This window comes from Pholcus phalangioides, unplaced genomic scaffold, assembly GCF_987345545.1.
Source record: "Pholcus phalangioides strain wild (caught in Gottingen) unplaced genomic scaffold, Ppha-v1.0 ptg000024l_1, whole genome shotgun sequence".
Classification (NCBI taxonomy): Eukaryota; Metazoa; Arthropoda; class Arachnida; order Araneae; family Pholcidae; genus Pholcus; species Pholcus phalangioides.
In genome coordinates, this window is record NW_028301616.1 from 21,822,501 (window position 1) to 21,892,598 (window position 70,098).

General features: G+C 35.0%; 3 protein-coding genes across 3 annotated transcripts in view; 2 read left to right on the top strand and 1 right to left on the bottom strand.

The window, feature by feature from the left end:
- Positions 1-432, top strand: part of P32 (complement C1q binding protein P32) — a 7,418-nt gene extending 6,986 nt beyond the window's left edge. The window contains exon 6 of the mRNA XM_089251213.1: positions 148-432. Within this exon, the coding sequence (XP_089107339.1) occupies positions 148-294 (147 nt within the window). The 3' untranslated portion in view covers positions 295-432. The remainder of the gene's footprint in view (positions 1-147) is intronic.
- Positions 433-4,711: 4,279 nt separating this feature from the next.
- LOC149068983 (transmembrane protein 120A) lies at positions 4,712-25,268 on the bottom strand. The gene is made up of 13 exons (XM_089251212.1): positions 25,147-25,268; positions 23,937-24,008; positions 22,723-22,841; positions 22,069-22,182; positions 20,146-20,205; positions 18,925-19,017; positions 14,454-14,543; positions 14,273-14,338; positions 13,569-13,630; positions 10,399-10,491; positions 9,584-9,648; positions 9,370-9,438; positions 4,712-8,339 (listed from the first exon to the last, which is right to left on the bottom strand). The coding sequence occupies exons 2-13, from the start codon at positions 24,006-24,008 to the stop codon at positions 8,229-8,231; spliced, it is 1,014 nt and encodes a 337-aa protein (XP_089107338.1). The 5' UTR covers positions 25,147-25,268; the 3' UTR covers positions 4,712-8,228.
- Positions 25,269-25,502: 234 nt separating this feature from the next.
- Positions 25,503-48,518, top strand: spt4 (Transcription elongation factor subunit spt4). Its single transcript, XM_089250605.1, has 4 exons — positions 25,503-25,659; positions 26,710-26,816; positions 41,477-41,532; positions 48,247-48,518. Exons 1-4 carry the CDS (start codon positions 25,591-25,593, stop codon positions 48,366-48,368), a joined length of 354 nt encoding a protein of 117 aa, XP_089106731.1. The 5' UTR covers positions 25,503-25,590; the 3' UTR covers positions 48,369-48,518.
- The last annotated feature ends 21,580 nt before the right edge of the window (positions 48,519-70,098 follow it).

The window sequence follows — 70,098 nt, forward strand, 5'->3', positions numbered from 1 at the left end:
TGGTTGGTAAAGATTTTTTTCTCCTATGACCCTCTTTAAAAAAAGGAGTCTGAACATTCTGGCAACTGGTGTATAATCTAATTTTCTCAATCTTTTATTTAAATTTCATGTTTAAAAAAGTAAAAATAAAATTGTGTTTAATTGCAGTACCTATATGATCTATTGATGAACTATTTGGAAGAAAGAGGCCTGTCCACAGAGTTCGGTGATCGTATGGTGGGTCTGTTTACTTCTTACGAACATAAACTATACATAAATCTTTTGAAGGGAATGAAGACGTTTGTGGAAAAGTAGCTTTTGAAATCTAGAACTGTTATATTTCTATGCTTAGGCAACATATTGTACTGTTCACATCGTCAGTTGGTAGACGAGTCATAAATTGCCATCTGATTGCTTGGAGTAATAAAATTACAGTGTTTTTCATTTATTAAATTTTGCATTTTCTTGAAGGAAAAAAAAATCAAAGACCAGGATTATTATCAAAAAATATTTTACTTGATACATCAAAACATTTCTCATATGCATATACATCAATAAATTTTATAACAATTTTCATACATTTAAACATGTATTGGGGAGGGGTTTGAATATTTTGTTTTCAAACATCATACAGTTCAAGATGGACCAGTTTTCAACTTAGCTTGGCAACAATATAATGGTTGCAGTTAAATTCAATCATTCACGCAATTGATGTAGTCTCTCCCCACTGAATTGTTTGCACAGTGGATGTCCCTGCAACCGTTTGCAATCCAAAGTATGTTTCTAAAAAGTTTTCAAATGATACAAGGTTACTGAAATGTCTTAAATTTCCCAGGGTGGGTTCTATATATAAACATTTTTTTATGCATACCCTGCATGCTAAACCTTCCAATCAGTAAATACAGCTTTGAGAAGTCATTTACAAAAAGTATTTTTAAATGCAACATTAACAGATATTTTTGACATTTATGGTTCACAAATTGAGAAATGTAAGTTAAATTCAAAATTGTAAAAAAACTCTAATTATGTGTCAAAAAATATGGCTATTTGTGAAGGGGAAAAAAATGTAGTTTTCACATTGTATTTATATAGTCCTTAAAAGGCAATGAAAACTTGCCACTTTTGTTGTTACCGAAAGTGTGATTTTGTGTGTTTGATAAATTGAAAAATATTAAACTTTTTCAAATGACTTTTCATACAGCGGGATCTACATGTCAATAATTACAACTTTCAACACCCGAGCACAATCCAGAGGTTTTAAATGCAGGGAGGGGACCTTGAATATAAGCTCTGGTTAAAATTTTTGTGGGCAAGCATATTTCTAGCCAGGTAGAGAAGCTTCAGACTATTTTTGAGATTTTAAGTAACTGCATGTCATTTGGTAACATGCTTTTAAAATTGTGGTTGCAGAGATATCTGCTTTGCGACAGCCTGTATAAAGGACTTGCTTGCTGTACTCAGAAGTATGATGAGTTTGAGATATTCATTTAGTCATAAAATTACTGAAACGGTGACAAGATGAATGAATTACTGGAAGAATCTCCTTTGCCTAAATATAATTAAACTGCCTGTATGTGAAGTTCTCGTTATATATTCACATTGATTCAAGTAAAAGGCCAAACATCACTAGAAGTTGATGATTCCTTAAATTGTTTGACATTTTGCTGGTCCTTGGATTCAGAAACAGCTTTTATACATCCAAGTGTGTCTTTGGTTCATTTGAGTATGATTAACCCTATGTGTGCCAACAAAAATACTAGAATAGGTGTTTTAATATTAAAAATTAATGAAAAGTTTTAAGTTTGTGATTTTCACAAATCACTATTGCGTGTTCAAAGCACAGAAAATCATTCGGAAAGTTACAGAATACTATTAGGAAGACATTGCTTTATTATTTTAAATTCCATCAATTTTTGGAAAATGTTTGATAAAACACCCAATGAGTGAAAGTTTCCTTTGTGAGAAAAAAAAAAACTAGAGTTACAATGCCAACACAATAGTGCCAAGTCTCTGTCTTCAAGAGGTAGATTCAGGGATGCAGCAAGATTCTTTGTAAACCTTGCTGCTTGCATTTTTTTTTTCAACAAATAACCAGCAAAAGGTGATTCTCTTAACACTTGAATGCTGTAACACAAAGTACATAGACATTCTGATCTTTTTCCAGTGTTGCCAACAGTCAAAAAATTTTCCAACTAGATTCATCAAAAACAATAAGCAAGCAGAATTAATTTTAGCTGTTATTCAGATGACCATACATCTCATATTTTCCAAGAAATTCCAGTATTTTTGTGTACTTTATTAATGCTACTATTATTAAAGGTACACAGCAAATGTTTAAAAAAGACCAGAAAAGCAAGTAGATGGGTACTTTAGACCTGCCAACCAGGGTTGTTTGGTTTAAACCATCGCCCCCTTCTTCAGAAATTTTTTTCTCCCATACTATATCCGTAGCTTTTACTGCCCCCCTGCAACTTTCCATCGCCCACGTTGAGAATCACTGGTTTAAACCATGACTTTAACGAAGTGGTTTTTTTTTTCAAATAAATCTCATAAAAGTTGAGCAAATGTAAATTTTCTTTCATATTATCTTAGTTGCTAAAAATTATATACAGTATCAAAATTTCTCACTCTTACTGCATTTTTTAACTTTGCGTTACATTCTGAGGCTCTATATCTTAGGGGTCATTCAAGTATTACGTCAGCATCGGGGGGGGTTTCGGATTTGCTGACTTTTGATGGGAGGGGGTTTGAAGGTTGCTTACGTCATCAACCACCCCTTTTCAAGATGTGAAATATTCTAAGCTGCTGACGAAATTTTGCTGACAAGGGGGGGGGGGAGAAGGGGGTAAAAAATGGCTAAAAATCTGCTTACGTAATACTTGAATGACCCCTTAAACAAATTCATGAATCGGGATTACACCACACATATGTGATATATCTCACAGGATTTTTTCTTTCCTTCACAAAGAAGCAACAATAGTGACTTCTCTGGCATGCTAAGGGCAGGTAGTCCTTACATTACTTCAAATATTTTCTTTCCATAGGGAGCAGCACATCTCATACTGTATATCGCCACCCCCAGGTTTAATATTGAATTATTTTTACATATTTTTAACATTACCCCCAGTTAATCAAGGTTCTACTGAACATTAGTAAAAGCTCAAAATTGGCCAGTGAACCCTGTCCAAAAAAATTTTCAGTTAGAAATTCCTTGGAATATGGACTGGGTCACTATTTCGTTAGGATGTACAAGTGATTTATTGAAAATAATCAGCTATATGCCGGGTGATTATAATTAAAGTTCTGATTCAAAAACACAAATAAGAACCTGCTGGTCAGAATGGCTTGAAAATTTGCATGGGTTCATTGCATGAAGCAATGGAATTTTCTTTTTCAAAAGAAAGTTTTAAAATGTATAAGCAGATGATGCTGTACTTAGCAGCGGTATAATGTATTTTGTGCAACAGCGTGTGAGTAGCAAGGCTGTACAAATCCCAGATGCCGCGGGGACTAGAAAATCAGTTTTGGCACCTAAAATTTCATATGCATCATTGCTAAAATAAAGTGTGAGTATGAGACAATTTTTTTTTTTGGTAATGTGTCTTCCAACATGAGAATGGGTCATAAAATCCTCCCAAAAAACCATCTCGGGACTGTTTTTCTTGGGGAAAAACAGGCTTCACTCTTAACGAATTTGGCTGGCACCTAAATATTTTTTTGTCCAGCCCTGGTGGATAACACAACTTTTATCAAGATGAACATTGGAACACTAGTAGAGCAGCTGCTGAAGAACCATTTTAACAATAACAAGATGGCATGACGCCTGGTCGTCATGTTCACTTGACAGGTGAATTGAAGGCCAGGTACACTGTACATTTTACTGTAACCCTTGCAACTTTTAGCTTTGGGAATACTCTAAAATGTTATGCGCAGTGGTTGGATTGGTAAATTGAAAGCACATTCACATCATTACCATGGCATAGGCCTACTCTCCTCTTGTGTTGAACAAGCACTTTTGTTCTTCCACCTCAGCCAGAACACGGACAACATATTTAACATTTCTTGTGTAAGTTGTAGTTGTTTGTTTAAATGACTTAATTTTTACGATTTTTCCATGAATTATGAAATTACGTCATGCTAATTGCATTATCATTTTGCCTTGACTGGCTGTCATATACATTCTGCAAGTAAATTTCCCATGTGCCATCTACCTTATATTTTTAAGTACTTTTTTTCCTCTTAGCCATACAAAATTCCATTGCCTCAGGAACATTCATACAAATTTTCAAGTTATTCTGACCAGTAGTTTTTATTTTAGTGTTTTGAAATCAGAACTTGTAACTAGAGAAACATCTTTATTATATGGTTAATAACATTAAGAATTCTCAAACAAAATATTTCCTTGAGTTAAGCTATAAAATAACTAAATTGCACAAAAGTTAGTTTTTATTAAAAGATCAGAAATATTTATAGATTAATTAATATGGAAATTGTGTTAATTTAAAATAAAATATTTTATATATAAATAATTTAATATATAATTTAATTTACATTAAAATTTCTGAAAACCTAATGTAAATGTTATTAAAACCAAAAAACTCGGTTTTAATAAAAACTTGGTTTTAATAAAAATGTTATTAAAACCAAGAGTTTTTGCCAACTCTCCGGAAATTTTGCCCTTCCTCTGGATTTAAGAAGTCCAGATTTTGGAAGAAAATTTTTTTTTGATTTTGCTTGAGCTTTCAGGACGTCATGACATCGACTTCGTATGCCCAAGATTATATTCTGCTCAGGGACTACACAGGACCTGCATATGGAGGAAGTGGTACTTTTTCTCGATTTAAAAACCATAATTTTGCTTTTTATTGCATCTGCAGGGAAGGCCCCCCGGGCGAATCTCCTTATTTCTGGATTTCAAAAGTTGGCATGTCTGATCATATTTAAAGTAATAGAGGACTGAATAAATATTTTATACCCCCCCCCCCCATGAATATTTCAAAAGTGCATATTTTACTGCAAGTTTCACATTGGCATTTCGCTACTTTGAGAACAAAAAAATGTCCTGTAATCTACATAAATAAATTTTATTCCCCTTTTAATGAAATTTCCCCTTGAGAAAATGTTGTATCCATGCATTGTCTGTTACCTTATATAAATATACAAAATTTTGCATCTAATTCTTTTATATCTGACTTCTACTCTGCGGATTATGCACAGGAAATTATGGTAGGCTTGCAGGATTTGTGAGAAAATTACAGGGCTTTTGCATTTTCAAGGTTGGCAGGTCTGGTATTTTTTCTAACTAAATGGGCAGAAAAGACCAGATCTGGTTGGAAAATAACTAAGTTTCAACATTGCTGTAAAAATATGAGAATTTCAGAGAGAGAAATCTCACACCAAGTATTTCTAAGTCAGAGAATTATACGTATTCAGAAAAGGTTGAGGAAAACTTTACCATCATATTAATATCTTGCTTATAATACGCATGCAAATCATTCTAGTCGCTAATTCTTTGCCGCTGTGGTGGTAGAGTGGTTATAGTGACGGACTCGCGATGCAGGGATCCAGGTTCGAACCCCACAGTGGTGGTCGGCTGAAGTTGGTTTTCTGTGGTTCCCAACTTCAAGGCGCAAATGCGAGCTGATCTCCCCGTTAAAAAGTCTCGCCACTGAGAGCAACAGTCCTACAACGATAAATCATTCAATCATAGTTAGAAAAACTAGTGGCAGATGGCAGCACTACACATAACAAGCATTACAGAGAAACAAAACTTCAGGTTTCACTATACGTACACGCACATTCCCGCATGTACCGATTCGTTGGGGGGGGGGTTCCGTGTGGTGTAGTAGTAGTAGGTAGGGCCTCCAAAAAATGGCTTGGGGATCCATGATGTTCTTAAGTTAGCCACCTCGTTGGGCAATTTGCCTGTTGTGGCGTTGTATTTGTATAAAATTACTTTACGGTAATTGAATGTTTGGCATGAACCCACCCTCCTCTAACGAGGAAATGTCTTGTAATTCCTAACAAAATATTGACATGTTGATTTGAAACAAACACTGGCATTGAAATCTGCATAATTAAAATAAATATCAGAACATAAATACATAAACGTTGCATTGGCATTACGCCAAAAAATAGAACAGATTGACTAGATAACGCAAATGCATTATAAATCATATTTTCTGGAAGGAACTTTTTATGTTGACCAATCAGAAGAAACAGCACCTGACAGGCTGTGGTCAGTTAGCTGTGGAGCTAGTGTTGGATTTCCAGCTAAAAAACGAATCTCTGAATTTAATATCAAGTTATGATCCTAACCACTGGAAAATGTTGAGTAAAATGAACTTATATTGGCAACCACGTTTTGCGCAGAGAACTTCTCTTCTAATTGGCAATGGACGTGAAAACGTTATCAAGTGCTTTAGAAAGTTGATTAGCAATTACCATATGTCTTGTGATATTTCTCTGTGAATGGCAATTATAATTTCATGTTATCTCACACAAACATGCTTCCAATCATACCATCGCAACAAACACGCTATGTAAAATTAAATACATACAATCTCAAGATTTGCTATAAGTGAATCGTGACATAATTTCATCATTATTTTCATACAAAACATTTGAAAATTCTAAGCCATCTCAAGAACTGTGAACATGCATACGTTTATATTTGCATAAGTGTATGGAATGATTGTATAAAATGACGAACATAATGTTTTTCAAAATTTTTGGGGCGAGGGAAGGGAAAGTTGTGACAAAAACTTCAAATATAAAAAGGACTTGTTTTTTTACATTGATTACACGCACAGTTCAACATCAATATTTGCCTAAAAGAGTAATGTGTGTAGAATATATTTGCAAACAAATTAAGAAACACCTTTCGAATTTGTTTATGTATACAAATGAATGCTAGCTGAGAAAAAAAACTCAACAAATGAACTGTCATTCACAAAAGACCATTGTGCATAGTATAATTTCAAAAATATATATATATACACATACAGTATATATCACACATGCTTAATTTAGGCATTTAAAATTTTTGCTGGTATGATTTGACATGCTTTTTTTTAAACACATATTCTCACAAAACATCAAAAAGTCAAGATCCATTAGAATACTCACTCATCTTTGAGACATGGCTAGAATACAAAATATTTTTTTCATTAGTCTAAATCTACGACAATTACATCAAATTCATTCTCGACTATCTAAAGGATAGAAAAACACACAAACTACCAAGGAGAAAATTTTTTTGCACTCCATTTGTACGAAAAGGAATGTGACAAACAAATGCGCAGATTTCCACGTGCCAACGAGATCTGACCATTTATTTTATATACACACATATATTTTAATGTTTTCTGCCCACGTTAATAAACTTTCATTATAAAACCATGCTTAAAATCTACAACCGCAAAAAATATATATCAAAGAACACATCATTTTCTTGCATTAGGAAAGAAAAAAATTATAATTCATTTTACGATATCACTGTACCAACTCACAAAATATGAATGCCATTATCAAATAAATTTACTGTACTACTCAGAATAAGCATTGCAATGCTTTTTTTTTGAAAACTATTTTAGAGGCTTGTACTGCTGATGCTGCACATACATTCGTGTTTAATCCTTCCAAATTTGACCAAAAATATTGGCAATTGAATTTTTATTCTTGAAATATTCGTTCACTTTGATGCATGTTTGAGATTCAGAATTAGTCAGTATTTATTTTCTTGGAATATAAGAAAACATTATGCGAGTTAAATTTTACAATAGAATTAAAGTATAGCATTTACGATTACTAGCGAAAGTGGTTCTTTCCCCCATATAAGGATGGTAAGGGCTCTTATTCATAGAAATACAACAATAAGTTTAAGCTTAAAAAACTTCTCTACATCAACGCAAAAAAAAAGTCATAGAATAACCGAACCTTACAGTTGCTAAATTTTTTAGACAACAGTGAAATCTTGATTAGTTGAATATGCAGCAGCTGAAAAAAACCCCATTATTATTAGCAAACTAAGACTTTATCAAATATTTGACATCATGAATTGACTGCATACAACTGATGATTTCAGTAGAAAATAATCACCACTCTGGATTGTTTCTTTTTTTTCTGTTGATGGTGTTATGGCTTGAGTATAACGTAATGGAAGAAATTTGACATTTAACTGTTATGCTAGAAAGAGAAACTGAAGGTACACATCTTTAATTCAGGTGAATTTCTCTGTCACATATAACTCACTCCTTCTTTTTTCCAAAATTTCCAATGATTTTCTGACGAATCACACCAGATGTTGTTATTACATTGCCCAGGAAGAGCATTAAGAATATAACGGCAGAACAGAACACCTAAAAGAATTTGAGAGTGCATTAATAAATCAAGAGAATAAATGTTTCTTCATATAAATATGTTTTGTAAATTCATATTAATCAAATTCAGTAATGTAGCGAACAATACTTGTTTATGATGTACAAGAATTTACAGAAGCTGCGATTTAAACAAACCAGATAGTTCCAAAATGTTTTTTGTGCGTTTTTGGAAGGCAAAGAGATGACTATCTGCCCTTGGAATTAATGGTAGACAGTGATATCATCTCCCTCTCCATCCCTATCTAGAGGTTATTGTCACCACTAGCTATTAGTTGAAATAGGAGGCGATTCAATGCTCAGTCCCGTTCAGTGTACATTATATGCTCTAAGGAAAGAAAATATCTGTGCTTGTGTGGCATAAAGGTCTAGCACACTCACATTATAAAGGGGACGGTGGCTCGATTACTTGTAGAAGAATTTTCCTTCAAAGAAATTTATCTCTGCAGCATGTCCAGTCATTTTGCACTTGGTATTGATAACAGAGTTACATCACCATTTCTCTCCCAGATGAAAACTTCTCTTGAATAAAGAAAAACCTTAAATGATACATTTTTTTGGACTTTGCAGCATTTTTAAACTTGCAAAAGATAGACGATGAAAATTCATTAATTTAGTAAAAATCCTATTCAGCAATATCCTATATAACAATATTACTCTCTGGTCCCAATGCACTTTTCATGGGTATTAATATATTCCATCTATAACAATAACTCCTTTATAATAATGTGTTCTCCAGTCCCTTAAGTACCGTCATACAGGCTGAATGACGATTAATTTCACTGTATTCGGTTCCCAGGAATTACATTTCAAATCTTTCTACATACTGAACAGTAAATTTCAGTCTTAAGATCTAATGGAAAATAATAAGAAAACCACAATGCTAAGAACAGCGAAAAAGCTTTCCTTGATCATCGGTGAACATTTTAAAGCTTACAACACACATATTTTTCTATACCTCCACCATAAATAGATTTAAAAAGAAGAAAAAGTACAAAAGTTTCATACATACCTGCCATTCCACACATTTCTCATGTTTGCTCAAATTGTATAACGTGTATGCATTATAAAACTGGAAAATCTATAGAAAAAAATGAAAAATTCATACAAAATTAAATACAAATAATTATAAATATATAATTATAAAATTAAAATACATGGGTTTCATAAAAACCATAATTTTAACAAACTGTAAAGAGAATATAAATAGATATTTTAAAACTTACATAACCAACATATAAAAACGGCAGCATAAAACTTAATCCTCTCCACATCCAGGAATGGAAACCTTCTGTAAAACAAAAATCAAGAGAAAAAGAATTATTTTATCTTTTGATATAAAATGTATTATTTTATTTATTTATTTTATTTTTTTTTTTGGTGTTTTCGTCATGACAGAGTTTAAAAAATAAGCAAAATAGACGTCTAAGTAAATCTGATAACATAATACAAAAACAGTATCTACACAGATTTACTATATGCTTGAGAGAAAATCCATTAAATATATATGTATCTTCCAAAATTTCCTGCAGATAACCTACAGTGGTACATATCATGTGCATGTGAAAATTTCATTCATTAACCTCTTTACGATCACTGACAAAATATTTCATGCAATTGGAAGAAATTCAAAATCAGTTCTATTTTCTATCCTCTCCCATCACCACGAAGCTTTATTGTAACTCTATGAACAAAAGTTGTTTTCCTCCCACTGTGTTCTTTCTATACTCCTGTTAATGATTTTTCCACACATATAATGTATCTTTCTACTATATACATGTAAGAGCAAAAGAGTATGTGAAAGAGAAATTTACTGTATATAATCTCTTTATTATCTACTATACTGTTTTCTTCTATTCATTTTTCTTTCCCTCTTTTCTTTTTCTAAAACGTGTGAACAAGTTAACAAATTTCATTGATGATGCATCAAATAGAGATCATTCAAATTTTTTTACCAAAGGCCTGTACGTGAAAGGGTTAACAATGAAAACTCAAGGAATGGAAGTGGTTGTTTTCACAAAAACAAAATATCAACATTTACCAATCGTAATGTCCATTTTATGTCTTTCGCCAAGTGCCCTCAATCTGTACAAACAGCCTTGCTGATAATAAAATTGAAGAAACTGCAGAATACCTGCAAGGACAGATGGAGATGTTTGATATTTATAATCAAATATATCAATAATGTTTACTTTTGCCTAGAGATGTGACCTGAGAATATTCTCGGAGAACAAAAATTCTCCTGGATGTAAAAATTGGGAAATAATCGAGAGCATTGTTTTTCTTTTAAATAATAAAAAAATTTTAATTTTATTTACATTATGAAATATAATTCAGTTTTAATTGTCTGAAACATGTAGAACAATTTTTTCTTGATATAATCACCACATAATAACAAGTTTTAGTTTGAGAATATTCTCGGTCATGGTGAGAGGTTTAAAAAATTTTTTATGAAGATCAAAAAATTTCTTTTCAGATTAGATCATTTTCAGAAATAAGTTCAGAACAAAAGATAAAACCAAAGTTGATTGACAAAGAAAGTCATGATCACCTTCATTCTAAAGATAGGGAACATCGTGTTATTTTCTTTAATAAACTCAATGAACATGCACTCAAATTTTTCATTTCCCATATTTCTTTGCAAGTTGTTCAATTCACCCATGTTGTTTTCATTTTCTTGCTTTAAAAGTTTAATATTGTTTGCTGCAAACTTTAATTTTCCTCTTCTTTCTATTGACAATTCCTCTATGCTGTATGCATGAGATTCTAAAAGCTCTTGTAACAATTTTAGAATGCATTTTTTGTCAAACTCATTCCAAATAAAATGCAAGTTTTTTCCCACCACATAACACCAATGTTTTCTGTAGAGTTCCTATAACATTCGTCTTTTCAGAAAGTCCTATTTTTCTGGGTATTTTTAAAAGAATTCCCTCTTGTGGCATACCTTCTACAGTTGCCAAAAGGTGAATAAATTCTGATTCATGCTCATCTTTGCTTGACCCTTTATCTACTGATGGTACTTAGAAGTACCAGGTTAACTAATTTGTTATGGGTATATATTTTTTATAATTACTTTTTATACAGGAAGCAGACATAATAAAATACAGCTTCTCTCTTCCTTAAATGTAACTACAATGAATTCACCATTATTTGCTATTATATATATCTTTTTTAATTATTCATAAACATGTAGCATATTATAAACATATATATTATTTTTAATTTTGGAGACATTTATTACTAAGTAAAAATAAGGTGAAGTTATTTATTGTAACTTCGAGAATATTCTTGAGAATCTTTCAAAAGATTATTACAGGGAATTTTATATCTATATAAATAACTGGAGAATATTCTTATAGAGAATAATAAGAATTATTCTCAAGTTATTTAAATAACATTCACCTTCCAGAGAATATTCTTACATTTTATTTAAAAAGAATGTTTATTATAATATACATTAATATATTCTTGAGAATCTTCACTAGACTATTATAAATAACTGGAGAATAATAAGAATATATTCTCAATTTATTTATAATAATAGTCCTTCCAGAGAATATTCTAAAGATTCTCAAAAATTTTGCACAGCTACTTTTGCCTATGAAATTCTGTTACAAATACTCCTTTAAGAAGAAGAAAAAAAAAAAAATAATTTTTTTGCTTTTTATTTCAATAAAACACAAAATAGCAAAAATATAATATAAAAGAAATTCATTAGAATGAAGAGAAAAAAATGACACCAATATTATATTCTTTAAAAAAATGCTAACAAGAGGAATGACATTTAATCAAAAAATTTGTTTTCTAACTGAATTGAACAAATTAAGAAAATATACTTTTCATAGAGAAAGAAATATTGAAACATGAAAACAAATAGTCCGTCATAGTGACGGACTCGCATTGCGGGGATCCGGGTTCGAGCCCCACCATCGCCACAGTGGTGGTCGGCTGAAGTTGGTTTTCTGTGGTTCCCAACTTCGAGGCACAAATGCGAGCCGATCTCCCCATTAAAAAGTCTCACCACAGAGAGCAACAGGCCTACCAACAGTACAAATATACAGTCACTACACATCACTCACTTCACTTCTGAGATATAGATGGCAGCACTAAAAAAATCATACACAACACTAGATACGCACTCAGACTGTTAGGTACACACATAATTCCGGCACAACTCATTAGGTAGTAAATTGCCTATGGCAATAGATCTGAGTTGTGCTCGGTTTGAAAAAAAAAAAAAAGCATTTGGGCAAAGTCCCGATGTTCAGTGATTAAACTGCGAGGCACCCAACAAAAAGCTGAGGGGCTCTTGAATTATCGAAGACCCCCAAGCTGAAAGGAAGTGGCCCAAAAAGAAATTGGAGGGCTCACCCGAGCCAAGGAGGGAAGACGCGTCGTCCAGGACCTGAACTGGTCTGGGCGGAGGCTCACCCGAGCCAACTAGGGAAGATGTGATCTAGGACCTGGCCACATTGGAGGGCTCACCTGAGCCAACGAGGGAACACGTGGTCCAGGACCTGGCGCTTGGTCGCAGAGAACAACAAAGAATTCAAGCTCAATAAAGCTACAAAGACATACGAACTCACCGAAGAGCTCATCAATTGTATAATAGAAATATATATTTAAATCTGTATATCCTTTTTTTTTTTTAAACATGTTTTTATATTCATGTTTTTTACATGCATAATAAAGCACCCAACATCGCCCAGCCCCCTCATCCGGGGCAATGGCTAAAATTGACAATGGTCGATAGAGCCTGGGCGGTGCACGGTATAAAATGGAAATGACATTGGGGCAAATCAGGAGTCCTTTTTCGCAGCACCCGAATGGTGTTCGGACAAAACTGTTGAGTGGTTAATAGAATCCTTTGGTTTTTAAAATTCGAGTCTAATAAGCAAATGATTCTATTAGGAGAAAAATAGATTAAAATACTGTTTTACAGAAACCTATACTATTCTTTCTACTATTAATTTGTATTATTTATTATTATTTTGTACCATTATTTGTTTTTTGTTGACTTACATGTTATACTGAAATTCACTAACTTAGGGTTGATGAAAATATTTTAATTGAAGAAAAAAAGGAGAAACTACTTTTTTAAGAATGAAAAGTGAAAATGTTTTTTTAAAGTTTTATGTAAAGTATGTTTCCTTCTTTTCCATATACACAAAACTTTTAGATAGACAGATATAATTGCATAGCAAAACTTACTTGTGTAACATGTATAAAGTGTAAACTGCCTACGAAATTGGTCATACATAAAACCATCTGGCCTATATATATGACAAATAAAAACATTGATATCAAAATAAACATTGAAATAAAAATAAAAAATATGAAAAACATTTTTTAAAAAAAGTTCAATAGAAATGAGCAATAAAATATGAATCGTGAAGCTATATCAATGAGGGATCTTGAGGACTAGTTTGATACAAAGGAACTGACTGCCGCCTGGTGGTAAAAACTGATTAAGCTTACCACATTCTATTAATTTTAATCAATTTTCATTTTTTAAATTATCCTAAACATTTGATAAGTATTTTATTACAAACACAGTAGATCACGTTTTTCAAAAGAGCATCATTAAAAACTTAAGCAGGAATCTTAATGAGAATTGGAGTTGGTACCATGAAAATAAGTCTTACTTAGCTGGAAAATGTTCTAAATGGGAACTTTATAAGCAGGAATCGACTGTATTTGTTTGTGAAATAGAAAAAAATAAACAAACATGCAGTGGCAAAAAATTGTGACCAGTAAACTCAACTTTTTTTTTGATTTATGAATTTTTTATGGGAGAAATTTCAAGTCTTTGACTTTGTTGCATGGAGATGACTGCAATTATCATATTCTTAATATTTGTTGACTCCAATACCACGTGTGTGTGTGTACCAAAAGAATTTAAAAAACAAACTTACCACACGATAATGACACCAGCTTGAATAGTTGCTATGAAGTGATTAACACGCCACCATCCTTTTATTCTAAATAGATATAATTCTTGCTGTTTATTTCATATTAGCAACTAATGAATGATAAATTTCAGTCATGGAAAAAACTGCATTTACGAAAAAGAAGGGGTATCAAATATAACTTTACCTGGATCCATTTACAACCAGAATGCTCTCCCTTATTGTCAATGTACAATAATACCAAACCATCAAAAAATGCAAGAGAGCATCAAGGACTCTGAAATATAAAGTATTATGGGAAAACAAAATTACACATAATTACCTATTTCCATAGGAAACATGTGATACTCTTAAATGATCATTGAATTGACATTGATGAGAAAAATGTCTCAAAAATAAATGCATTAAAAAAGGATTTCAACCTCATGATGTCATTCCAGTAAAACATTTTCTAACTTTTTCAGTAGCGATAACTCTTTGGTTGGTTTTTATTTTTTCACATCACAAATTTCATGCGCACACGCAAACTGATTTGACAGAAACCTACTGTTACGTAGTTAAAGTCAAGGCCAGATATGTAAGAGTTTCGATAGTCTGGTATGGCAACGAGAGAAGAGAGTTCTCTTATTGATGTGCCTAGAATAAAGTCGGTCTCTCCCAACTGGGCTTGTTTTATTATAAACAGTTATAAAACACTAAATACCTACAGTTTACAGCAGAGAACTTCATGATTTTTGGAAAAGAAATTTTAAACCTTAAAACCAAAAACTATGCATAAAGTAATATTCCCTACAAAATCATACACTAATAATAAGATCAGTAGCAAATTTTTAATAACTTCATTCACAAAGTAAATTAAAAGAAAAAAAAAACCTTTAAATGACATCAACTTATAGGTGTTTCTGGTTTTATATCTCTAATTTTTAAAGACATAAATTTTGTTTTTTCTATGTTTGGAAGTAATTTATTTTTTCTAGCATCATGTTAATCTAAGGTTATCTTCAACTTTAGTTATCAATGAGAAAAATTTCTATCTTCAACGTATAATACAGTTATCCGTAAAAGATACTATTTTATACTTTCTTCTATGCAATTTTAGAAGCCATAATTCATTTATATAAACTAGAAAAAGAGTGGGGCTGAGTACTGTTCCCTGAGGTATTCTTTGTTTTAGTTCAAGATAATTACTTTTTTCATTTCTATATTGACTGCCTGCATTCGTCCATAACAGTACATCTCAAACCACTGCAAAAGTTCACAACGGATTCCAGCTCTCTCCGTCTTATGTAATAACAGAGTTACATCTACATTATCAAAAGCTCTTTTTAAGTTGATAAAAACTGATATTGAATAATTATTGTTGTTGAAGCTCTGGTTTAGGTATTCATTCATTTGTGATTGCCATTTCAGTGCTTTTTTCCTGTTTGAAAACCATATTGAGTTTCAGCAAAGTCTATACGTTGGAAGTAATTAACCTATTTTGTTTTCATACTTTTCTCAGGTCTATAGTTTGCTAGAAGATTTTATCTCCTTTTTTAAAAATTGGGTGCACAATAAATACTTTGAGTTCAGGATAGAAAATTCCTTTGATTAGTGATGTATTTATTAGGTATAGTAGCAAGTCTCATTATGATATTCTGTATTGATTTTCATCATTTTTACTGTTATACCATCATATCTTGTCGCTTTATGTTCATTTAGTTCACATATTATCTTGTATAAATCATTGTTTCCAATGCCAAATACTATCATTGAAGATATCGATGCATTGCTATCATAGTTTGGAGAAGCTCCTATATTGGAATGTTCACTATCTAAGTTTCGATTCATAAAATCTGCATTAAAGTTTTCAGCCAGTTAAGTCTTCTTACCACAATTTTAAGTAGACAACCATTTCAACAAATTCCTTTCTGGTAAGAAAGATTTTGATGACTGCTCCAGTTCGAAATGCACAAAATCCCCAGAGGACTCGGGGTGGGGGAGGGGGTATATTAGCCAACAACATATATATTTTTTAATAATGTGATAGATAAAAGGTACCATAAAAGGTCATATACAGTAAAACCTGTCTTCAACGAAATCACAAGGGACCTAGATTTTTTTCTGTTGAACACAGGTTTCCACTTAATAAAGGTTTGATTGGCGTATGGTGTAAAATTATGTAACAATTTTGTAATTGAAATAAAATAAAAATACATTAATTGAAAATAAAGTAAATAATTTAAATATAGATGAAATAAAATAATGCACATTATTTACTCTATAATTATTAAATATTTTGACTGCCACAGCATCTTTGTATAAAACTTCATCCCACACTGTTCATCTAGTTTGTGACAACATTTACTTTCATTTGACTTTCTTTAGATTTTTGTGAGGGGAACATAAATTTTGCTGCTCCGGTCACTAAAATTCTGTGATTTTATAAAGGTGTTTTTGTTCCCACCTAATATTTGCACCTGTGAAATCATTACCTTCGCCTCCCCCTAATTCCGATCCTGCTCAGCACTGTGATCATGAAAAGCAGCTAGTATGTAATTTTGTCTCTTGCATATCATTTGGAAATCCAACCCTTACAGTGATTTCTAACATAGAAAAGCCTGCTTTTCCGAAAAATTGTATAACAATTTCGGAAAGCAACTGCTTCAGTAGATAGATTTCTAAAACCACAGCAACAAGTACAGAAATACAAGGTACCATAAAAGGTCATATACAGTAAAACCTGTCTTCAACGAAATCACAAGGGACCTAGATTTTTTTCTGTTGAACACAGGTTTCCACTTAATAAAGGTTTGATTGGCGTATGGTGTAAAATTATGTAACAATTTTGTAATTGAAATAAAATAAAAATACATTAATTGAAAATAAAGTAAATAATTTAAATATAGATGAAATAAAATAATGCACATTATTTACTCTATAATTATTAAATATTTTGACTGCCACAGCATCTTTGTATAAAACTTCATCCCATACTGTTCATCTAGTTTGTGACAACATTTACTTTCATTTGACTTTCTTTAGATTTTTGTGAGTAAACTGGATGTTGTGAAGATATTTATTATTTGAGATGTTAATTTTTTTAAGGAAGGAAAAAACTCATCTCTGCCTCTACCGGGATGAGTTTTTTCCTTCCTTAAAAAAAATTAACATCTCAAATAATAAATATCTTCACAACATCCAGTCTTCTGTATATCTTGTATTAACAAGTGGAGAGCGACATTCATGTCATAAGTACAGAAATGGTATTTGCTAATCTAAGGGTGGGTGAAGTAGAACTCGCATTGGCAAGCAACCAGCATAAAGAATTTTGATTGAGCTTTTTAATATTTTATACGATCGTTTGGTATATATTGGTTGCGAAACAGTCAAAGTGTTGGCATGAAATTTTCCATTAGGAGGATACAATTTTCCTCTCTGTTTCTGTGTTAGACAGGTTTCATTTAATCCAGGTTTTTTGTGTATTTTGGCATTGAAATATATAAAATATATGTAATATTAACCAACATTTTTTTACATTGGAGACAGGTTTCCTTTTACTGTATAACAGACTTTAACAGGTTCCGCTTTACTGTATACCGTTATACTGTATGACTGGTTTTACTGTATAAAATATTTCATCTATGATCACCAGTTTTATTTTGCAATGTTTCCAGCTAGTTACTATGCAAAACCATAAAAAAAAATTTGAGAACTTCCATGATTTTTGGAAAAAAATTTTAAACCTTAAAACCAAAACTATACATATAGTAATATTCCCTACAAAATCATACATACACTAACAATAAGATCAGTATCAAATTTTTAGTAACTTTAATTCACAAAGTAAATGAAAAAAAACACATTCACATGACATCAACAATATATAGTTCTTATTGATGAGGACAGGGTTGCAACTAAATTCAGTAATAATCTGACTTGTCACCTTAAAATTAGGTTCTCATTATAAAAATTATTTTTCCAATTAGGTACACTATTGAGCAAATTTTGAGCATGCTGAACATTGCTGTGGTGGAATGCAGATGTTTTCCACAGCTAGAGTCGAATCAAAAAAGAAAAATACATTAAAAAAAATAAATAAAATCCGCACATTCACCTCCCTACTCCTATACTAGTGGAAGAATTTTACCTTGACTTACTTCATTAGTCTTGGAACGATTTACTGACAAGTCAGGGTGCCACTGTGGAAAATTGCACTTGGTTACCTTGGGCAAAACATGAATTTTGCTTCTCTCCACAATTATAACAATGAAGGGGCACGGTAGCACAGGTAGATAAAATACTTGCCTAAAGTACCAAAGGATGTTTAGAAATGTTGCAAGTTCAATACCCGGTTCCTCTTTGTCAGAAAACTTTCCTGACACAGAGGTACAACAGAAACGGCAACATGACTGCAGAAAAAAATGCTACCGCAGGGAGTCCCCCATCAAGGGGTTAGTACACCAACCTCTCGATGAGTATAAAAACAAACCTGCCATTCAGAATCGGCAATAAATTGTAGGTCCCGGTCTAAAATTAGCCCCTCGTGTGCAGAAAATGACAGTGGTGAGACAAAAAAAAAGATTATAACAATGAATGATCCCCCCCCCCCTCAATAGTGCCTCTGAGTGGGAAAAAAACCAACAAAAATTAAAAAATTATAAAAACTTCTATATTACCTGTAAGAAAATATAATACTTTGGGCAGATAGGACAAGGATAATAATTGTGACTGTAAGTTTGAACCTTTCATATTCTTCTTTATACTTCATGCTATAAATAAAATGAGATAAATTTCATTAAAACAATGCATTTGTTTTGTTAAAAATATAAATGTGAAGTTTTCATTTCAAATTGACCAATATACATTACAAACAATGACTACATATATGTTGTGCAAAAAAGTCTCAGATGTTGCTGATACTTTCAGGGCTTGACAAATGAAAAAATATATATGCTCCAGCCAAATTTTAGATGAAAAAAAAAAGCATCATTATTCTTCCCCCCTCCCCAAGAAAAACCGAATAAAATAATCTTTTTCTGACCTGACCTTACTGATACTTGGTGCCCCTTTTACATGTTAGTAAACATGTTGAAAAAATTTTGGAGCACCCACATGATAGCGACACCAATCATAATTTGCCAATATTTGTATACATATGCTCGCAAGAGCTGACTTGATGGTCATTATTTCGTTGCATGTCTCTTGAAAATGACTAAAAACTACTACTCGAACATTGTCTCTATTGCTTTGTAATAGTATGGTAGTATCTTGGCAAAAATGATTGCTTGCATTAGGGTAGCTGTCTGGGTTGTTGAGAATGATGTTAGTTAAGTATATCAATAAATTTCACTTATCAAGAATAATGTTGGTCGAGGAAAATCACCTAATCTCAATTAGTACCATCATTGTAAATATTTCAAAATTTTCTGTTGTTCTCAAGCTCTAATTTAATAATAAGCCATTGAAACTTTTGAGCACAAATTCCAGTTTTCTACGAAGTTTTCCGATTTTTCTAGGAAGGTTTCCAGTTTTCTTTGCTTGAGTATGATGCAATGGTAAATTCATAATAGAGTAAAACTGATGAATACAATGACCAGAAAACAGCACCTAATGTAACTAAAAGATTTAAAAAAGAAAACAGAAGGGGGAAATATGTTGTGGCAAATTATGTTTAGATTCAGATTTTAATTATAAAACTGAAAAATATCAAATTTAAAAGAAAATTTGGCATTCTGAGTAATGAGTAGGTAGATGTGTATGTATGCCTTCATTTACTAACATTGTGCATTATTTATAACGATTCTTAAACAAAATTTCATAATTTTTCACAAAAATGGGCAGAATCATGTCATTATACATATAAGAAAAACTGTAATTAACTCAAAAGACATTTTTACCTTTCTTCTTTGTTGACAATTGTGACATTCACATCTCCAAGAATGACCTTTAAGTACAGGCTAGAACAAAAAAGAAAAAAGAATGTAGCACAAGAAAAATTTTCGTTCACATGCAAAAGTGAAGGTACTTCAAATGAGTGTATTGTGATTGTCTTGTAAGCATTGGTGAAATACCCAGAACCATGAAAATAGGTTATTATATGAGTATTAATATCTCCTCGGTGGGAATGAATAAGCAGGATCATCACAGAAAAGTTGGAAAAAAGAATAAATTAATCTCATAAATTGAGGTACATTTGTAACAGGGGCGGCTCATGAAGTAGGCGCGATGGCATGCATGCCTCTTCAAAATTTAAAGTCATTAATATAATAATTCAAATGGATTTGGTAGTAACTTAATACCACTTAATTTATTTTTCTCAAATTAATTTGTTAATTAGAAAAGAAATATTTTCAGAAGGCACTGATCGAAAGTGTCCCGTAAAGTACAGGTTATATGGTCAAGGTTTGGTGGAGCTTACCATGGAGAGATACATGTTCTTTCCTTTTTAGGTGCTTTCTGCTTTGCAGCCGAATGAGATACCCTGGTTACTGAGAAATGGGAGAAAGGGGAATAGCTAACAGTTTATTACGCTCGTTTTGGCTGCGCAAAAAAGCATGTCCCAGACATTGATGCTGCCATCTATCTGCTCTTTTAAATCTGTTGTATCTTTTGTATTTTTTAAATTAGAATATAAAAAATGTTTGAATATAAAAATAATACATACTTTAAACTTAATCTTTAATACTATAATAACTCTTTCAAATTAAGAATAATTCATAAGATGAGTATGAATTTTCACAATTTGTAAAAAACCATTGCTGATGGCAACTGCTATGTAATTGCAGATGGACCTAAATAATGATTTCCAACGTTGACGTTACGATTGTAGCGATACTATTGATAAGGCTCATTGCGCAAATTATTTATGTTAATGTTGCATTGATAGAGCATTATATATATATATTTTTGTACTGCATAGATATACAGATGTGAAAAATAATTTGATAAACAAAAATTATCGAATGCACTACAATACTTTACTAATTGTAAATAGTATATGTACTCAGGACCAGAACTAGGGGGAGCAGAGAGGGTGATTGCCCCAGGAGGAAAAATTTAGGGGGGCAGAAAGTTTTAGGTAGAAAACAAAGAACACCATTATATAAAATTATAGAATTTTAAATTGGTGGGGGCAGCAAAAATCTTAGTTATGACCCTGCTTGTACTTGATTACATATCATCACCGATAGATGGCAGTATATTTTTTGAAAACTGCCCCCCCCCCCAAAATATCCAACCACGAGCCGCCACTGATTTCTAACCTCTTCTATTTGCAAATGGATGAACATTTGTGCATCTGTAATTTTTATTACTTATTAATGAATCTATTCTGAGGTAAATGCTTCTTTCTTAACAGTGTTATCTCCCGAGAAATACACTCTAAATACAAATGTTTATGACAACAGCAATCAAAGATAATCAAAACTACCACAGACAAATTTTAATGGCCTGTATTGGTCTTTCAAATGATTTGCATGAATATGGAAGAAGCAATTTCTTGAAAAAGCTTTCTTCATATTTTGAAAACGTACATGCTACCACTACTTACTGATACATGCACCTCATCTTTCGTAAACATTCTATAAATTTCTAATGAATCAGTGCATGCTGGAACATGTGTATGTATATTGCAAGGCCCTAAAGTATTTATGAAGATGTGTATACAGAAGAATTAAAGGCACTCAAATAGCACTCATTATTTCAGAAAAAAAAAATTAGTTATTTAATGCCAATGAATAAGAATAAATTTAGAAATTGAAATAAGCATGCGCAGAAGTGTGCACTTTTAATATACTAAAAATGTAATAATTAATATTTACCCATTTCTCTTTGGTAAAATAGCCTGAAAGTCCTCAAGATGTACTTTGCGACGATCAATTTTATCTTTCAATGAACGTATCAATGACTTTTCTTCTGCCGACTGAGGTGAAATTCTGAAATAAAGAAAGCGGTTGATTTAAAAAAAAGGAGGAAAAACAAATTTGGAAGTATATATATCAATCAACAACTTATTTCATTCTACCATAAACATAATGTTTATAATCTTTCTATCAAACCAAGCACAACTCTGGTCTATGGGTATGAGCAATTTACTACCAAATGAGTTGTGCCAAAAGTTCTGCACCCAACAGTCCGAGTGTGTATCTAGTGTAGAGTGTGAATTTTTAGTACTGCCATTTATATTTCAAAAATTGTGAGTGAAGAGTATTGATCAAATATTTGTACTGTTGTAGGTGTGTTGCTCAATCTTTATAATTAAATCATTCCATGAAAATACAAGTTTCATTTACAGATAATTCAGATACGCAATACATGTTCAAGAAAGGATTCAAATCCAGACTTACTGAACCACAAGTTGGCACACTCAATTGACAGGCAAATGAATATCAATCAAAGGTAAAAATAACTGTATGCTGAAGCAAAAAATGGACAATTTTTCAACTTATAAAGAAAAAGAAAAACAATTAATTTACTTTTTCAAGGAATCTAAAATCTGGTTCAACCTGTACCACTGATGACTGACAGCTTTGACACATTCACTCTGGCGTTTGCTCAGTTCATCGACAGCTTTAGTATAAGTTTTGTGAGATACCTGAAGAAAAGTTTGATAATTATTTCAAATCACTGATTTCATATAACCAACAAATTATCAATGTGCCATTTACAGACTGTTTCTGTTTTCAGTGGAATGCCAAATTTTTAGTTTTGTTTTTGTTAGTCCTTTGATTAAAACACAGTAAAACATAGAAAATCACACATTTCTCTCATTTTATTTACCACTGCATTACATAAAAAATTCGTCATTTTTAGGTGAAAATTATGTATTTTTCTGATCATACATATCAATATTATGTAGACAGTGCAGTCATAATTCATGGGTTCACCCAGACACGATCTGGGGCCTCAAGAGAAGAACGGAGCCGCAAAAACATGAGATGTAGCATGCATTTTCGAGAAGCATGCATGTAAATTTGCTTAGTAGAGCCTCCGAAAACCACTTGGCCCAGGGGCCCTCTTTTTTTCCATGAATGAATGAATGAACGCCATTCATGGGGGAAAAAAAAAAGAAATCTTTTTTTTCCAGTAAAAGAAATCTTGGCTTTCTTTTATTGGAAATTTAGGCTAATATTATTTTGAAGTTCAATTGCATCTGCTAAGTGAAGTTTAGTAATATGGTAAAACCTCTCTTGTGCATAAACTTGTGCGAGAAAAAAATTTGTCCATAAAAAAAAGGGGGGTGACCATTAATCAGGGGTTTGAAAAGCATACATTTATTATACACAAGGAAATTCTTATGTGGCCATAAAAGAGGAATGACCGCATCTCAGGTGTGTCAGTTTAGAGGTTTTACTATATTTCCGATTTTGTTCATACAAGAGATTTCACCCTAAATCTCATACACTGATCAATAACTTATTACATCGTTCGTATCTCAAAAAAGTAATTGGTCTATGTTTCAAAACATTCAAATGCTGATAATAAAATTATGATAATTGCATAATTAAAAATAATTACAGTATATAATTTGTATCACATCTTATCTTGCATATATTGATGTATAAATTATCCACGTCTTTTAATTTGAAACTTTTTCCTGTTCCCATAATATTTGATAACTGAGGTTGAACTGTACATTATAAATCTCATCATCAACACTTATAACAAATGAATTTCTATGACAACTTACCTCTAAATCTTTAAATTCTTTATCCAAAACATCCCATTCCTCATCTAAACTAGCAAGACTTTCAGAACTCATCTATAAAATAAAATAATAATACATAGCTATATATAATAGTAATCAGTAGAGCAAGGCAAGCAAAATATTGTTACAGAAGGATTACCATTATTATAATATTAAGAGGTATGATTATGCACAACCAAATTTATGTTGCTGGTGGATATAGTCTAAATTGATATGTTGCAGTATTGCCAGAAAATTCACTTACAAGTATTTACTGGCCATAAAAAATTTAATTAAATATGATTAAATATGTTTCACCCTGTGTGTGAAAGAGTTTACCGCACTAAACTTTTGTGTCCTACACATAAAGTAGCAACAACTTCATTGGCACTTTCGGGTAGCAGGTGATGCAAATTATAGATGAAACTAGATACTTTTGAAAGAACAAAAACTAGCAAGGTGTTCAAAAATAGAAGGCGTAATTGCAGACACTGGTGATATTAAAAAACAGTTTCACAACTTCAAAAAATGTTGTTACACATGGATTTATAACATTTAAAGGATATCGTTGCAAAGGATATCTGTAATTGTGCCACAGGATCACTTAAGCAATCTGTTCATGTGACACGAGCGATTTAAGTGATCTGGGAATATGTCATGGGCACTGAAATGATGTGGAACAATCACAACAGAGACATAGGCATTGCCCTCCAGTATATGTGTTCATATCATACCCCCCCCCCCCCGAGCCTTTCAAGTCTATCTCCGTTCATGTGTGAAAGTGCTTTGCGAGTCACTTGAATGTGATCTGCTGAAATGGGCTACACAGTTCAATTTTATAAATGTAGGTTCAAGAGCCACATCAGATGACTTGGGCCAAATGTGTCCCTCGAGGACTATGGACTGAGCATATATGAATCACAACATAGACAACGTAAATTTTTCAATTTTGATCAGGGAATTAAAAGAGACTTTCAACGTATCCACGCCAACAAGTACAAAATAAGCTCACATTATTTATCAACTAATTTTTCATGAATTTCATAATCATATGCTCCTACTCAATGTAGAAATGCATACTTTAATCTATACAATATAAAAACATTTGACATAACTATTTTATAATGAATAAAACAATGTCAAAACTAACAATCAAATTTATTAGAATCATTCAAATATAACTCCACATTTAAAAACTTAACTTATAACTCACTTTACAAATTGTTAATTTTCAACGCAACTGACCGCTGTGATGGTCAAATTCCGATGAAAGTGCCGACACGAAAGTACCAAGTTCGGTTGGATGAAGTGGAGGCGGGCGTTGACTGATGAAATGCTTACTCAAGACTGATCAGAAGACGATAACAAACAATGACCATATAACCCCATATTATGGGACAAACCTATATTTTTAGAAATGGGTTCTGCAAAAAAAGTTTCTATCAGATATTGCATGTGTTTTATAACATTTTATATTTTTATCCCTGTTTATTTTCACTTATAAAGTTTTATTCATTTTTTGTGTTTTAAAACTTGTAATGATTGAAACTCCCCTGCTTTCTTCCGATGTCCAGGACGTCGATATTTCAACGACAACAATCCTACTTTTTTTTGTGAGTTGAGTTTATTTCGATCAGGGAAACTTTGAGTTCCAAAAATGTCACTTGAAAGTATCCCTAAAGATCTGAGGAATTTAAGAGCGTGCTTATTGTGCTCCATGATAAAGGTGAAAGCATTTTAAATGCGTTTATTGTGTTTAGATTTTATATAATGTTATTCTTGATTCGAAATTTAATGCGAGCGCAATTAGTGCTGGTAATACAGTAATACTAATTATATTCAACAATAACATCATTTCCAACACAGGACTACGGCTGCATGGGCTTCCCAGGGATAATTAAAATCAGGGCTTCTGATGTTGATCTTTCTATATCTAATTCGATCACCTCGAGACTCACCGGGGCATTGCAGTAGTTTCCAATGCCGTCTTAACGCATTCGTCCGACCGGGTCTCATGCGCAAAGGAGGCCGGAAGCTTTCTTTTAAATAATAAAAACCATGATCAAAAAAGGCACCGGAACCTAGGGGGGCCTGCCCCCCACCCTCAATAAATTTTGTAACGGGTTGGAACCTGGGGCTGTGACGGCAACCTCCATGGTGGTAGACGAGCATCTTACCACCGCGCCAGTTGGGCGCACCAATGAATACCGGTGTTTCCTTGCCAAAGCAGTCAATTGACGGTGTATAAATCACTTATGTTCCATTCTATCCATCTGGTTGAAAGTTATAAACACAGTCAACCCCCACCCCTCAACCCCTTCGCTCTTTCAATATAAATAATGTAAAAAAATCAAGGCTCTCGATAGCAAAAACCCTAACAATGCACATATAGCTCTTTTCTGTGCCTCCCCCCTTTCGACCAGTTCTATGTTCCTTCTATTTCCCACCTTTCCCAGACCAATGTAGCTTATTTATTTGATTTTTTTTTATTTATCGTGATTATTAATATTAATCAGGGCCGGAACTGGCGGGGGGGGGGGGGGCAAAGATTGGCAGCAAACTTGCAAACTTTTGGGAGCGGCAGATTTTGGGAAAGAAACAAAAAAAAAACAAAAAACAGTTACAAAATCATAGAATTTTTCAGTGGTGGGGGGGGGGGTGACAAAATCATAGTTGCTGTCCTGCACAAAAATCCTTAGTTACGACCCTGATATTAATATATATATATATATCACATTAATATTATAGATATTATCACATAAAATTTTCATTTCAGTCTATTGAGCAGTTTGAGTTTGATGGCTGTGACAATTGTGAAGAATATCTGGGTATGAAAAATAACAGGGACATGGTATTTGATTGTACTAGTTCAAATTTCGATGGGTGAGTTAGTTTTGGCTGTGTTTTATTTTATCATCTGAAACTTATTAGTTAATGTACAGATTTATCAGTTTGTTGTAAAAATATTTCAAATAAGTATTTGATACTTCTCATTAAAAAATTTGTTACTTTAATAACAATGATATATATAAACAGGTATAAAACTAGTTATCTGCATTGATACTGAACTAAATTGATATAACATAGGAACAGAGCAGTACTAACCATTCTACAATGTCTCTTCTTCTTTGCATATTATCTTTGCCAGAGTGAAGATTATAAATATCCAAGAGAAAATAACCACTTTCAGTGTAATTTTGGGAATCGCATAGTATAATGCATTCAGTTTGAAATTTTGCCACACTGTATACAATGGATCCAGTTCCTGATTACATTTGTCTGTTTAGGAATTCTTATTTCGAGAGTCTCAAAGATTTCTCTCATATACTGTTTTTTAAGTTTTTCCCAATCAGTACGTTTTTATTGCATGGGCCCAAATTGGCTGGCCCCCCAGTGACATTGTTCGTTTAGCAGGATCCACTGTATAACACTTTTCCAGTGGGTGCAAATTCAAATTGAACGCACTGTACGTGTTTGCTTGTGACAAGAAAAGATTAATGATAGCATATCGACCTCTGGTCAAATAAGCAGGCCTAAGTTCTATATTTATTGTTATAGCGTAATTTTATGTGTTTAACTTTTTTATCTCTAGACCAGATATCTGTGCTCAAATGGCAAAATGCTATGTCAGTTTTTCCAAAATATTGAGTTTTTCTCATTGCAAACTTCATTCGTTAATGTTTAGAAGGAAACAAAATGTCAGAAGCTTCTCCTCTTTCAGTTAATGAGGTAAACAATGGAGGAAGCAAGTTGTAATATAAATCTTTTGTTAAGTGTTTTTCGTGACTTCTTGAATCTTAAAATTGCTTTCATGTAAAATTTTAGTGGCTTATAACATTTTGCCATCTGAGTACCTGGCTTCAGGTTGTGAATATTTCTGTACACAGAAAGCAATATGGTATTTAAGATTTCGTTTCATTGAAAATTTACTCTTCAACTAAAAAAAAAATGTATTTGTTCCAGGCATAGGCGTACCCAGAATTTTCTCGAGGGGGGTTTTTAAATTTTTTTTCTTTCTGGGGGGGGGGGGGTTACTTTTTTTCCCTCAAAAATAACACTATAATCTTGGCTCAACCCCCCCTCCCTTTGCGTACGCCAATGGTTCCAGGATACGTCAATAAGACTAGCTAGATCCAGAATAAAATAAAAAATACTGTATATGCCTAAACTTTGAAGATGTTCAAATTTATTTGATATTAATTTATTGTATCTCACTGGACCATATTTTCAAATAACGAGATTTGTGTTTTTGTCAAATTTTTTTTGCTGAAAATGCGTCTTGTGACGTAAAAAAGGATTTTCCCCACAACTAAGCTTCAAGTTTTGTGCTTGTGGTGCCATCTAGTGTACGATTTCTCAATAGGTAGCGTTTCTACCTAACCCGTCAGTTTTTACAGAAATTAGGTATGCCTCACAAGCGTAGGGCGCACTGGCAGTGCCGTCTTAACGCATGGGCCCACCTGGACACGGCCCGGGGGCCTCAGCAGAAGAGGGGCCTCACAAAAACTAGAAACGGTTGAAATTTTTGAAAATTGGCAAGGCAGGGCCTCAGAAAAATCACTTGGCCCGGGGGCCCCATGATGTCCTTAAGACGGCCCTGCTGACAGGCATGACCCTCAGAATCCTGGGCAGTGCCGTCTTAACGCATGGGCTCACCCGGGTACGGCCGGGGGTCTCAAGAGAAAAGGGGCCTCACGAAAACCCGATCTGGTAAAAATTTTCTACAATTTACCAGGTAGGGTCTCAGAAAAACCACATGGCCCCGGGGCCCATGATGCTCTTAAGACGGTCCTGATCCTGGAGCAGGGATCTTTGGCGGGCCCCAAGCCAGATTTTACACGGGCCCTTCTATAGTGAATTTATTTCATGAAAAAACAAAAAAACGATGCCATTTGTCCCGGCCCCAGGGCCGGAGCCCTATCAGCCACACCCTTGCAGGACCGTTTTCAGAGCATCATGGGGCCCCTGAGCCAAATGATTTTTCTGAGGCCCCGTCAGGAAAATTGCAAACAGATCGTATTTTTTTGAGGCCCCACTTCTCGTGGTTGCCCGGGTAGGCCCATGCGTTAAGACGGCACTGCAACCTTGTTGGGGCCATGCTGACAGTGTTCCAGCTCCAGTGGCCCGGGACGACTCATCGTTAAAATCTGATCTGGGGGCCTGCTAAAGATCCTGGGGCCCAGCTGTAGGATGCGGGAGCAATGAAATTATGAATTAATTGACAAATGTCTTTGAACCTCAATGGCAGTATATTATTGGCAATTTCCATATTTTTCATTAAAATTTTTCAAATTAAAAAAAACTCGTAGGATTTGAAATTTTTAAAATCCTGCTTGTCCTATAGAATAGACCTTTGCGGTCCGAATTCCACGCTGTGGCATACGTATCCGAGCTCAGGCTACTCGACCATGGTACCTGCAGCGCCATCTTAAGGCATGGGCCCGCCCGGACACGGCCCGAGGGCCGCATGATAACCCGGATCTAATTAAAAGTTTCAAGAGCAAGCATGCAAGTTGGTGGGCAGCCATTTCTAGCCCGGAGGAGGGGCTCTGAAAAATCACTTCACCAGGGGTCCCATGATGCTCTTAAGACGGCCCTGGGTACCTGCGGACTCAGGCTACTCGAAGAACCCACGTATTCCACGAGTACACTATGTAATGCACGCCCCTTTTGTCGTACGCACTTGAATTCGCATGTACAGAATATCTGACAATCATAGGTATCTTCCGTGTGGCGCCCCTGCTCTATTGAACTAAGATGAGACTTTAATTTTGTCTTAGAAGGTTTGATTTTGCACAGAATTGATTGATTTAACACATGAATATTATAATTTTTTTGATATAGCTTAAAAAGTTGAAAAGTTCGGAATTGTATGACTCGCATTTGTGTGAGTTTGGTAACTTTATTCCCCATACGCTTTCAACAGGAGGTGAATGAATGAAAATAAAATGGAATTTCGGAAAAACGCATACTGTTTCTCTCGAACTCGTTTTCCGGCTTTCGTTATGAAAAAGGATGAATAAAAATTAAACAGCACAATACCCGCAGAGCATTAAAAAACAGACCTTTTTTTGGATAAACCGTGAGTTACACGCTGGAAATTACGGCAGGGGTGCTGCGGGCCTTAGCCTTCCTTAAGTCTTTATCTACTGGTGGTACTTTGAAGCGCAAGGTTAAATAATTTGTTATGTACTAACTAATTGTATGAAAACAATGTGAGTTTTATTTTTTGAACTTATTGTTAGAACTGAAATGACCTCTCAAATAATTCACAGAAGAAAAAATTATTTTTTGTTATCATTGTATTTACATTTACTGTAATTTTCTTCTTATTCTACTTTTTATAATCTGGTAGATAAAGGGTTAAAGCAATGATTCTCAAACTTTTGTCACCCGTGGCTCCCATGCCCAACTCATGTTTCGTCTGCGGCTCTCCAGAAGAGTTTGGTAGATATTTTTACTTATAGAAGAACCACTGCAAAGCATAAATAAGCACATAAATTAATATCTCCAGCTCGTCGCGACGCCTCTAGTAACCGCGACACACACTGAGAAAAACTGGATTAAAGCATAGATTTCGAACTGGTGTTCCGTGAAAGTTTTTTTTTTTTGGGATTCCACGGGATTAAACATCACGAAACACTTAACGTTTTGCGGTCCTATGCCGAGTACGTTGCCATCAAGAAACAACGGTACTTCGTTGTTACAACGGCCCCGTGTGATAATAGGAAGGCTCCTGTGTGAATTCGGCTTCTCAGTCGAACTCATACGTTATACAAAAACCGCAAAGGGGCAAACGTCCATCATCAGCCTTCCTTATTGCGGCGGGGGGGGGGGGGGGGCGTTATAAAGTACCAACTGTATCAACGAAGTGACAAAAACAATCTCTGGGCTGTAAAGGGTCAAATGTTTTATTAATTTTTATTTTCAAAATGAGAAAAGAAGATTCTGGAAGTCCCAGAATCTTCCTTAAAATTATTCTATTGTTCGATATTGAAATCAGTTGAATTTTTTTTTTTCACCCAGAAGCCGGTTCCAACTCTTACCTGAAATCTATGAGGATGGCCGTATGATCTGTAATTTACGAGACATTCCCATATAAGTCATAAAAACGATTTCTTTTTCTGAATTTTTGTTTTTATTTCTTACGAGACAGGCTTCTCGAACCATACAACTTACGTGGACTTTGCGGGACATCCTTTGTATTATAAAAATATTTTAAATTTGTTTGGGTTCAGTGGAACAGTCTCATAACCATCAAGGTTTCCGCTAAAGCTTTTACGTCGGAAACCTCTGCTTTAAAGAAGAATCTATGCGCAGAACATGATAGTTACACCAGTTGCTGGTCCGGAAGCAATGGATTCTGAAATTTAAACCATAATAAATTTAATTCATATTTATGATGCCAGAGTTAGGGGGTGTCGCGAGAGGTCAGTCATCTGCCTTCAATACTAGAAGTGAAAGTGGCAAATGCCTAATTTTCGTAAGTATCGTGTTAAAGACCCTCTTTCAAATGGGAGCTGCGCTCGCATTCCGGGCTCAAAGTTGGAAAACCGCAAACAATCAATTTAAGCAGTCGATCAGTGATATTAAGAACCACCAATAAGACGTATCTTTCATCAATACTATATAGGCCCTAAGTGCACCCCTGCCCCATATAGTATTGATGAAAGATACGTCGTATTGGGCGCTTAACGTTATAATAAGTTTGTGTCTTATTCACTGTTCTTGTCTTATTCAAGTTCTTGATATCACTGATCGGCTGCTTAAATTGATCGTTTGCGGTTTTCCAACTTAGAGGCGTGAATGTGATTCCGGCTCCCATTTGAAAGAGGCTCTTTAACACGATACTTGCGAAAATACGAAAATTAGGCACCTGACACTCATTTCTAGTATGGAAGGCGGATAACTGCACTTCTCGAGACACCACTAACTCTGACATCATAAATCTGCTTGGGTTCTACATTATTCATACACGCGCGCAACAGTTTCCGGCATTCATCAATTCGTAAGAAATTTCCCAGAGAAATGTTTAAGAGGCGCATATACGGTATAGTAGTTCTTGATGTCAGTCATACTACACCACTTGTCGAGTGGAATCAAGGCTGAGAGAAAATGAAGGCTTCTTCAGTTATTAAACTTTTCTTCAAAAAAAAAAAAAATCCCTGGGGCGAGTATTTTCGTTTGTGTGTGTTTACATTTTTCATTTCGCTGGTGAATTCACTTTCGTGGCTACTGGAAGAGAATACAGTATAATTTCGTGACCGAGAAGTGAGATAAATGTAATTTTCGTGAGATGAAAGCAAAATGTAATATTTGTCTGTGTGTAAAGCTGGTTTAAAAAAAAGTCACTTTTTCTCTGTGAGTAAAGTGCCTGGCAGTGGTGAGAGGGTCTACTATTACTTCTACTGCCGCTACAGGCTCTTTATGTGTGTGGCCAACCAACCAGCCAGCCAGCAGATCCCGGAACAAGTTGGACGTCAATAACATTTAGGTTGTTCGCTTTCCTCCAGGCACAGCTTGAGCAATGCTCTTCTCGTCACATCATGCTAATGACCCTCTGAAGTCTCAAGGAACGGGCACACGGTCACCGACTCCGAACTCGTTAAAAGCTGAAACAAGTGACGACAAGATTTTAAGGACCCTTTTTTCCGACTCGTCGTTGTTTTCAAAAAGAAGAGTAATCAAAACGGGCAAATGAGCTGGAAAGTTTTTTTTGTGTGTGTGTGTGTGGTGAATTTGCGATACGATGTTCGGATCGAATTGCGTGATCGAAGCCGGACCAAATCGGGGATCGATTTTTAAAAAAAAATATTTTTAACGGCTCAAGAAAATTTATTAATTATAGTATACGATCTGTTTTTTGTAGAAAAATTCTTAGGAATTTCGAAGTCAGGAGGCACACAAGTAAACGGTCGGATTAATATAGTGGATGGATTTTAAAATGGAAGGGGGAATGTTCCTTTAAAAAAGTTTTACAGGAGAAGTGGAAGGCTCAATGAATAAACAATCTGCTTTGGTATTTGAATATTCGCTCTCTTTCACTAGTAAAAAGGCAGCTGTTGCCGTCTCACATTTCTGAGCTTGGTACCATGATGTAAATCTTGTTATTTAAAGCTTCTGTTTTTTGTTTCGTTGTTTTTTTTTCAAGTTTTTCTATTTTTTCCTTCTCTTTCATTTCCGTTTCTCATTTTGAAAAGACGTCTCTCAATTTTTTTTAAATCTTTCTCTTTCAAACCATCCCGACATTAAAACTGCACCTACATAAATAGTTTTTTAAGAGAAAAAGAAAAAAAAAGCTCACCCTCAAGCTCGATAAATGCATGATGTCAGTGAGAAGAGGGTTCTTTCTAGTTGTCTGTAACAAGCACGACATTTCGGGAGCGTCTAGGTTAATGTTATCTCTTTAGGTAGGGTCGTACTGAACTGATGTCTCTGAATCTGTTAAGAGGTTCAAAAATGCACTGATTTCGTGAGAATACTACGGATCTGCATCAAATACAGCTCATATCCAATATGAACTTATACAACTGATATCTAGTATGAGCAGTGAATATAAATTAATGGTCCATGAAATAAACTTTTTCTCGTTCTTTTCCGAAATTTCGGGACTAGCTGTTGGAGTTGTTGTAATTGACTTTTTCGCATTTTTTTCTTTTGATATTCGAAATAGTTTAATAGTTTTTCCGCCCTTAACAAGCTTGCAATTTATGTTTAGGTCTATAGGTCTACAGTATTTCAATATAATATACAGTACCACTTAGTACGACTCATTCTTATGGTCTCAACTATTACTAATATCCATCGAGATTTTCCGTTTGAATCATTTTTCACGCTTAGAACGCTCTTTTCATTACTGTTTTTTTGAAAACGTTATAAACGGGATCCACTGTATATACACTGTTCAATATACTTTCTTTCTTTCGAACCGAGCACAACTCTGGTCTATCGCTATCTATGGGCAATTTCCTACCTAGTGAGTTGTGCCAGAAATGTAAGTGTGTGTACCTAACAGTCTGAGTGCATATCTAGTCTGTCTGATTTTTCAATGCTACAGGATGCGTATATCAATATACTTCTGACCCAGCATATTGTCTATAATATGTGCATTTGTGTGTGTTTTTTAATGAACTCAATTTACCTACACATTTAACCCTTCTATATATCGTGCAGCTGATATGCTACATTGAATTGATAATCAATTATTTCACTTAAATAATATCGGGAAAAAAAATTCAACTTTTTTTCTGGTCTGGTCTACAGAAACTCATAGCAAAGGCCTGATTTTAAAATGAAACGGATGAATGTATGATTCAAGCTTCTGAACAACACATTACTCTTTCATAGATGTTATAATTTTTTGAATAAAAGGCCGATGCTGATTCCCAGTATGTACTTGATGTTTCGTCAACTCAAGTTGTTGCCGTCATCAGTAGACGTTTTCACTTTCGAAATTTTTGCATAAAAACGCACATTTTTTGCCGAAATTTCAAGTGGAAACATCTGTTGATTGATGCTAGCTACTAGAGTTCGCGGAATGTCGAGTGGATGCTCATGCCCTTGACGGCCCTTTGGCCTAAACAATCAGTAATCTATGAATGACTGCTGCATAAACCTGACAAGATTTGTAACACTTTATACACTGATCATTACATGCCGCGATTATTTCTTTGAACAAAAAGTAATTTAATTCCATTCTCCATACAGTGCCGGTGTGGGTCTGCATTTTGCGATTTTTCAATTTCTGCACATTAAATTTAAACTGTGCGTTTTGCTAGTCACAAACACTATACAGGGTGTCCTGTAAGTGTTAATACGGCCTTTATCTCATAAATCTTCCGTCGTAGAGATATGATTCCGATTTAAAAAGTGCTCAAAAAACGTTCAAAAATTACCCTGTATCAGATTTGAGAGTGAAAATATAGTTTGTAACAAAATAAAAAATATATAATTTTTTATACAGTCCCTTTGTCCTCTAACTTTCAATTAAAAGGTTGTTGCCCTGTATCTCCTGAAATCAACAGAAAAAAATTTCATGTTTCTAAGCGTGATATTCGCTAAAATATTTCAATTCAAAAATCGGAGAAAAGTTATGAAAGAACAGCAAAAACTAATGGACAACGCTCCTTTCCCTCATTTATGCTGTTCTTTCCCAACTTTTCTCTCAGATTTGAATTTGATTATCTCAGCGAATATTTTACTTAGACACTTGGACTTTTTTTTGGCCTCAGGATAGATTGGGAAACAACTTTCTAATTGGAAGTTAGAAGACTGGGGGACCGTATAAAAATTTAGATTTTTTTTTATTTTGTTACATACTGTATTTTTACTCTCAAAACTAATACAGGATAATTTTTGAACGCCTTTTGAGCATTTTTTAAATTAAAACTATACCTCTATGACGGATGGTTGATGAGATAATGGCCACATTAAGCACTTACAAGACACCCTGTATTAAATTACTATATTTTGCTATCGTAGTCTACGAAACATTTTCAGGTTACTTACTTTGAGTCTCTCTCCCCCTCACATTTACATATAGCACATTCAGTCATAAAATATGAAAATTATAATACTGCTAATAGCATAAAAAAATATGAAAATTCTTTAAAAAAAAAATCAACCCCACTTGTGCTAAAATTTTTTTAATTTACACCTTCGTGCCGCGGAACTCCAGTTGTGAAGCACTACTACTATACCGCACGTGTTCAAGAAGTGCTGCCATCCGTCTACCAAATTTTGAAGCAAGAAAATGTTGAGCCGGTTATTTTGTTTCATATCATTCATTATACGAGAATTTTGAATGTTGTATGCTGGATTTCTCTCAGTGGAGAGACTTTTTTAAATTGGAAGATCGGCTCTCGCATTCGTATCTTGAAGTTGGAAAGCGACTTATATCGACCGCAACTATGCCGTCAGTGCGGTTCAAATCTGATATTCATGATGCCTGTACCAGGGCCACAACTGATTTTTGTGTCTCTGTGGCAGGGAGGGCTAACGTGATTTTGCTTGACTAATTTTTCTCATATTATTTTGGCTGTTAGGAGGAACGGGGGGTGGGGGTGATGGTCAATCAGAAGTATGTATCTATGTGAAGCATTTAATTGATAAAGAAACAACGCGCTAGAAGTTAATTCCTCATCGACACATTTTGATTTTAAATTTTTGAACAATAAATATGGTTTCTTGAAAAGAGCGACGGACAATAACAGTTTGTGTATCCCACGCCGCTGGAGGTGGTGGTAGTTGCCCTCGATATTTGGTAACAGGAAGGGATGCAAAAATACCATCAAACGGGAATTTTTTTCATTTTTTTTTTACAAACTTCCTCATTCGTATAGAGGAGGAAGAAGTAGTCACAGAGTGTGTGTGTCTGGTTCCACCCTCGGGCATATCGTTAACGGTGAGAGGATCATTTCTCCCACCCCCAGGGGCTGGTTTTTTTTTTTGTACACTCATTATATAGGTGTAATTTCAATAACCCGGAAAGGCACGGGGCTCTTTTCCCGCTGGGCCCTGTGGTATGCGGCCGTGAAAAATTTTGTAAACAAGTTTCCCAGAGGCACAGGCACCTCTTCACCCCACGCGGAAAAGAGAAAAAAATGGATGAAAAAAAAAATTGTATGGGAAAAAAAACTATAATATATTTTCTCCCACCCCACGGGCACATGCACATTGTATGTATAAACCTGATCGACCTTGAAGATGAGAGGAGGTAGAAAAAAAAATTATACGTTGTATGGACGAATATATACGTGTTTTTTTTTTATCCTTTTTTTTTCTCATGTACTTTAGAAAAAAAAATCTAAATGCTTTAAGTGTACATACGCATGGAGAAAAAAATGCGTCGTGGCTAAAATTAGAAAATATGTTGAATGTTGTGTGCCCACCAACTAACTCGCCTTTCCACCGACGAACTCCGCCTCCGAACTTCATTCATTGAGTAACTATTTCGGGATATGACCCGCTTGACCTTGGTACTTGTGTGTTATTTTTCTGGATGTCGGAGTTTTCCCCTCCTTCCACTTTTTTTCTGGGGTTTTTTTAAGGCATTTCTTGATCTATGTCTCTAAAAAAATATAGATATATTTATATTAAGTCCTCTTTCCCCTATAACTCACTGCCCTTCATTTCTATCTTCTGCTACTGTTGCCCTTAGCCCCGTTTCTTAACCTTATTATATTGTGGATATCTTGGAAATACTGGAGAAGGTAGAACCGAGGTTCCGTGTAAGAGTTGGGGAGTTGACGAGGTTAGCGTCTCTCGGACGTTCAACTTACCTAGTGATTTTTTTTTTTCCTTTTTTTTGGTTGAATCGATGGGCTGACGATAATACAAGGCCGTAATAAAATATGACAATGGTGCGATCTTGAAATTTTTTTAGAAATACAGTTGACATTAAAAGATCCGGCAACCTCTGGACCCGAGGAGGTCTGGATTTTGTTTGGTTACATAGATTCAACTTTATTTAAATTTATTTTGATTTTATTTAATAGAAAAATTACTACCTTTAACCCTTTATATACCATATTTTAAAAAATTTAAATAATTATCATGTAAATTGTTTGGTAGGCCATTTTAGTTCTGATTTAAGCCTAAAAGTAAAACTAAAAAATTCTCAAAAAATTGAGTACACAACGAATTAATTAATCTAGTACTTGAAAGTTTCGTCGGCACTATACTTACAATAGAAAACAATACCAATTCAAAATGTTGGATATTCATTCATTTTACTGCAAATAAAACTATAATTTATTTTATACATTTGTTAGGGAACACTTTGCGGGGTGCAGTGTTATACTGTATTACACAAAAATATAATTCAGTAAACATTTTTACAGGGGCAAAACATCCAACCGAATTTTATTAATTAGCATAGTTAGAAAACTAGTTGTCCCACTCTTGCGCTGTCATCTGTTAATAGTAAAGTAGTTATACAGACTTCATACTTCAAGGTACCAACACCCAAAAACGTATGTGAGAAATGTTACGGGGTTAAAAAGAAAGTGGTACTTTAAAGGACCGTCAGTAGTCAAAGGATTAAAAGAAAGGAAATTAAACACTAAATAAAAGGCAAATGAAATTTAAATGTTCACCAACTAAATAAAGCAGTTCTACAGAATTTTAGTTTAGCTGAATAGAGAAAACGATGACGCGATTATTCGATGAATTTGAAAATGTGCTCCGCAATCCATGCTGAAAATCGGAAGAAACTGGATTACCGATGGACATTTTGAATATGTCAACCTTTATTCTAAAATCAGTTCAGCTGAGTTTTCAGAATTTGAGTTGTTATTGAAATTATATGCTCCTAACGAAGTTTTACGTAAATTTGAGTATTTCATGGACACGCAGCACATAGAAATGAATTGAACTGGGTTATTTGAGGTGTTTGAGTGAAATTTACTGACGAGAATTGTTTCCCCCCCCCCCCTTCAAATAAATTGATAGGTTCTTTGGGTGGAACGTGACGTTGTCGTAATTAATCCCTGAACGCATAGTAAAAATGTTCCATACAAAAGACGGATTCACAGAAAAGACAGTGACAATTAGTGTAAAGGGCAGTGATTCACAGAAGATGTGCCTTGAAAATCGATCAGGTTGCCGCGAAATAGTTTAGGAATAAAATTATATTGAAAATTCCTGGAGGGGCAATCGTTTTTCATCTTATTATATTTATATAATGTTTATAAAATGCGTTTTTCCAAGAGTTTTTCCTCTTTAACTCCCATAATCTAAATTGCATTAAATACGTAGATTTATGAATGTATTTCTCTTTAGATAGACTATGACAATGCAATAACGCTATTGCATACAGTTTTCGAGTAAGTGCAGTTTTAAGCTGTGATTTTTGGTGGGTTTTTGCAAAGGGTTTTCTTTAACCCCCCTATAATTTAAATGACATTGAATACATAGATTTATTAATATATTCGATTTCATATCGTGAAATTTGATTTCATGACGGTGTTTTTTTTTTCTCTAAAATTTTCTGCCCGGGGCTGTCGTTCCCTTTGTCCCCGTCAAGTCCGGCCCTGTCGCCAACTAACCGCATTTCGAGAACCACCGTCTTTATCAGTTTGGAACTAATTTTTCTTTTACTTCTATTTCTCTTTTGTAATTTCGACGGGTTCTTTTTTTTGTGTTCCAAAGTAATCCTTTCGCTGCATTTTATGAATTTTTGAAAGTTCTCAAGAGTTATGTGAATCCCATGGCCACACTACAACCATGAGCTGGACTTCTGTGGCAGGATCTTTGATGTCCACCCCCAGGCCAATATATATATATTTTTTAATAACGTGATTCTCACATATTCCCAAAGGATCAGCATGATCCGTCCAGGGAATTTGTTAGTGTTAGTAAACATCCATGCCCGAACCGGGATTCGAACCCAGACCTGCACAGTGAAAAGCTAGTTCCCTAACCACTCGACTGCCAAGCGGCTCCTTTTCTTGTGAATTTATAGTGCAAAAAAAAAAAGAACTCTTTATGAGGAATTGAGCCCTGTCATTGGAATACTAGAACCTTAGGACTAGAGCCCTTACCTAATCTGGGGTGTCTACACCCTTTCCTCATGTAAATTTAAGTTTATTCAGAGGTTAGAGATAACCTTTCTGAACCCAAGAACCAGTAAAATGTCTGAAACAATTCGAAAGACCACTATAACAATAATGTGTATCTAATTTTTTTTTAATTTTAACCTAATGTGTGAATATCACTAATAAGTTGCATACCGTTAAACAGTTTTCATTCAGTTAGAATGAAATTTCCGCTGACAATAGGTAGGAAACGCGCTGGTATATCTTATGTCTTTTATGAGGTTATAACGAACCTTTTGAGTGCAGCTGTAAATATCTTTATTATTTTGTTTTCATAAATTTTTATTTTAAACATTGCCAAAGAGAAATGCTCCCGCGGTCGACGAGTTGCCGACTTCTGGTGGGGTTAATAATAAAGTTTTCGACTTGATGGTATCCATGGTCGTGAATTCGTTTAAATTTCAAGGTCTGCTTAGGATAAAAAACACAGACTATATTTTAATGAATTTCGGTAAGTCACGGAACTTCCCTAGATTGAATGTACATTACCATTTGAAATGCCAGCTCAACTTTTGAAATTTGAAAGATATCCCTACAAATTTTTCTGCCATGAAGAAAAATGATCTCAGAAATTGCTATAGCAATCGCTAGTTAAAAATGTCATGAATATATAAACATTTTTTTTTCCCTTTTTTGGTACATCATTTCAGTTTATATGATTGATTTAAAGCAGAGAGAGTGGAACAAGAGTGTACAGTGTGCGGAAAAAAAGAGGTGTGTGTGATAAAATAATGATAAGTCACCTTTTAGTACGAGTATACGTCACGCGCGTAATAGCAGATATGGCATAAGGTGTGCTACCTTTACATAGCGGCAACCCCCCTCCAATTTTTTTTTCTTCTTTCATTTATTACTGTCGATCGTTTTAAGAAAGTGAAAATTAAAGTGAAAGTCTTCCATCAAATGCTTGTCACGGCGATCTCAGTGGGGCTTATTAAGAGGAAGGAGGCCTTGAAAAGCGCTGCTGCTATCAAATGCGAAGACACCCTCCGTTATTTTCAAGGCCAAGAAAGGAGCAGAATACGAAATATTAAATTTTCAATGTTTTTTATCCCTTGCTCCGGAACGTGGGCCGTCGTGACCATTTTTTTTTATCTATTACTACTACGAACAAATAAAATAAAAATGCCACTTTGTAGCAACGGAAGTGAGGCTGTTATTAAGGTTGTCGGCGTGTTAAATTTAATGGCGAGTTTTATTGTGTATTTTTCATGGCTTTTACCGTTATAATGTTCCGCCCATATACTCGAAATTGGGTATGGTGGAGTGGGCGATCGATTCCACTTTCAAGAAGCAATTTTGGCATATCATTTTATTATTCTGGATGTGATCTGAAACCGCCATGTTTTTATGGGCGGAACTTTCAAATGAAATATTGCTGTGATAATATTTGTGATTATCATTTGGTAGTAAGATATGCTATTTCTTCTGTATTTATCAGCATACATATTTATTTCTGATTTTTTTTTTATTTGTGACCGCTATTAATTCTATCATGATATAGACGTTGAATAGCATTTCCTTTCATATTAATATATATTTGCGAGGTGATGTGAAGTTATAAATATTTTGCTTGAAACTTATTCGAAATACATATTACAAAGTTTTATTCAGTAATTCCCAAACTTTTTTTACATTCGCTGCATTCTTGAAAATAATATTACAATCTCAAATAAATCGTGGAATTCATGTCTGAGGCGCAGTTACATTTTGCTATAAATTGCTGTGGCACACCGGTTGGGAAATAGCTAGATTAATCGAATGCCTCTTTAACATCGCACCTTTTAGTCATTTTAATGCAAAAAAAAGAAAATAAAACTGGCGTATTAATACAGTAGCGTGATGGTACCAACAATCATGTTATAAAAACATTTTAGTGTTATTGCCATGCGGTTATTGTTTTCATATAAGCCTATATTTTAATGATCTGTTTCTTTTGTATTTCAGGATGATTGCACTCATGGGAGGTGAGGATAGCTGGGTAGGAAAATGGCAGCGCACAAGTAAGGAAAAGTTTTTTTCCCAACTCATTTCTTCCGCGGTATTGTAAACTACTTAACAGTTTATCCCGAATACATTCGGGTACGTGTTCGCGGTCCTTTTGATTATTTCGAGTATGATCGGACATCTTATTTTGAAATGTCTCATTTATTGTTACTTAATAGATAATTGACCACCCTGTTTGGTTTTTTTTTCATCTCATTTTCGTTGAAAAACGATTTTTTTTTAGAAATTTATATTGGATGTTTTCATACTGCATATATATGTTACGATTTTGACGTGTGTAATTTGACGTACGCTTTTGATTCATTGACGATTTATCATATTTACTAATACGACGTAGAGGGATTATACATAATCACCTGTAAATGTGTAACAAACGCGTGAACAAAATTTATCACATTTACTGGTAATTATGTATTTTCTTCAGCTCGTATTAGTAAATGTGATAAATCGTCAATGAAATACTCAAATTTACCCAACATTTTGCTCAAACTTCAGTTTTGTTCAAACGTCAGTATAGGGGGATGAACTCGATCAGTAATGTTGGTTATATTTGCACATATTGATACATGTAAAGAAAGCCAACATTACAAGGATTAAATTACAATACACATTACAAGACTGATAATAATTTTTATGTTTTTGTCATTCAACATTTATTCGATTCGAATTTAATTCAATTTTTATGGCACCCTTACGGGAAAAACTGGTAAGTGTAGTTGAATTAAAATATTTCCACACGATTTTTTCATGTTCATTAAAATTAACTTCATTCGGAAATTATGCTCACTCGCCGTAAAAGGGATAAATGTTGTGAAGTCTATCAAACTTACCGAAATGATTATGTGTGTGGGGATTACGAATGCTCACTGGTGTGTGTTAATCACATTCACCGTAACATATGTATATTGTAATTTTTTTTTCACAAATATTTCACATTATGTAGTTTTCTTCCGATTTCTGAAGTAAAATAACATTGACGCTTGCCAAATGGTTCTTTTCAAAATAATTGAACTATTAAGCAGTTAATTTTTATCATAAAATCAGATGTCTTTTGTGAGTAGGTTTTCGGCGTTTGTGGTAAAATTGTAGGATTTTTAAATAACGGAATTAGTGGATGGCAAACGAATATGGACGTTCGTAAATAACGGGAATCAGTTTAGAAATAAGTGATGAAATTTCGAGGTGATCTATCAAACCGTTGAGTTTTGAGATTCATCTTATTTTTGGATTTCGCATGAGATGATAATGGAGTGAATCAGTATCCGCCGTTATTTTGACCTATAGGGGAGAGCTCATTTTTTTTCTTCTTCCCATGTGCCGTGGTAGTTAGAGAAGAGAAAAAAATCGACTGAAAAAAACCGTATTTTTTGCATGCCTAGTCGTAATTTTTTATGGATGTGTGTGCGTAAGCCCATATATATATTGGATGTATGTTGTCTTTTTTTCTTCCCTTTGCGTTAGTTGCATAACTGCTGTTGTATCGTAGTGAAAGGCATAGCCAGGGGAAAAAGGGAAAAAAAAGAAATAGTGAAGAAATATGGGTTTGTCGGGTTAGACCTGAAAGGGTTAACCGTTAGTCGAAGAGAAGCGTTTGTGTTTGCAACGATTGTAGCCTCCTATGGGATCCTATAGTGAAAGGGTTACCCGGAGGAGGGAGAAAAATTTTGCTCTTGCTTTCATTTTTTTTATTACCTAATCACTTATAATTTTTTTATGACGTGAATTTCCGTCTTTGTCTCCTTCCGTGGATTGTAGAGAAAGCGAGAGATGATATTTCAGTATCCCCTGACCTTGACATTCATTCTTTTTTCCCGTGCGCGTTCAGTAGGTGAAATATTCAAGGACTTGCCCTCCACCACTCTTGTTGGCGCCTTTTTTTCCATATCCATAGGTGTATGATTTCTCTCTTAAAGGTAGTGCGTGCTTGCGCTACTTATCTTTTCTCTTCTCGTGTCACTGATATCCTCTTTTGTCAAGAACTTTTACTTCGAATTTCCCCCAATTTTTTTTTCTAAGTCCGCTTCCGTTGCTTCGACGCACTCATAAAATAAGAATGGGGTGATACTAAATTTCGTGACTTTCAAGAAAATCCAAATTATAACTTTTATACACGTATTCGTGTTGCAGGTTCTATGTAAGTTTTTTTTTTGTTTCCGCCGATAGTTATTTTCACACAATGCTACAGTTTGTTCTGTGGGCCTTGAGTGGTTGAAATATTATTTATATATACCGTATTTGCAAGTTTACGTGGTACAGGAAATAACTAAGGACACCAACAGCAATGAAATAAACAGAAGAGTCAGGATTGAATAGAGTAGGCTACTCGTAACAGTGTCATTCTGGAAACAAACATGCCACTATGCCTAAAGAGAAAAGTATTGAACCAATTTTAATTATCAGCACTGACTTATAGAGCTGAAACATGGACTCACAAGCAGAGCAATAAAAAGACTGCGGACACCATAGAGGAGCATAGGAGAATGTGGGTGCTAAGCATTACATAACATGATAGCATTACTAAACATTTTGAATAACAGCAAAACGAATCACTTGATAAGTCGCCTAACTAAAGTAAACGACGTCATGGAGAGAATAAAACTCTGGAAATGGGATGGATATACTGAGGGAATATAAGACAACAGATGGACTATAAACATTCGGAATTGATATCCCCGAAATGTTAAACATCCAAGTAGGCGCCCCCAAAATAAGATGGAACTATGAGATCCGAAAAATGGCTTGAGTATTTCAAAAACATCATATTATAGAGGAAAATATATATGCGTAAAAAATTAAAAGAAAGACAGCAGTGGATTGAAAATAGATGATGCATTTGTGAATCTGTCACGTGTTTTTTTTTCCAGCTGGTTCAAAAAAGTTTTAAATAATTCTCAAGTGATTTGCATTGTTGTGTATGGGGTGTTTCAAGGACAGTGCCAGAAAAGAATAAAAATTCTCTGGTCACTTTGACTGATACAAAAATTAATGTAAAATATTGAAAAAAAAATATATCGGTAGTTTCATCTTTATAAAATGATAATTTTCGGAAATTTAGGAATTAAATTTTTTTACCTCAAAATACGTTATGCCGAAATTTCATTCAGTTTCTGTGAATGGTATGATAGTTAGGGGCCCATATGTCGGGATAGTTTTTTTATAATCACCCCGTATATAAAGCATCAATTTTCTACAATTCATAAACTCACAGAGCAAAATATATATATATATAAATTCGCTTATAAAGGGAAGTCCGTTATGACAATTTTTCCTGTGATTCTGTTCTCTCGTTATAGCGGACTTTAACGGTACAGTAAAGTCCTGCAATAATGTATTCGAGAGTTTTTCTGATTATTGAATACATGTAAAAACATTCTGAAAACTCTCGAATACATAACCACAGGGCTTTACAAATCGAGAAAAAATCTAGGCACCAATCAAATATTTTAGGAGCTAAGAGTATTATTAGCTCTTTTGCCCTAGCTAATAATCACACACAAAAAATTTTAGGCGCCATTATCTTTAGTCACTAGGGATTTGTCAATCCCTGCATTATTACAAAGACGAAATATTTTACAGCTTACTTAAACGAGCATAAAATATATTCTAGAAAACCATCCAAAGTCTCAAATACCGTTCTGAACTTCTATCATTTATGATAGATGAATTGCAGCTTGTAGGATTTGGAACAAGTATTCTCATTTTTACCTTCACAGCACCCCCGGGAATTTCAATTAAAAGGCACTTTTGCTGCATCTTAAACTGCTGTGATACACAGTTTGGGAATCATAGTCCCATTACAGTAGGTTACTATCGAAGTAGAATTTTCCAGCATTCATGAAAGTGCAGCGTTTTCGATGAGTCCTCATTTCTCTCTCACCATCAACACACCGAAAGCTACCTCAAATTTCCCCTTTTTTTTTTTTACAAATTTCAAACACTTTTATTCAATACTAATCTAAAAAAATGGAGTGCGTGCATGCAGGTAGAGAAACCGAGAGAATCCAAAATCATAGAAAATATATGCTTTCTATGATTTGAATAAATTATAACTTTATTTTAACAACAAATAAAATATTTTTTTCGGAATAAATCCGATAAATTCAGAATTGACAGGACGAACCAATTTGCTCGTATGACTTCACATAGCATTTCCCATCATGGAAGACAACAATCCTTCGTTAAACCTCAAACTTCCGTGTCAGTAAAAACAAATATATTACTGAAATAACTAGCATATTAGTGCATAGCATATTAATTAATTATCTAGTCCGAATAACCAGCATATTAATGGTCGCATCAAAGAGAGGGTATTTTTGAGTGCACCGTGAGGAGAAATGAAAATCACTGATCTGCACACACACACACAAAAATGACGTCTAATGTTATTAAAATAGAGAGAGAGAGAACTAAACTTTAAAATAATAACTGCATTATATATTCTGGAAATTCATGTAAAAGGTTCACCACTTTTTTAAATCACATCATACAGTCGTTCCCGAAGAGTGAATTCTAAAATTAAGGTAAAATATTTAAAATATCAACAAAAAGTAAGAAGTAAAAAACAAAATTTAAAAAATTAAAATTTGTGTTTCTATTTTATGAAAATAAATTTGACGATCAAATAAAAATCGGCTGCGATATCGATGATTTAAAATCCTGATTTTTGCCACTTTTTACGCGCTATACGAGTAAAATAAGTGTAAAAAATTCAGGACTTCTGAAAGACGCCAATTTTTCAATCACCGATATCTCAACGAATTTTCATTTATGGGGATAAGTTTCACTAGCATAATAAAAAGAAGTGAGTGCAAATTTCGCCAATTGTTTTTTTCCACTTCACCAATTGCATTGGTGAAGTGGATAGACGAGAATAATGTATTGCCGGATAATCAGCGTGGATTCTGGAAGGGGTGGGTTCATTTGTAACCAACGTCGCTTCTATTATCACGTGACTAAGGCTTTGAGCAAGAGCAAAAATGTTGACGTTGTTTATCTTGATTTCCAGAAGGCATTAGATCGAGTCCAACCCGGTAAAATCTTGAAGCGTTTATGTGAGATGAACATTGGTGGCAACTTGCTGTGAATTTGATAAGGGATAGGTCACAACGGGTTGTTTACCATAACAGGGTAAACTGGGAATTCTATGATTGGACAGGTGTCACAAGTGGAGTCCCTCAAGGAAGTGTCCTTGGCCCCATACTTTTTTACATTTTATCGATAAACTCGATCAGGGTATCGATGGATTGTTAGCAAATTCGCAGATGATGTGAAGCGAATGGGCAGTCAGGGATCAAAGCGATAGGGAGTGGCTCCATACCAATGCATAATGTACTAGAAAAAGAATAAGTATAATGTACTAAATAAAAGAATGCGATCATATGATAAACACATTGGGATAAATCGAGAATCTATCCATACTTTGATGAGACAACCATAGTTTTTATTGGCAGTATATTTATATTTTATCATAATTATTGTTTTTTTTTATTGCACTTATTGGGTTGCTGTATTTTTGATATAGCTTAGATGTATGTTCGACATCCATATTTTTTACAGGCATCTTTTTTCAGCCACCTCGTTGGGCATTTGTCTGTTGTTGCCTTAGTATTTGCATATATATGGCTGGAATGTCTAAAAATCCATCCTTTGTTAGAAGTGCCTCATAGTGATGTTTACGAGGAGCATATGAGATTATATATCATTATAATTTATCTTCCTAGTTCATTTCTTGAAAAGAGAGACCGGCCTTTTTAGATAATTTTGTTGAAGTTAAAGCGGAAGTTACGTAATTTTCATTTTAAACTCGCCTTTACCCGAATATTTTTTTACAATCATTCAAAAATGAAAATCACTCGTTGTAGCGAGATTCTCGTTATAACTCATACTTGTTATATCGGATTCTTACTGTATTTGAAGGAAAATGTCTTTAGCTCATGTATTGCGAAACTTTAAATGCTCGGTGTAGGGTTTTTTTTTGTTGTGGGGGGGGGGGGGCAATATCGAAATCGTCATTTAAGGACACCTTTGCTGTCCAAAACGCTTTGCATTTGATTTTATGGATAAATAAAATTTTCTTTTTTCAAAAAAATTATAATGAAATATGTTTGATCATATTTTGCGAAGAAACGGCGCAGAGAAAATGAATTATTTTGAAGAAAAAAATGACTAAAGACTATTTTGTTTTGTGTTTCAGACAATGAACTGTGTTAGACCTTGTTAGTGAAGCTTTAATGAAGGAGTTAGCACAGCTCTTCGCTCTGGAATATGTCCTAATTGATTCTCTATTGTAGAGGATTTTATTTTCTAAAATAATAATACGGTTCTTACTTACTCTTCGGAGAGTTTTGTTTAGTTCCGTCTCATTAATGCAGAGTCGTTCAAATCAATTTTTATGCTCTTATTACGTTTCTAACAAGTTCATTATCATGCCTATTGCTTAAACGCTCGTTTAAAATTCTGCTGGTTTTTGATCCTGGTACGCGTGACGATTTCACTCACGTGCCTCAATTTCCGAAGGTTGTTAAACTCTTTTATTCTTCTGTCTCTGGCGTGAAAATAAATTCAGTCCGAGGTGAGCATATCATGTGCCGGAAGACACCGTACGTGTACTCGTATAAATTGCGCCTTGAAGCCAGAGATTTTGTTTTTTATTTGTTACGTGAGTTTGTTGACTTTGCAGCTGAAATTTAATTTTATTTTGTTTTCTTCAGGTCGTATGGCTAAAGGCGTGTACGCCATCTCGGTGTCGGGTCGTCTTCCTGCTGGTATAATACGAGAGCTGAAAAGCCGTGGCATTACTTACAAGTCGCGGGACACTAGCATCAAGGCATGAAGAACCAAGTTTAAGAAGATCGTGGCTTTTCTTCTTCTTCTTTCTTTTGATATAAAGTATATACACGACTCATCTGGATTTTTCTACCGATATTTCATGTTAGAGATGTAAATACGTCTTTTGAGGTCATTATTAAAATATTTTATTGAATTTCTGATTTACGTGACCATTTTTTCGGACTTGTAACGTTTAAATGACGAGTTTACTTAATCATCTTGTGAAAGCCTACCATGAAAATTTGAAGAGTACTGTATATGCAAGTGGAGTTCATGATAATAGTTTATCTTGATAGGAGTTGATTTGTTTATTTGAGGGAAACTACAGGAAACTCAGTTGCAGTAAATGATTTGTTTAGGACCGAAAAATGGGACGAGGACCACAGAGCCTCCCGAATTTATTTACCCTTCCGCCCCTTCTTTTTACAATTATTTTTCCTGTGGGTCTCCATTTTGAGCCGGACTCTTTTATTTTACCCAAGCTGCTTTTACTAATCCCTCAGTAATTGACATTGCTAATTTTGGGATACGTTGGTCCAGCACATAGATTCCCATTTGGGGTCCCGTAAGAATTTTTTTTTTTTGGGGGGGGGGGGAGATTTTGAAGAATCAAACGTTACGGAACCCTTAAAAATCCTAGAACCCAGCGAGCTTGCAAATAAAAAAAATATTGTTACGGATGCATAAGTTGTTTATTTTGAATTTTGATGAACCATTTAGATGACTAAACAATAATAAACAGTAATTTTAGTAGTTTTCCCCTGCCAGATCTCGTCGGTTTGTAGACATATTTTAGCCATAGAAAAAATTCAAGAATTTCCTTTTTTTTCTCTCAAATCATTCTTCTGCTCAATGTTAAAATCTGTTGGATTTCCCTTTTTCTTTTGTATTAAATTTTTAAACCAGAAGCCGCTACCAACTCCACATGACGGTAAAAAATGCCATAAATATCATTTCCCACATTTCATCTAAGACTCATTGAGATGACCATATGACCCGTCTTTTACTGGACATTCGCGAATAAGTGGGAAAAGTAATGTTTTTTTTTCCTTTTTTTAAAAAAAATTCTTATTTACTAGGAGTGAGGTTTCTTGAACAACAGAATTACGTGGAATTTATGGGATACCCTCTATCTATTTTGAAAAATATTCAAAATTTATTTGGTTTCGCGGAACAGCCTCATAACCGCCAAGAGTTCTGAGAGAACTTTCACGTTGATAATCTTTGATCTGACATCAATGGTCGGTACCAGTAGCAACGCCGATAACAACGAACGACTACGCTTTGGTACGGACTGGCACTGAACACGTCAGCGTGGTACTGTGCTTGTGAAACGATAATGACAAATGTTTTGACGTTATTGTAAATCAGCTTCGATTCATGAGCATGAAAAGGCCGAATAGTCTTATATTTCACTCTAGGAGAGACCGTAACATGCACGATATGCGCGTGGGAAATGATCCAAGAGACGGTTGCTATTTACATAGTTCGAAAACGGACACCACAACAGCGTGGTTATGCATAGCCTGTTACTATTTATAAGCCAGGTAGGGATTGTGGTTTTTCAAAAGAGGAAACCCCAGTCACAGACTTTGAAAAAGATATTTTATTATGTGTTTCCTTCCTGTTTACGTCTGTCCAGTATGTCATGGGGGTCCCAAAAACGTTTTTTTTTCACCCTCAGTCTCTCCTTACGCGAATGTTTTCTTCCCTGCAAGCGGCGCTAATTCTTTTAAGCCTTTTTTCCCTTAGATAATGTTTATGTTACAGGGAGGAAGTCATTTTTCTTCCAGCTAGCAGAATCCTTTCTTACCCCCGTTTTTATGACAACGGGTTCAGTGGGTCTGTAGACCAAAGTAAAGAGGGACAGCCCTAAGGAGCAAAAAAAAAAAAAAAAACCCTCCCCTTATAAGAAGGGGATATGGAGTCAGTGTAGATAAGGCCTTCTCATATGTATTAGGTGGCGAGGGAATGGATAACTCACCCTTTTCGTGTATTTTTTTCTGTCTGAAATCCTTGGAAGGAGTGCCAAAGGGGGGTGTGTTAAGGTTGTTGGTGCAGACTAGTAAACATGTCGTGTTTACACCTGCTGTTCGTCGTGGATAAGGTTTTGTTGTGACGGCTCTGGAGATTTTTTTTTCTTTTGGGAAAGGGGAGTAAAGATTCTTAAGAACCAGTCAGTTCCTCTATATCCCTGGACCTTGGCTCCTATTACAAGGTATCTTATGAGATACCACCAGACTTATCCCCCCTCTCTTCCAGGGAGGAGGGATTTCAAACAGTACCCAGTAACCAGAACACTTCAAATGTCCACTAAGGAAGATACCTCTTGATAGGAATGGTTTATTTACTTGTTATTTAGGACGGCATCTTTTTAATGGGAACTAGCTTCACCATGAAGATGATCTCTTAGCTCGCAAGGATTTCGGGTCGTCAGAATTACTTGGACCTATATTTCTCTTATCCTTGAGATAAAATGTTCAGTGAGGAGTTAGGATTACTCCAAATCCCTTGGCTGTTTTTCAAAGGGTTATCGAGATTAGGGCCTGTTTCTCTTATGGGCAAACAGGGCACGTGCTCAGGGCCCACAAATTCTCAGGGTCCAAAATTGGCAGCTTTTTGCACTTTAGGTGCAGCCCACATTCCCCTTTCCCCTGCATAAACCTCTGCCCCAAAAAAGACTACGTATAAGGGACCCCAAAAATTCATATTTACCCAGAACCCGAACTCATGAGGAACAGGCCCTGATTGGGAAAGAAGCAATCAAATTGAATTTCCGTACTAATTAAAAATTTCCTCTATAAGATCAGGACTTTACAAATCTCAGCTGCCAGTTCGCCATGGCGACTAAAAAATCGCTAAACACAATACTAAATGTTGGTGCATAAAATTTTTTTACGCGTGATTGTTAAATTGGAGTCCAAGGATGACACAATAGTTTCTGATTTTATGGCAATGTGTCTTGTAACACAGTAAGGTTTTAATGAGCAAGAAAAATCGGAAAAACATAATTTAGGACCGTTTTACTTCAAAAAAACCAGGCATGTCTGCTAAGAAATTTGGCTGTTGCCAATTTTTTTTTCTTTGTTTGATTTTTCAAGCCTTGCTATAAAGGAGGATAAATGAACATTTGTTCGATTTCAGCGCGCTGTATTTTTTCCCCGGCTAAGGGGTTGTCCGATTATATAAAAAGTCGTACCGTATCTTAAAACCATCATTCAAGGAAGTACATTGTAAAAACATGTATTTTTCTCTCGCTTTAAGCTTTAATACATCAACATGTTTATAGAGCAATTTTGATAAACTGTCATATCTTCTAAGTTGGATATAGTTTTTCGAAAAATTTTAAATTCAAAGAAATTCTCGATCATTCAAAAATTTGTATTTGTGAAAATGTTCATAAATCCCTTAAAAGTATTTAAAATTTACATCTCTTTCACATACAGTACTTACATACACCACTTTTATATACAGTACTTAACTACACCACTTTTACATACAGTACTTACATACACCATTTTTACTTACAGTATCTTCTACTACCCTCCCTTCAAAGCCGAATGTAACCGGGTAACAACCCCTTGCAACATGAAGTACCCGAGTTCTACACGTTATTTTGATATTTTTCTAATTGGAAGTATGCCTCTAGGATCAACGGTTCGCCAGTAAAATGCGACTGGGGAAATTAAGTACTCACCTTGAATGTTTAAATTTTTATTTTTATTATTTTATCAATTTTCCATAGTTATTAATTCTAATTTATACTTTGTTCTGAAAAATATCTCGCTGACCATTTAGCAAACTATTTTATTGTTTTGGAAGTTCTCTTGTATTTCTTGAGCCCCTCCCCTTTTTTTTAACGGTTACCGTGGCAATATTGTGGGCAACGGAATTTTTTTTTTAATCTTTGCTCGGAATGACAAAATAGTGAGATACCACAAAAACACCGACCCTTTGTACCAATAAGATGTAGGACTCCTTTACAAATTCAGTATATAGCAGTGTAAAAACAATTGTGTTAATTGTTCTCTCATGCAAGCTTTAGGAACCCCCCCCCCTCCCCCCGCAATGTCTCTCCATGGACCCACGGGAGTCCGTGAACCCCTGGTTAAGATCTCCAAGAATCTCTGTTTAAGATGGTCATAAGATCGCTCAAAGATTTCGCGAGATATCTTCAAGGATACCCTTAAATGTATTTTATATTCTCAGGCCCAAGTATGTCACAAAAAAAGTTAGAAATACCTAATACAGTATATACCTGATACCTATATAGAACGAAATCTACTCTCTACAGTTCTTCTCCCCCCATTCTATAAAATGTGCTGCAGTTTATAGCTTCACATAGCAATTAGCACAGTTCATTGATACCCGGTTTGCAAAAATGAGAAGCAAAACAAAAAAAAAAGCCAGCATCTCCACATACACACATAATATTTCGGGGTTAGTGTATCTTTTAAAATTCTTCTCTTAGGTTGTATGCACTATTTCGACATGAGTGTCTTCTCTTTTTCTATGATGTCACGTGCACGTGTTATAGTTATTGCGTAAATCCGTTCGTTAACACCGAAGCCATTACTTAAAGACACGAGTCTACACTTTCTCACGATGCTGGGGAGAAAAAAAAAAAAGCATACACGTGTATGTACAGAGAAACAGTTTCCAAATAAATATTATAAGTGAAGGTAGAAACCGGTTGAAAAATATGGCTTATTTTTTTTTTTTTTCCTTTCATTTCAGTTATCTGTGGGCCTCTGTTCTCTAAAAATTGTGTCATTTCATCTCGGTGTGTGTATGGGATGCACTCTCGATTTTTTTTGTTTTTTTTTGAAGGCTGAGAGATTATGTTTGATATGTAAGATGCGTCAAATGCAAGTGCGATGATCCATTTACTTCATCGCAGAACTACTTACAAAATTTGTAGATATTTTTCAATCCGTGTGACGGTGAACTAGAATCTCTGTTGATGGATCATCGGCGCTTATAACAAGTCTGTTTTTTTTTTGTTCCCCAAGAGTGAATGAACCCCTAGAAACTGCAGGTCAACACAGTGCTTGTGTGTTTGGTTACCATTTTTCCAAGAACGATATCGTGACTTACAGATACTGTATGAGAGAAGCAGTGTCCCATTACAATCATTCACTTAAGTGATTGCTTCAACTGTGACCGGCGTCTTCATTTTTTGTTCCTTGGATCTGTCGTCTTCATACTGACACACCTTGTATTCTAGTTTGGGTAAAGAGCATGGAATAGATTCAGAAAGTATACATGCTTTTTCTGGGAAACAAAATCTTTACTCTCTCGTTCTCCAATATTACTCCCATTCTTCTGAATACTTAACCGATTCTAAAACTTTCTTCGGTAGAACCTTTACGAACATTTCTAATGAATTGCTTTTCTCTACCATAACATTAAATTCTTATATTTACATTTTCAGAACCAATATGGATCTAACCACGATTCATTTGTGAAAAACCCATTTCGACACTGATCTGGAATGAAATGCTTATGTTGTTTAGCCTACTGTAGCCTTTCCTTTTGATTAGAAACCTAAGGAAATGTATTTCGAGGTACTATAAACTGCGCATGTACCTCGTAAACATTCCTGGAGGGGGGATTTCTAACGAATTGGAACAAGAAGGAACGTGCTGTGTTTGTGTGCATATCCGTAGTACTAGCGCATTTATGTTGTCAGAGTTTGTTTTGTTTGGTATTATACTTGTGCTGTGTTATCTGTTTTTCACATTGTGAAGGGAAAATGGCAAATGCTTGAATTTACATGCTATGTAAGTATCGCGTTGAAATTTGCTTGCTTTCTGTGGAGAGACATTTTATTTCGGGCGGTAACATATCCCTTCATTCTATTTGTCATAAATTTTTTTCTTGTCGCAACCGAGACTTTGCCGATCACATTTCTTCTGCGTTCACATTCTTCATTCTGCATCCTTTCTTAATTAGCTCTTTTAATTCATATTTTATCTAGTGCTATCAATAAAATTCCTTAAACCGATGCCATTTTCTTAAATTTTGCACATCTTATACAAGTCACCCTTTTAACGAGCCTCTCCTCAAACTTTCGAATCTTGGGCTTAAATGTTAAATCGCTTGAATGGTTGAAAACCTTCCTCATAACAATGTTTCCTATAGGAAACAGGGGACCAAGAGTATACCAGGAAATGCTCCCCAGACCGTGATTCAGCCGCTACCCGCTTGAACAGTTGTCATGTGGCATGCTGGATCCATGGCTTCGTGATGCTTGCGCCACGCATGGATCCTGCCATCGGTGTCATGGAGAATAAATCTTGAGAGAATAAATTGGGAGAATAAATCGTTTTAAGACTCGCCTTGTAGAGCGTACGGATAAACTTTGAGATGAGTTGTATTGCGCTTCAATTTGTTGCGTTTTAATTATTCTGTCGTTGCAAACAATGCGTGTCAGTCACCTGGCACCTTACGGGTCATTTCGCTCGAATTTTTTTTTTTATCTTAGCAGCCATTCTTTGAAGATTCGAGATACTGTTTGTACGAGAAAAGCCAAGAAGGTTAGCGGCTACAAAGGTACTGGAACCGTCCCTTCTGGCGCTCACAATCATGACGCGTTCAAAGTCATTCAAATCTCTTGTTTTCCCCCCTGGGTGCTTCTGACCAGGAGAAAGCTTTTTATCAGCAAATACGGTTTATTACGTCAGCGCTCGTGCTGTACGGGCGAGTCGAAGTTTGAGTGGGGGGGGGGGTGTTCCTAATTTTTTGGCCACTGAGTGTATATCAATATCATGAGAAAAATATTTCTGATGTTGGATGATCTGTATTATGTATATATTTTCAAGGGAAGAAGGAAGTATTGTAACACTTGTCTTAAATAAAATAGTTCAATCAAAAAATATGTACAGGGTGTTCCATAAATTCGTAAACAGTTTAAAAATTCATAAAAATTGAAGAAATTGGTATATTTGAATGCAGTTTGTAGAAAAAGTTATTCTCACGAAGAGGAATTTTTTTTTGGTACATAAAAAAAATTTGTTCAATTTTTTGTCAATGTAAAGCGCGTTACGAAAGTCTGTCAGTAATGATTGGACCTGAACCTTTCTTCAATTTCTTCTGTGTTTGAAACGTTCGTGAAGTTTCAGCTGGCTATTCGTAGCTGAGGTAAGACTTAATAAATAGTGCTTTGTCCACCAATGTCAACATCATATTGAAAATCTTATGCAAGCTCCAGTAACAGGAAAATTCAGAAATGAGATGTTAATCGTACACTCTGCACTTTATATGACTGATTTGCATATTTCTAGTGATTCGCTTTTGTATAGCGTGCTCTGTCGACGAAAAGTTGAACTAACTTTTTTCCGTACCAAAAAAAAAAAAAAAAAAAAAATCCCCCCTTTTTTTTTTTATCGCAAAAGATTTATCGCAAACCGCACTTTCACAAGTATGTCAATTTCTCCAATTTTCATGAATTTCCAAACTACGTATGCAAATTTATTGGACATCCGTATATTGTTTATAGTTCTAATATAATTTTTAGAATTTTTTCATCAGTTACCATAATGAAATTAATGTCTCATTCATTATTCAGATATTTCCTGGGCAGAAATGAATGCTAATGAAAGTTAATGAAATTCATAAAAGGTACCACGTGTAGAAGCATTTTCTTTCTATTTTATAATATAAATCGAGAGAAATTGAGATCACATTATTTTACCGTTAATGATTTTTTCCCCATTCAAATAAGCGTGATGTATAGGAATACATAACGCTTGTACGCACATGAGCATATATATACACACGATCATTCTCATAGTAGGAAAATGTAAAGGAGGCCACAATTTTTTGTTTTTATTACTTATTTGTAGGTCAGTTGGAAATGGGTTGATCTCAATATCGATTTTTTTTTTTCTGGGAGGTTATCATATTAATACTCAGCACACGAGTCACACGTGTTTACTTTTCGACTAATGAAGTTGGTATGTATACTATATTATTGATAAGGGAGTCTCCTATCGAGCCAAAAATCAAATTCTAGATGGAGAAGAGAATAAGATTCGGGAAATGTGTTTCTTCGATGGTTCCGATTGCAGATCAGTTGGGATATATACGTATTACTATTTGCTAATGGCTCTGATTACCGAGTATGTAATAGCATTACGGAAAGGAAAACAAAATAGGAGTCATTACAAAAATTTAGGAAGGGGGAGATTAAATTCAGGTCATTGAAAACGTTGAGTGTTGTACACACAATTCGGGGTTCCATAATTTCGAGAAAGGATGCCGCCCAACGCTCGTGAACGCCTATATCGGTGGCCTAGTGTGAAAACCTCGTATCTCAATTTTTTTTCCGGAGAAATTAGGTTTTTGTGTCTCTACCTTAGTGAACTGAAGAACAACCGACCGATTTCTACTGAGACCGAGAAATACGAAATTCCATGTTTTTAAGTGCAATATTACTCGAGATATTTTTGAATTCAAAAAATTGATGAAAAATAGAGAAAGAACATTAGAAAGATATTAAAAAAAAAAAACTCTTGAGTAGAAAGGAACAAAAATTCGAAAAATGTTCAAAATTGCAGTTTATTAAAATGATCTTTCTAAACTCTGAGATGCCTCCTTAACTTTCTTTGAGAAATATCGACACAATGATCCACAGTCATGCAGCGAATCGTTCGATATATAAATTTTCCAAAAACACTGCATATTCCCAATCTGTAACGTTAATATTTTTGGAATGACGAAAGGCACTGATCAGGGCCGTCTTAAGGACATCATCGGCCCCCGGACCAAGTGATTTTTTCTGAGGCCCTGAATAGCCAATTTTCGAAAATTTCAACCGGTTCTTGTTTTTGTAAGGTCCCCCTCTTCTTTTGAGGCCCCCGGGCCGCGCCCGGGCTGGCCCATGCGTTAAGACGGCATTGGCGCCTACTTGGATGATTTTCCACGAAGATTTCCCACGTTTTTCTTTGGCGTCATTTGTATACAGTGGATCCCCCTTATAAAGTTCCCACTGTACATTTTCCCGCTTAGTATGACTTGTTTTGGTATTCCCAACCTTCATTAATACTCCATCACGGGTGATTCAAGTGATCTGTAAATATTTCGCTAGTCCCTTAAGTGATTTGGGAATATATATATGCTGCGGGCCACTGGTCAACTTAAATGATCTATGAATATTCCGCTGTTCACTCAAGTGATCTACGAACATTCTGCGGTTCAGTCAAATGTTCGGGAAATGTGCTGCGGGCCACTTAAATAGCGTGCAACTGCACCGCTGGTCACTTAAATGATCTGCACGTCACTTGAGTGATCTATAAGTATGCCGCGGGTCATTCAAAAGATCTGAAAATGCTCCGCGGGCCACATGTGTGATTTATAACTGTGCTGTTTAGTTCATTTTCCCAATATTAGGTTCGAGGTCTCAAGCGACAACAGTTGACTCCGAGGGCCATATTTTGTCCGCGGGGCCAAAGGTCGAGCATGTATTGTATAAACTAATGCGCACATAGAACGTGGCAAGTGAAAGCAAAAAGAGAAGATCAGTCAGTCAGTCATCCAAGATGATGATGGAGAGAGAGAGAGAGCACGCGTAAAAAATGAAAAGTGGGCAAAACCGGAAGACGCTGTGGCCTGTCACTTCGGAGAATATATAGGCGGAAATGAGAGAGAAATTTCTTAAGGGACATTGACTTTCTCATGTTCAAGATGGAATCAGTGAAAGGACAAAATATAAAAAAGGGGGATACACAGTGTGTGTGTGTGGGGGGGGGGGGAGGGGGGGGGGGAGGGAAAAATTATGAACTCGACATGAACAATATATATTCGTGTGTATGGGCCTATTTTCTGCAACACGTTCAAATCCCCCAACGAGAGTAAGTTAGTGAGAGAGAAAAGAGAGAGAGCCATCATCAGGAAGTAGTAGGATTCAAGGCCACCCGGTTGGTTCCGCAAGCCCTCAGGGCGGGAACACAATCTCATATAATGGTTATCTTTTTCTTATGTGTCCCTCAATTATTTTTTACCTTTAGTCCCATGCCCACCACACACACACACACCTCGAAACGGTTAACGAAGTATTTCGTAGGAGAAAAAAAAAACACCTTAAATTGAAGTTATGTGTAGAAAAGTTGAAGGATCCCTTGCTTACTTCCTTACTAAATAATCTCTCCTTCGTCCCGTCCCCTCCAGATGACCTTTACACGTGACCGTCACTCTCTTCCCATTATCTTTAAATGTGCAGGAAAAAAAAAAAATTACCACAAGGGCAGTAAGTAAATTGGCTGTAGCCCTTGGACGTGCTCTTATCCCTCATGGGCTCAGTACTACACTATATCACTGGAACCGAAAACTGCCAAAAAAAAAGGAACAAAAATGGGGCCAGTGGTTTGCAGTCGGCACTTTTACCCTCCATAATTCTTACATATATTTTTCGACCTCTCCGTGTTATTTTAGATCTAGTTTTTACTTTCGTTGGAAACTATGCCTAACCGACTAAATTAACTGATGTTCTAACTGGTGTATTAACTGGTGTCCGACTAAATAAACTGAGCAGCGTTTCTCAACTTTTCTGAATACAATTCGACAGACCGTCAACTCATAATTATGTGTTCCCTTTGTGTATGGATCTATGTATGTTTGCACATAATATCCGTATCATGCAATTGAAATTTTTTATAAATTAGAATTCAATTTTGAATGAGCTTTAACAATGAGAATTTTGAGATCTAACTTTTCACAGCATAAACCAAGATTCGTATTTAACAGTTTTTTTGTTTATATCTGAGTCTAATTTTTCCTGTACATTTCCATAATTTCACCGTGTTTTCAATTGCGCAGAATTTAAACATTTATTTTTGGGAAAAATTCATTCTACTTTTTTTAAATTTTACCTTTTTAAAGTGCACGTGTATGATTCCAGCGGGTTTTCAATCTATCCACAGAAAATTTAAATATGCTTTACCTATTGAACAGCGGTGCAAAACAGGGTAGGCATTTTTAACGCTGTTCCTCGAGACATTTTACGTTTGTAACTGAAGTATTAAACTAGCTACAGGTGGATAGAGCGATTTCAACTTACTGCAATTTCAATAGAAAATTACAGCAAATTTTTTAGTCGAAAATTTATTTTTCACATAGTTCTTAGTTCAGGTCAGTGATGGGCGAACCCTTTTAGAACGGGCAAGAAATAAAAGGAAAACATTTCGGCGGCCGAACATATTGTGACATTGATTCATGATTGGAATTTTTATGCTTAGAAAACTGAAGTGTCGGGATGTGTTGTATTCTTTGCATAGGCGGAGATAGACTTGAAAGTCGGGGGAGGGGGCATGATGATGATGATTTCAATTCATATATACGCAAATACATTATATCAGTAGGCTTTACCTTCACCGCTGGGGGGCGGGTCACTCTCCCCCAGGACCCCCCCCCCCCGTATCTCCGCCCATGATTCTTGAAGGCTGCCACGGTTTCATTGCAAATGAGACACAATGGCTTATTCTTCACAGCTGTGAAAATAAATAAGTATTGTTACGAAAATTATGTAAATGATGATTATTGACCATTTATAATGTCATCTTTCACCTGTAAATAATCGATATAGCTTATATTTCTATAAATCTCGCCAAATTAACGACAAACTTGGTGTGTTTGACGACAGCTCTAACATAATGCCAAACAGGAACTGTAAAGATGTCACGCGAAACGTGGAGATTGTTCTAGAAAGATGCTTTTGCCTACACATATGTGTAATGTAAAATTTTGGCGGCTATAAAATTTTAGTCGAAAGACATGGCGTTACTTGTAAAGCGCATTCTATCATCCTGTGTCACGTTCCGTCAAGATCTCTGCTTTGTAAGTACATGTAAATAGCTGTTCTGTGAAATAAATTTGTCACGTCCTGCATTTCGTTTCATCCTCTACTCATTTCAAGAACTTGTGTGAAACATTATCCGTAGTTTGGTTTGGATCCGTATCACGATCCTATAATACGGATAATATATCCTATCACTGGTTTAACTGATCGTGCAATTTTCATAAAACTAGAAATGAATTTTTTCAAGTATGCCTGAAGCATCACTAGGTTGAGAAACGCTGGTATAGAACTAGAACATGATTGAACGTGCTTGAGAAATTAAGAATGCGGAGGCCATGTTTTTTTTCGGAGGCCATGTATATATATTACATAAATCATGCATATTTATTACATTCGATTATTACCGTAGAATGTTTCCAATTTGAAAATTCCTTCGGGGATGAATTCTGGCGGATACATTTTTATGCTTCTTATTACAAAAATTCAGAGAGGATATTTTTTATGAGTAAAACACAGTTAATATGGAAATCTTAAAATGATAAAAAATGGAGTTATTTGATTCCTGAAATGAGAATTTTAACTGTAGAATGAGTTTTCATTATTTTTAGAAAAATATCGTGAAAGAAAAATTTTTATTTAAAAAAAATTGCTACAAAAATTTTGTTTACGAAAACAGTAAAAAAAAATTTTTTTTTGATAAAAAAAAATGTTTAAAAAGATATGAAAAAAATAAGTTAAATTTTTTTGAAAATTATTTTTTATAAAAAAGTTTTTTTTTTATTTCTATTTGTGTTAGAAAAATAATTTTTACAATAAAAAGTATTTTAAACAATTTGATGAAAAAATATTTTTAAACATTTTTTTTCATAAAATGTTTGAAATTTTGATGCAAAGTAATGTTTAAAAACTGTTTTTATGTTAAAAATGTTTGAAAATTTAATGAAGAATGTTTAAAAAGTTTCACACATAAATGTTTAAAAAGTTTCACACATAAATGTTTAAAAAGTTTCACACATAAATGTTTAAAAAGTTTCACACATAAATGTTTAAAAAGTTTCACACATAAATGTTTAAAAAGTTTCACACATAAATGTTTAAAAAGTTTCACACATAAATGTTTAAAAAGTTTCACACATAAATGTTTAAAAAGTTTCACACATAAATGTTTAAAGTTTCACACATAAATGTTTAAAAAATTTCATGAAAAATTATTTCAAAAAATTCTTTTCATGGTAAGTTCGAGTATTCTAATAATGAAAAATTAAATAATTTTAGAAAAAAATATATGTAAATAATTTTTTGAAAAGAAAAGTTTGAAGAATTTATGAAAAAAGATTCTATAAAAAGCAAATTTTTAATAAAAAAATATACTATTGATTAACCGTGTATGCCCCTCGGTATATTAGCAATACTGTACAATACCGCATATACTGCACTAATATTGTATTAATAATACCCGGCGCTGCCCGAGTTTTCGCCATATGCTTGGGGAAGAAGAGATAAACCATTGTAAAGAGATAAACATGTCTCAAATCCATTGTTTGGAAACCGCAGTGATTGTTCTTCGGTCTTCGTAAAATAATATAACTATGACATGTTTGTTACAGTATTTCAGCTATTGTTTCAGTTTAATTCGCAGTCGTTGTCTCGGTTTGAAATGAATGAAGCTTTCCCCATTCAGCTCTAACGCGAAATACTGTAAAAATTCCACGTTCTACAGTATATCTAGATTGGAATCATTTCTTCTCAGTTCACTTGTGCTTCAAGACACATAATCATTCGGATCAAGGCCATCTATTCATGGTCCCTTGGGCAAAGTAATGCACTGGGGCCGATACCAACCTTCCTCAATCGTAATGCAAGAAATATCATGGGAAGGGGGCCCCCACACACACCTGGGTGCTCATGCGTTAAGATGGCACTGATTCGGATACGAATTACTATTGAGAGAACTGCCGAACTATATTAAACTATTATTATCATTGGTAAATGTATTCTAGTGAAAAACGTTGGATGTATGCGACTTTTTTTACTAATTCGACTTTTGAAATACGTACTTTTAATGATTCTCACATCGAAGTTACAGAGTGATTCTCTCGTTGAAACCCTAAGCTATCGTCCATAAAAAAGTGTTATCAGGATAATGACCAAAATTTATGTACCGTAATTTCCCGTATCGAAGTCGCGATAGTTGATACATAGTTACATAATAAATAGCTTCAAAAGTGAATTTTTAGCTCTTCGGACTGATTCAAAGCACAGGTGGTTACAGGGGCAGGGCATACAAATTAGGTAAAAATTTGTATTATTGTCATGTGATTTGCCCTCCTCCTCCCCCCCCCCTCTCCCGTTCCGTGTCCGCTTATGATTCAAAGCCATGGAATATCCACCTTTTTTTTTGTTCCGACTTTAAGGGATTCTGATTAATTGTCAGAGAATTTTTTTGATGCATTTCTTTTCAATAGTCTATATCAGTGTTTCTTAACCTTTTTTTTTCCCCGTGGCTCCCTTTGAACCATATTTTTTCTCGTGGCTCCCCCTGTCTTACCCAGAGTCTTCAACTCTCATCTAGAAGCAAGATCCTTTATACGTATTGAATTGATTTTTCTTCAGTGAATTTATGCTGAACGAAAATTTTGCAAAGAAGATTGGCCTCCAGTCTAGCCTAGAATTTATAGATCTCCCCGCTAGTCCGAGTTCTATTCTGGACTGTCTCAACATCATGCCCCCCCCCCCCCCCCAAGGCAAAGTGATGCTATGGTAGTCCCATACTTAGCTGGAAATAAACAGCCCACATTATTCCCACTTATTTTCAAAATTAATTGTACTATACAAAATATCATAAGGTGGGGTCACTTATGGACTGTGGGGCCACTGGGCATGACCCCTCACAAGAGTGGGACTGACAGAGCTGCAGCCCGGGGCCTGATACGATTTTCATCATTTTTTTTGTTTTTCACACTAAATTTAATGTAGAGGAGTCTGTGAAAAATCTAGTCGGAGCCTGCGAAAAACCCCCATCCTAGGGAACTTGTTGTAAAATGCGGTGAGGCCCGTGTGGGTCCATGCCCTAAGACGGCCCTGGTTTTATGGGTGGTTTTGTTGGATTCGGTAAGTATATAGTCACTAACATAAACGCTCTATTTCTTCACACCTTAATTTTTCTTCTCGGCTCTCTGCAGCCCTCCAAACCACCTGTCATGGCCCCTTTCTCCATTTTCTTCCGTGGCCCCCTTGAAGTATCCCAGTACCACTAGGGAGCCATATGCCCCCCCCCCCCGGTTGAGAACCACTGGTCTATATCACGTAAACTCGAAAAATTCTTCTGGAAACCTTGAACGGTTAGGCCCTTCTCATGTGAGGATACTAATGTTGCTGGGATGCGTAATTACAATCCCTACTTTCTTAGTATCACAGGAAGCTTAAACACGCCGGTGATTGGTTACTACGAGCAAAAAAGCTAGCAAGACATCACGAGAGGCGGAGTTTTGGACGAAACTTAATTTCAAAGTTCATTAACATAACATAACATTAATTTATTTGTCCCCAGTCAATTTCAGTAATACTATACAAATTAGAGTTTACAATTAAATTACATATTTACAATATTTGACAGAAAATGCAAAGAGAAAAATGTTTGAATGGACACGGTAGAAAATAGTTAATTCATAATATGGTGAAGAAAGCTGGGACAGGGAAGAGAGCAATAGCTAAAAGCTAGTAAAATGCTCTCGACCCTATGACATCTTTGCTCTTGCGATACACGTAAATCTTCTTATTTCTTTTGACCTGAAAGAAAGATAAAAAGAACGAAGTATATCGGACAAATAGGTGCAAATATATTTATTTATTAAATTAAAAAATGAATTATGGCAACCCAAAGCTGATATAAGAGAATTTCATTCTACGCGTTTTTTTTTCACTTTAATTCAATGGCAAATTTTTAATAATACAGAGAAAAAGCTAGACAAAAATAACAATTAAAATAAATAGCATCTACACTTGATGTTAACTATCCATATAACCAAATCGAATTATTGTTTCACTTAAATTTACCTGTCGGAATTATTTATTATTTGATATAGAAAATTTGATATCAGGATAAATTAATTTTTCATTGCGTAATATTTGTTTAAATTTCATTTATTGTCTTCCCATTCATTAATTTGTTAATGTGACATTGCTATTGCGGTACTTTGCTAACCACAGTTAATGAAAAAGAAGGAAAGTTGCTTTCACCAACAAAGGAGTTTATCTGAGTTTCTGTGAAAAGTTCATAATTGTTTGTATAATTAGTTCAGAAGAAGGAGCCAGCAAAAAGAATTAATTTAACGAAAAACGAAAGCATTTTTTAATGAATCAGTAAATGATAGCTGGGCCCCCAGCTTCGCGAGCCTTTAGTATTGTCTTCTCGATGCACGTGAACCGCATTTTATTGAATCAGAAACACAAAAATGGAAACATTTTTTAGTAAATCAGTAAATGACAGCAAAGATGGGAAAAAAGATTTTGATGGGTTTCAGATCGAATCGAACACACGACCTTCGGTACACGAGTCTCGTACTATAACCATTACTCCAACGGTGGATGTCGGATTCGCGCACGATTAAATGCATCTGTTGTTAAACGTCGCCAGCAATAATTTCACCATGAGTGACGTAATGGTTCATCACTCATTTCGGCCAATCACGATGCGCTAAATTTCTACCATGTCGTTAGGAATGTAGGGATTGTTTATAAGCTGCCGGCTTACACCAGAAAAATCAGCATCCAGGTGTAACCCAACAACGCTAAGGCGCTGCTCAGACAAAGAGATTAGAGTATTAGCGACTAGACCGGAGACTAAAATTGGGCTCCCACTACGTTCAAGCTTACTCGACTACGTGTTTACCATTATATTTTAAATCCTTTTCTCAAAGTCTCGACATCAATAGCTTGAAGAGGCGAGGTGAGGCGAGGCAAGGCGAGGGGGGGGGGAGACCTTATTTGAATCTCGTATGCAGTTAAATTTAAAAAAAAAAATTAATCATCATCATTCTAGTCTCTTTAACAGCAGGCCCTCTATGTAGAGGTGCTGAGACTGTTCTAAGTAACTTAGATCAAGTTGGCCGAGCTATTCAAGCCGTAAACGTTGACTACTTTGAGAAAAGCATTCCAGAGAATTCGGAGAAGCTATTTTTTTTCTTGTATGTAGGAGAAGTCCCATTTCCAGCACCGTTTAAGGCAGTGATTCTCAACCTGAGGCCATATGGCTCCCTCGTGGTCCTAGGATATTTTAAAGAGGCCACGTATAAAAATCAATTGGAAATTGGGCAATGACAAGTGATTAGGGAGGGGGCACAGAGAGCTGTGAAAAAAAGTCACATGTGAAGAAATAAGGCTTTCCAGTGAAATATGATAAATTGTCGGAAAAAAATTGTTATTACTCTCAGAATTCAACAGAAGTGTCCTTAGAACCAGGATCATTTTAACCGTGCGTAGTCTCATGCCCATTTACGGCTTACATGACGAGATCTGATACTATGATTTTCTACTTTCAGCCAAGTACGGAGTCACGGAGCTCCCGGAACCATCGCTTTGCTTATGATGTTTAAAGGGCCCTGCATATGTAGAACCAAGACAAGAGGGAAGCTCACTGAAGACTGTAGCAGGGGGTTGGAGACTGACCTTATATTCATAAAATTATGGTTTACTACAAATTGATTGGCAAAATAAATTCAATTGGTAGAAAGGGTGTCGCTCCTGGATGGGAGGGGGGGGGGGCTGGATAAGGTTGGTCCTTTGGGTTGAGAAAGATTGAGAAACGTTAGTCTATATATAAGTCGAGGGTATACCAACTTTCAAGTACAATAAAAAAAAATTTTATGGGGGCCCCTAGGGAGAAAATCGCGCTGTATAATTAGATAAACTACTTAATTATAGAATTGATCCATTGTGCTGAGATTGAGATCAATTGTACACCGGCTGTATCAATACAGACACTACAATTACAATCACTAGATGACGTTCTCCACACATTATTATCCTATCGTCCAACAGACACTATAGCGTCATAACGTGTTATAGAGAAAACGCGTGTGTGTATATGAAAAGGGAGTCACAAAACGTCGCAGCTGTGCCCAAAGGGGTACACGATTCTTTTTTAAACATAATAAATTCCATTTTTTCCCCGTAGGTTATTTTTTACCATCATTTTTTTTTTCAACCGGTTCTTACAAAAATCCTATTTTTTTTTTTACCTCTCCTATATATTGCTCGCCTTTCATTTCTTATATATGTACTTAAAAAAAAAAATGGGGAGGTTCACAGGACAGTGAAAGGAGTGGGTTAAAATAGGCGCAGCGCAACACGTGCAAGACAAAAAACGATTAGGAAAAAAAAAAAAATTGCCCCGAATTATTACCAACTCTCCTATTCTATATAACGCATGGGTCTCAAGGTCAGGGTCCAAACGGCAACCCAAAAAAAAACTTTATTCTACCATCCGACCTCATAATTCTACCAACTTCCCTCTATATATCCCTCCATCTACATCAACCACCATTATAGGCCTATATCTGTGCTCCGCCTACTATAGTCAACTACCACCTTAACCCTTTTGGTTCTATACCCAGTTTTTTAGAATTTTTTTTTTTTCCAGGCCCCAACCCTTTCTGCCCAATTTTTTTCCCTTTATAACGGGGGGCCCCCACACCATAACATAACCCTTTTTTTTAACTACCCTAAACGTCACCTTGTCTCCGCCTCCTTAGCCGTCACCGTACATAAAAAGTTTTCGATATAGGCCTATATTGCATACATACATTTTTTTTTTGAGGCCATTGTAGAGGCCATAGGGAATTTAACCTTGACGATAGAGAATTGATGAGAACAAAGCGCTTCTACGAGTGATGACAACGAAAGTGCAAAAAAAAAAAATTGGTGGGGGGGGGGGCTTATATGGTGGAATATATTTATACAGAAATAACACGCGCGCGCTAGAGCACCATATACATATCACCCCGTTTCCAACATCAAGTTAGGTATCACCCGATACGAATTTTTTTTTTTTTACTAACACGACGGTTAGCCCTCCCTTACAAACAGCACAAAGGGACGCCAAAGGTATTATGCAATATATGTGTGTGTGCTGCTCTCGTGGGCATGATTCGTACCCAATGTATATTCTCCCATTTTTTTTTCTTGCAAAAAAACATATTGCAAGCCTAACTATACTGCCATGGGGAGGATCGAATATTATATATAGAAGAAAGAATAAGAAGTACCTCAGTTAGAAATAGAAAAAAAAAACCCAGATGGTACTTTTTCTGTGTATGTACTGCTATACCTCCCGACATTATAGCCCATGTAACCCACCTTCTCCATTTTTTTTTTCTAAACTAACCTCCAGGGTTTCTTTTCTTCAGGAATAACAACTGTGATTGTCACTGTCAGCAGGTGGTTATGAATGCCTATTGGAGAAGAAATTTGTGAATATGCATTTTTTTTCCTTTAAATATTATATGTACAATAATAAAGTAAATTCGATCCTGATGAAAAGCGGGGGATATATACAGTCGGAAGAAAAATTGAGAAGTGGAAAGCGAAACCTTAGGGGTGAAAGGGAGGGGGGTGTGCATACCTGTTATAATGATTGGAATTTCGGGAGATACATAGAAATTATGTCATTTGATATGGCTATGCTAGCTATTGATTGAATTTTTGTTATAACGAACTTTTTTACAGTTTGGCTTTTTTTTTTCAGTGAGGATATTATATACAAAAGGATGAAGATATATGCGAAATCCCAAGTGGTGAGTCGTGGCACTTTTAAAAGTGTTTCACAACTACTATATTATCTGGAGTACGAGCCGTAGGTTGTACATAAAAAATAAACATAAAACATCGGATTTACCCTCGCGTATAGGAAGAAGCAGATTTTAGAGATCAAAATAAGGAAAAGTAGATTTATTAATTCATCTCATTATTTCGTTTATTCATGGGTAATAGCGTTAGGTTTTTAGGACCAGACCACGTAAATCGGGGTATTTCTGAGTACAGGGGATTTTCTGAATAAAATCTGGGGGTGCTCATAGCAAGGTTTTCTTTTTAGTTTGCAAAAGATACTTTTGTTTTCGAAGCTTTATAGATGCGATGTATGGGTGCGAGTAGAACAATCGACAATTTATTTTTTACTGCAAACGGCCGAAAAATTCCTTCCGTTCTTAAGATTTTTTTAATGACGAATGAGAGAAATTTGCGTATGTGAATTATACACCGCTGAGGATTATAAGATGACATTTCTTTCTCAAATTAATGAAATTTGCATCTGCGGATTATACGCTGGAAATTAAAGTATACACTCAACCCCTGGTTTACGAACGTCTCTGTTTAAAAGAACCATTCGATTTATACCGAAAGGTGTAATTGCGGCAAACAGGTTTAAATCACACACACAGTGATTGTAACCCGTGTTTCGCTGTATCGAGCGGCTTCAATACTTCGAGATATTAAAAAAAATTTTCTTTTCATTAATGTTTGGTTACATTTTTTGATTCATAAATTCTAGAACCTTTTCTTTTCGATTGCAGATGAATTTAAAATTGTTCCTAGAAATGAAACATCAAGATGAGGTTTCATTTCCTAATGGAGGAGCCATGGGTGCATTTAATCCATCTTATTTGTTATACTAAATGATATTTGCTTTACTCAAGTATCAAACTTCAAGGAAAAGATCCACACACACACAAATAACGCTCATGCTTCATTTTTTTCGACGGAATTTGGTGGAGGACTTGTATTTCATCAGAATAAAGTTCCCGCCACCAAATACGGCGCCTCTTATCCAGCCCATTGATCAGTAGGTCATTTCAAAGTTTATGAAACTCTGAAGAAAATTTTTTTTTTTAAGTTGTTTTGTGCAATAATATCTGACATAGAATTAACAGTCGGTAACTTCTGGAAACATGTTTTTATCATCCTACATTGCATAGCTCTTATTTACAGATCTTGACAGCAAATGTCTTGCAGAATCATCAACTTGGCTTGAAGTTTATTTCGTGGCTAGATAGCGTTGCAAGCGGAGATTTTGAGCGCTTTCACACTGAGAGATTATAGATGATACGTATTCACAAAACCAGACTTTGCCCTGCCATCGATTTAATTCCGTAATGCATTTCATCTCTTTCGAATTATGGTAATTTTTTCAGTGTTAGTTTAATGATTACTATTAGTTATGCACAAGAGATGTTGTAAAAGAGTTGAGCGTAAAAGAGTAGCACTGTTGTAAAAGAGTTCACATTAAAAATCTTTGGAGTCCCAGGAACGGATTAATTCAGTTTACATTGATTCCTATGGGAAAAATTATCTTCTTATAATAAAAATTATTTTATTATTAGTGGAATGTGTGTGAAATCCCAAAGTGGTGCACTTTGGCACTTTCAAAGGTACCGTGAGGTACAGTCGGCTGTGCTTAATTTTATACCCGGAGGATGCCCCGCTTAAACGGATAAAATCCTCCGGCACCGAAATTTCTCCCATAGAGACAATGTTAAAATTTCCCACTTGATATATATATATATATATATATGTTTTTTGTTATATATATATATATATATATATGGTAATTTTTGATAAGACTTTTCACAGCTTAATCAAATATTTCGCGCTTCACCCGTTAAAAAAAAAAATTCTTAAAGTTAATCAGCGATCACGCCATTAGTGGTCCCCATGATGAAGGAGATGTGGGAAATTAAAATTAAAACTAGATCTGATGCGCAACATAAGTTTCGCGGTCATGTCAACTGTTAATAAACATCAATCACTATATACATAATGTGTTTATACATTTGGAATTAATGGAAAATATGTTACTAGGCTAAGATAAATACATTTAAGAGTAGGTACTGGCCTTCAAGTGTTCAAGTTGTCTTCAATACGTACATTTAATTATTTTACC

Excerpts from the sequence above, each read along its gene's own strand:
- LOC149068983 (XM_089251212.1), bottom strand. The coding sequence starts at position 24,008 with ATGAGTTCTGAAAGTCTTGCTAGTTTAGATGAGGAATGGGATGTTTTG. Across the intron at positions 22,842-23,936 it reads AAGAATTTAAAGATTTAGAG|GTATCTCACAAAACTTATAC; the intron begins GTAAGTTGTCAT and ends ACTTTTCTTCAG. Across the intron at positions 9,439-9,583 it reads CGTTTTTATATGTTGGTTAT|ATTTTCCAGTTTTATAATGC; the intron begins GTAAGTTTTAAA and ends TTTTTTCTATAG.
- spt4 (XM_089250605.1), top strand. The coding sequence starts at position 25,591 with ATGTCACTTGAAAGTATCCCTAAAGATCTGAGGAATTTAAGAGCGTGC. Across the intron at positions 26,817-41,476 it reads ACTAGTTCAAATTTCGATGG|GATGATTGCACTCATGGGAG; the intron begins GTGAGTTAGTTT and ends TTTGTATTTCAG. Across the intron at positions 41,533-48,246 it reads AGGAAAATGGCAGCGCACAA|GTCGTATGGCTAAAGGCGTG; the intron begins GTAAGGAAAAGT and ends TGTTTTCTTCAG.